The following is a 72,089-nucleotide window of genomic DNA, read 5'->3' as shown; positions in this document are numbered from 1 at the left end:
CAGCGTGACTATGTCGCCGGTCGTTCAGGCACCACCCACGATGGCGCTCGTGGCCTCAATGGGATGAGAAGACATGGGCGCCTAAGGGGTTCCCTCAGAGGTTGTGGAACAGTCGGTGATTGCTACAATTCCACTAATGACGGTGGTGTAGATAGGGCTACCGACCACGCTCATGGCACCGACCATGGTGGGCACGGTGTAGCCAATTGTGACCCCGCTGATGCAGGTGGAGGTGGCGGCGACTGTGATAGGCGGGTCATAGCTGAGCGCAATCGTGGTGGCGCCTAAGGCATAGGCACAATCTGTGCCATTGACGGCCCAAGCGATGGCGCCTGGCGTGGGCTAGATGGAGGGAGACATGACCGAGGGGTCTTCGTGAGTCATGGTGTTGGGCAAGAGGTCGACATCCGCACCGCTAACTCCTTCTGTCATCATAGGGGGGCCCTCAGCGGGGACGTCACGGCAAGAGGGGTGTGTGGCACTTGGAGTAGCGGGGAGTCATCCCTGGCCCTGACATTGGTGGGCAGTGGCTAGTCTACGAGGGGTGAGCCCCTGCTCTAGTGGATGAACCCAGAGGATCCGACGTTGACGCTCTTCACCCTCGACGACGCTACCGTGCGCATGGAGTGAGAGAGCCTCGACGTGGGGATCGCATCCATGCTCAAAGCCCTAGACCATGCCAGGGGTGCCTTACGCGATGTTGTCATTCCCACCGGCTGGGTATTCGCTTGATCCGACTTCTCGCCTTTTTCCTTCTCTATATGCTTTTTTGTATCCTGACCATCGTCTTCCTGCAGTCCCTCATAGCTCACAGCCAGGGGAAGTCTCAGTTCCATCTTCAGCAAAAGGAGACCTAGGACCACCTCGTTGAGGAGGCATGGCTATGTGGGAGGTAACTACTCAGCTTGTTGTTGCCCAGCAGAGGGTGGCCAAGCTAACCCCCCTTGCCGAGGAGGCAAACAGTCTTCGGTCGTAGGTGGCCGAGGCCCACTGGCACACAGATGAGGCCGAGAGGGCATTCGAGGCCCTATCGGCGAGGTCTCAGAGGGACGATAAGGAGGCTGCCAAGGTTAGGAAGGAGCAGCATGAGCTGCTCTAGAAGGATGCCAAGGTCCACTAGAAGATCCTCGACCTTCTGGCCGAGGTTAAGAAGGAAAGGGAGCTAAAGCTAGGGGCTGAGGAGAAGCTTGCGGTCCTGGAGAAGAAGGCAAGCCTAGACACCGCGACGGTCGCCTGGTTGCGCAAAGAGCAGGATGAGCTGCTCCAAACCATAGAAAGGCTTAGCTTGAAGTGTGGCGTGGCTCACAAGGAGTGTTACTAGGCCATCTAAGAGCATGACCTGGCTTGCCAAGAGCACGATGATGCATAGCAGGAGCTTGGTTCCCTCCAGGCCGAGCTTGGAAATGTGACGGCCTAGAAGCAGGAGGCCAAGAGCGTCTCTGCCGAGCTAGCCATGGACCTCACTGAGGTAAGGAATCTTTAGGCGGAGAGCAATGAGCTTGGTATCCTAAGCGCCACCCTCAGAGTGGTCTATGACGACCTTGAGGTGGTGTGGTCGGAGGGGAGCAGCTCGCTCGTGGCCCGTGCCATCAAGATCATGGCTCGAGTGCTCTAGCTTGAGAGGAATGCCCTTTGTGCTGGGGTTAATCAATCCTTCGTGATTGCTCGCTCTTATTATGGGGACAACATCAACCTAGAGACAATGACCCATGGCTTCACGCCTGGCTATGAAGCCCACGAGCTAGAGGAGATGGAGACGGCAGTGGCTCCCCTTTTGTAGGACCTGGTGGATAGAATAGAGAGCATAGTTCTCCCCCAAAGGGGTTAGTTAGCCAGATAGGTTAGGCAATCATTCATGTAACAAGCGGACAAGCTTTGACCCCTCTGTACTATCCGAACAAACTTATTTTTTTGTTTCATTTGATTGAATTTCTTTTTCCTCCCTTTTTATGTGTGAAAAGGGGTTCATGTGTTCTGACCCTTCTATTTGTTAAGACCATACTGGCTGAGGTGCAGGAGGGAAACTCTGATCACGCTAGTAAGGAAGAGTGCCATAGCTGCTAGGGCGTAGGTTTCTTGCAGTCCGACCAGCCTTGCTCAGTCATTTGTTTCCACAGACCTTGCCACTAGGTTTAACATGAGGAAGAGGTTAGGCACGATAATTGTTTCAAAAAGGGTGTATTTATACCCTTATCAGCCCTTGAGTGAGATCCAACCCCTTGCCGTTACTGGGGTCGGGTGTCACTAAAGATCGAGGAGAGGATAGCGAAATTAGTAGGAGAAAACATCTCTTGTTTTTGCATGTACCCCCTCCCTAGGTTCTGAGCCATTGTTCTACGACCACGTGTTTAGTATCCTTGTGAGTCTAACTTTCCTTGAGCCCTCATGCATAGCGGGGGGTCTGGTCGAGGGTCGGCTCGTCTTTGTGATCGTTACCCCATCCGTGGTTTCCGCAACCGGAGGGGTTGGGCTAACTTCACTTGCCTCGATGGCTCGAGTGACATGCTCGGTGAGCTCGCTAACAGGCATGTTCGAGTGGAATCTAGGTCCATCGCTCGTGACGAGGTCGATACGGCCCTTATGTGGCATTCCGCTATTCCTTAACTCGCCTCCCGATAGATGACCGAGCCATTCCAAAGGGCGACTCAGGCGGCCTAATGGCCTCCCTTCGATGGAGATTCTGTGGGCTCGGCTCGAGGTTAGGATCAAATGAGAAGATTGAGATGACCCTGTCCACTTCCAAATAGGTTGGGCAAAGGCTGCTGGGGCTCATCTGTGTTGTCTCCCCTGGCTCTGTTCGACGTGAGGCAGCCTCAGGCTCGTCTCGGGTCGGCCTTCGAACCCCGATTAGTTGGACTCCTAATTTAGGGTCAGGCGACTGGAGCCCCTAAGCCCCATGGGGCTTGGTAGGGGTCGGCTGAATTTCATGCATCACCCTATCCTCGGTTTCTGCAACCAGAGGGTCTAAGCTAATGACACTTGCCTCGATAGCTCGAGTGTCGCGCTTGGTGAGCTCACTAACAGGCATGTCCAAGTGGAATCCGGGTCCGTCATCCGCTAACGGGGTCAGCATAGCCCTCATGTGGCATTCCACTGCTTCTTAACCCGCCTCCCGGTAGATGCCCATGTCACTTCAGAGAGCGACTCAGGTGGCACGCTGGCCTCCCGTCAATGGGGATTCTATGAGCTTGGCTCGAGGTTAGGATCAAACGAGAAAAGTCAAGATGTCCCTGTCCGCTTCTGAGCGGGGTCAGGCATCTTGGTTTTTCTCCCTTGGCTCTGTTTGACATGAGGCAGTCTCGAGCCCTTTGCGGGCTAGCCTTCGAACCTCGGTCGGTTGCCGCTCATGTCGAATGAGACAACTACCGCTTCGTGACGTGATGCGAAGTGTTGTGATGCAGCAATTGCATATGCAATGCTTAGATGTATGGGATGAATGGATGAATGAATGTGTGAATGCATGCATGAAAATAGATGAATGAATGATCATGCAATGAAAAAGAAAAGTGGGGGTCGGTAAAGTTACCTTGATGGCTCGAGTGATGGGTTCGGGGAGCTCTTTACCAGATATGTCCATATGGGGCCTGGGTCCATTGTTTGTGATGGAGTTGGCATGACCTGCATGGGGTATCCCGCTTTTCCCTACCTGTTTCTTCATCGTGGCCCGAGCCGTCCGATCAGCCTCGGGTGACCTTCCGACCTCTCTCGATGGAGATTCTGTAGGTGGGCCTCTCCAAATCCTTCCTAGTCAGGTGGAGGCTAAAGCTCGAGGTGCGGAGACAAAAACTCTGACCATGCTGGTGAGCAAAAATATTGTAGCTACCGAGGCATAGGTTTCTCAGAGTCCTACCAGTTTTACTTAGTGTTTTTCTCTACATACCTTGCCCCTAGTTTTTTAACATGAGGAGGGGTCGGGCATCGAGAATGTCTTCTGAATAGACACTCCTGCCAGCCCCCGAATGAGGCCCATCCCCTTGCCACTGCTGGGGTCGGGGGCTCGATAGTGAAATTAATACGAGAAGACGTGTGTACATTAAAGGTGACCAGTTTCTTGGTAGCGGCCTAAATCGTTTGATCGATTTGGGTGACCCGCTGGCGCGAGACTTACCTCGATGGCACGAGTGATGGGTTCGGGGAGCTCTTACCAGATGAGTTCAAGCGGAATCTGGGTCCGTCGTTCATGATAGGGTTGGCATAACACCCATGGGGCATCTTGCTACTCCCTACCCATCCCTCGGCAGTGGCTAAGCCATCCAGTCGACTTGTATGACCCGCTGGGATAGGACTTACCTGCAGAGGTAGAGGACAAAAACATCCCGCCTAATAATTTAGTTAGGCACATAAGCCAGGCAACAAAATTGTGATAAATGGACAAGTTCTTAAATTACGTTATAGCCTAACAGATTTTTAGCCCTTCTCCCCTTTTGTAAAAAAAGTTAGTGCATTCTAACCCTTTCCGTCGTTAAGGCCGTAAAGCTCGGGGTGCAGGTGAACAAATTCTGATCGCGCTGGTGAGCAAAGGTGCCATAGCCACCAAGGTGTAGGTTTCTCATAGTCTAACTAGGTTTACTCAGAGCTTGTTCCCACAAACCTAGCCTCTAGGTCTCAACATGAGAGGGGGTCAGGCATAGAGAAATGTTTGCCAGGTGGACATGCTCTTAAATGCTCATCGACTCTTTTCGTAGCTAAGGCTAAAAAGCCTAGGGTGCGGAAAAAAACTCTGAGCACCCTAGTGAGCAAAGGCACCGTAGCCACTGAGGCTTAGGTTTCTCGTAGTCCGACCAGTTTTAATCAGCGTTTGTTTCTGCAAACTTGGCTTCTAGGTCTTAACATGAGAAAGGGTTGGGCGTAGAGAATGTTTACCTGATAGATATGCTCTTATTAGCCCTCGAGCGAGGCCCAACCCCTCGCCATTGCTGGGGTCAGGTGTCACTAAAGATTGGGGAATTTGAAAGCAAAACTGATAAGAGAAAGTGTGCATTTATTAAGGGTAAAAGTGATGTAGCTACTCGATGTTCTAGGCATTGAAGAAGACCTCGTTGTCGATGGTCTTGTGCTTGTAGGTGCCTGGTCGGAGTGGAGGAGGGTGATGTTGCGCGCATTATCTAGCTGGGCTCCTTCCTATGCTCCCTTTGTTGGAGCTTCTGGACAAGAACCGCTTCAAGAGGATGCAGTCTTTGTATAGGTGCTCGACGGGGAAAGCATGGTTCAGGCATGGCCCTTCAAGCAGCTTCTCAAAATTGTTTTGGGGTTCCCTCGATGGGCTTTTGATCCTCCTTACAATCAGCGGTGGCCATGGGCAAGCCCCCGCGCCACTGCTTGTTCTTCCTCTTGTTGGGACGGTTGGAGGCACCTTTGCTAGCATCCTCGTCCCGCTTTGCCTTGCCCTTGAGGGTGTGTCGGCCAAAGGCCCGAGGTCCCAGCAAGTCAGGGCTCAGGCTTTGGTCCTCACCGCTATCATAGCGTCCGCCACATCATGGGTGGTAGTCACGGCTAGCCCTCTCCATTGCATCATTGTAGGTACGCCTAAGGGCGTCGAGGGTGTCGTGTGTGTCGCGGTGGAGGCCAAGACTCTCATGCACTGGAACCGTGGTGCGTGGCCCGCCGTCTTGCTACGCCTAATGGACCGATACGTCCTCATCGGGTTGTTCTAAGGGCGCATCGCGCCTACGGGCGTCGAGGGTATCACGTGCGTCGCGGTGGAGTCCGAGACTCCTATGCACTAGAACCACGGTGTGCGGTTGAAAGGTTCTAATATCTAGAGGGGATGAATAGCCCATAAAAATTTTCTACAACAACACTTAGCAAACCAGTTAGACAAATATGAGGCGAAGTGAGTGTTGCACTAGCCTACTAAAATGCAAGCGACCTACCACAATTCTAGTTTCTATAGTCTCTATCCACACAATGGCTATGTCACTACACTAAGTTAGTGTGCTCTCAAAGGCTAACTAAACATCCACACTAACCAAACTAACAAGCTCTCATGACTAGTTACACTAGAGAGCTTGACAACTAGTTTACGATAATGTAAAGAGAGAGAGCAAGATAGTTATACCGCTTAGTCGAGGAATGAATCAATCAATCACAAGAATGAATATCAATGAAGACCAATCTCCTTGGAATCAAATGATGACACAATGAATATTTTACCGAGGTTCACTTGCTTGCCAGCAAGCTAGTCCTCGTTGTGGCGATTCACTCACTTGGAGGTTCACGCACTAATTGGCATCACACACCAAACCCTCAATAGGGTGCCACACAACTAACACAAGATGAGGATCACATAAGCCACGAGCAATCCACTAGAGTACCTTTTGGCTCTCCACCGGGGAAAGGTCAAGAACCCCTCACAATCACCACAATCGGAGCCAGAGACAATCACCAACCTTCGCTTAATGATCCTCACTACTCCAAGCTGTCTAGGTGGTGGCAACCACCAAGAGTAACAAGTGAATCCCATAGTGAAACACAAACACCAAGTGCCTCTAGATGTAAACACTCAAGCAATGCACTTGGATTCACTCCCAATGTCACAAAGATGATGAATCAATAATGGAGATGAGTGGGAGGGCTTTAGCTAAGATCACAAGGTTGCCATGCCAATGCAAATGACCAAGAGAGTGAGGTAGAGCCTACCACATGCCTTAAATAGAGCCCCCAACAAAATAGAGCCATTGGGCTCACAGAGCACCCAACTATGCATCGACCGGACACGTAGGTCGAGGTGACCGGACGCACACCACTCAGTGTTCAGTCGCGCGATGCGCCACATGGCCCCTTGGTTTAACCTCGTCCACGCGATCTCAATGGCTAGTTAGCTTCGTGCCACGTGTTAAGTTTCGACCAGATGCACTACTCAAGGTGACCGGACGCTCCGTCACTAGTGTCTGGTCATTTCCAGTAAGGTTCTAGAGACAGTTTTTCATGATCGAACACGTCCGGTGGCTCATGACCGGACCCAGGCCTGCGTCTGGTCAACTCAGCCTCTCTCTGTTGCTTACGTCAGCGTACATCACTAGGTGACTGGACGCACCTCATGCATGTCCGGTCCCTCTTTCTCTTCAGTGTTCGGTCAAGGGACCGAGGGCGGCCTTCACTACGCGCCACTGACCGGACGTAGGGTCAGAGTCCGGTCACTGCCCAAGGTAGAGTCCGATCAACATGAAACTTCTCCTTTAGACCCCGAACTTCACCACCCTTATTAAATGTGCCAACCATCAAGTGTATCACCTTGTGCACGTGTGTTAGCATATTTTCACAAACATTATCTAGGGTGTTAGCTTTCCACTAGATCCTAAATGCATATGCAATGAGTTAGAGCATCTAGTGGCACTTTGATAACCGCATTTTGATATGAGTTTCACCCCTATTAATAGTATGGCTATTGATCCTAAATGTGATCATACTCGCTAAGTGTCTTGATCACTAAACCAAAAGGCTCCTATCAATTTCACCTTTGCCTTGAGCTTTTTGTTTTTCTCTTTCTTCTTTTCCAAGTCCAAGCACTTCATCATCACCATGGCATCACCATCATCATGTCATGATCTTCATTTGCTTCACCACTTGGAATGTGCCACTTATCTCATAATCACTTTGATAAACTAGGTTAGCATATAGGATTTTATCAATTCACCAAAACCAAACTAGAGCTTTCAATCTCCCCTTTTTGGTAATTGATGACAACCCTTATACAAAGATATGAATTAAAATTTAATTTAATCTATGTTGCTTGTCCAAGCATATTTACCATGTGTAAAAGGATATGGACAAGTTTCATGAATCCCATATAGTAGCAATTGCTTCCCCTTCATATGTGCTAAGAGTTTGGATTGTAGCTTGCATATATGCTTAGATAGGAAATATAGGAGACAATGTCTACTAAATGATGCTAAGGTATAAAAGATGGACCTTTGAAGAATGATACTAATCGGAGTGCACCAATATACCATCCTTAGCACCATTAGTAACTAGACATACACAAAAACTAGAATTCCCCATTAGATCAACATTAGAAGCAAGGGTCTAGTTTTCATAATATGAGCATGAGTCTAGTTACTTAACCTATGCGTGCTAGTGTTTCATTTCATCAACCAAACCTACAACTAGCATACACCACAAAAGCATATATATTGAAATTTAAAACTTATGCCATGCAAGCAAATATATGATATGCACATTCAAATGCACCATACAAGTTTATGAGCTTGCTCCCCCTACTTGTGTGCTCAAAATTTTATTTGATCCCTTACTTTGTCATATCTCCCCCCTCCCCATGTCAATTTCTCAATTTCTCCTCCTTTGTTATCTTTTCACTATCTTTATACACTATTTCTCTCCCTTTGTCATCGATGACCACAAAGATTCAAAATATAGATAGGTTGAGATTATCAATGTCAATCAATTGGGTGAGGATCATTTTGCCAAATTTGGTCCAATCTAGATCACTTGCCAAAGATATTTAACTTGGTTTGATCTAAGGATAAGCTTCTTCACACCTCTAAATAAGGGTTATCTTGTACCATGTTGAGTTCAACACTTAGAGCTCATTTTCTAGATCAAACACTAGGTTTACAAGCCCACAAACATGTCATATGCTACCACTAGACCAAATTAAGCATAGAAGCAGTAGTGGTACCATATAAACATCAAAATCATTTGATTTTCATGAATGAGCCTATTAAATGTGAAAGATGACTAGATGCACTAAACATGTCCTTAGCAAGGATGTATGCCATGCCAATCAACTTTTACCTTGGATTGCTCGAAAGGGAGGCATGTTATATAAGTCGGGGGTGCATCAACACATATTTGAGAAATCCAATATGTTCAACTCATTCCTTAGCTTACAAAACCTTTTCTCATCCAATGGCTTGGTGAATATATCGGTAAGTTGATCTTCATGTTTATGTTCTGGGTATAAATATTGAACCCCAGCTATTGTAAAAGAACACACAATCAATCAATACAATCACTTTTTTGGCTTCATGCCAACCCTTAGGAGTAGGAGTACTGTAGATCTCGACGAGTTCTTCAACAAACAAGGCTGCATCGATCCGGTCGACCTCCGGCTTGTCTGTGAGTACCGTCACGACTTGTATCATGCTTGTAAAGCTGCATCATCCGATTGATCTTTTACAAGTATAATATAAGTTAGTTATCGATCTATATCATTATTTGTAAGGCTGCATCAGCTGATTGATCTCTTATGAATCATAATATAGATCAAAGTTATCGATCTTGTGTTAAATAACCTGTTATTTAATACAATATCACCAGTTATCGAATCTGCTAAGATTAGTAAGATTTTTCTTGTTGTTTTTAGCTGATTCACCAGTTATCGATCTTGTTATCATTAATGTTTCATTAATCATAACAAATCATCTGATTGAGATAGAGATAGATCGACATCATATCATCATAATTGATCGTCTTCTAGTCTGGTCACGCTTTGAACCTCATGATTGACGACACAATTCCACTAGAATCAGCTGTTTTATCTCTATTCCATTCAAGCATACTACACAACTATATAGATTTGTACGGGAGAAACCAAAAAGCTCACATAACAATAGAGACTTCAATCGAAATGTAAGAGACATTCTGATAATTCATCACAAGGTCCTCCCCTCCCTCCCAAACACACATATATACACAGAAAAGAAACCCTACTTTTCGAAAGCCATGCTCAGATCTAACAATAACATCTCCAAGGAGAGAGAGTGGGCCTGAGGAGACATCATCATTGCCTCCACCACAGTCACCTTTCATTGTCAATCCATTGGGGACCTAATCGATCGAGGAGGAATAATGAGTAGCTGTGTCGTCATCACGAGGACACGAGGTAAGGAGAAAGGGATAACAGTGAAAGAGAGGATGAAGAACTAGGATGATGATGATGCAATGGCCTTGTGGGGCTTCTTTTCTATGATGAAGAATGCTAGTTGAGCCCAGATAGTAACATTGCAGTGCTCGTTCATTGTTCTAGAAACAAAGAGGACGATGGAGGAGGACGATGAAAGAGGACGATTGCATCGGCCATTGCCAGGCATCCACCACACTGATAGGCTGGTCTCTCTGGGCTATCAACTGAGATGTCTTTTATGGAAGAATTATTGCTCTACTTTAGTAGAATTTGCTAGCAGTATATATGCAACTCGATCTATATATCACCATTTGCCTGCTGTTGATATTGACCAGAAATTGCTTCAAGGACAGCATGTTAAGAAACCGTGGAAGATCAGATAAGACCAGAACGTACTTCTCCCAAGCTGATCTTCGTACGTACAGTACAAGATAGGGTTTCCTTGCTTTCATTATATTGTTGAGATGGATTGGTTGAAAAAAGTTAATTTTGGCATGCATATGTATGTATATACCCTGCTGTGGAGTTAAGTTTTAGATCATTTCCGCCACTTTGTTTTCACAAATTAATTCTTAAGTTGCAATGCTCTTTTATTATTTATTTACTTTCTCCTCCACCGATGCTTTTGATACAAGTAGCCTTCTGGGTCCCTCTCTTTTGAGAAACAGAGAGCTCGATGCATGGCTGAGTTGGGGAATGTACTTGCACTGGCTATTGACCGGCATATATGCGCATCGAGTGGCAGCGAACTTGCTGACGTGCATAGTCATTGACAGAGCCTAGAAGGAAGCTAGAGCTTTTTGATATGATGAGTAGAGCAGCGCACCGTGTGGTCAAGAAATCAAGAGCTAGGCGGCCGGCAGGCCGCCGTTTAGAGTTGCCAAACTTGCATGTGCAGTGGCCGGGTCGTCTTGTCCGATCCGATCCTATTTATAGACGCATCAGCGAGAGGGATCGATCAAGCAAACCGGGCATTCGAGTGAGAGCATCGTGAGTCCAACAAGAAAGAAGCAGCAGCACAGGAAACAACCCAACCCACTGCTCTAGCCTAAAGAGAAGCAGCGCGCAGCACCATGGCGCCACGCAAGAGGGTCGTCGTAGCACTTGTGCTTTTGCTCGACGTTGTGGTTATCGGCGGCCAGGCCCAGCAGGCAACGCCGGCGCTGGCGCCTCTGCTCATCGGAGGCGCGGACGACGCGGAGCTAGGGAGCTTGGCGCGCGGCATCACCAACGTAGTCGTCGGCGATGGCTACATCGGCTGCCTGGAGATGCGCTTCTCCAGGTGCTTCCCGGATCCCACGCTCACCTGCGTCGAGGATGCGATGGTGGAGTGTAGCCTACAGGCCGTGGCTGCACCGGCGGCAACGACGACCGGACCTGCAGCGCCTCCGGCGGGAGGCGGAGCGGCGGCGGAGCTTGTCCTTGGCGCCATTGGCGGCGTCATCGTTCGCGGCATCACTACTGCTGGCGCCAAGTACATCAACTGTGTGGAGGTTGACCTGGTAAGTGCTACTCGGACCCTTGCGTCGAGAAAGCCATTGGGATGTGCTAGGCGTCATCTACGACCTCTAGATCGGTACGTAGCGTATATGTTGTAGGTACGTCGTACATATGTAGTATGTATGCACGTACTACACATGCGCTACCTACCGATCTAGAGGTCGTAGACGACGCATAGCACGCTCCAGTGGCCTTCTCGACGCACTCTATGGTAGGGTCCGAGTAGCACTTCACCAGGGCAACCTCCACGCAGTTGATGTACTTGGCGCCGGCAGTAGTGATGCCGGACACGATGACGCCGCCAATGGCGCCAAGGACAAGCTCCGCCGCCGCTCCGCCTCCCGCTGGAGGCGCTGCAGGTCCGGTCGTCGTTGCCGCCGGTGCAGCCGCGGCCTGCAGGCTACTCCACCATCGCATCCTCGACGCAGGTGAGCGTGGGATCCGCGAAGCACCTGGAGAAGCGCAGGCAGCCGATGTAGCCATGGCCGACGACTACGTTGGTGATGCCGCGCGCCAAGCTCCCGAGCTCCGCGTCGTCCGCGCCTCCGATCAGCAGAGGCGCCGGTGCATGCGATCGAACATCCTTTTTCTGGATCAGCTCAGGCCGGCTCAGGAAAAAAGGAGGAGGATCATCATATGTCGATCGATCCCTATATATGAGCTCGATCGCGCTTTAGTTTCTGTGTGTGTACTGATATTGATCATCTGATCCGACCGTCCACATGATCGAGGTTGGAGTAAATAACTACTGGACTGTGCGTGTACCTGGTTATTAATTAATATATATATATTTGTGTGTCGTCGTTTCTACTGTTGTTGTCTCTGGTCCACATGAGTTCGCTGGTAGTTCTTGTTGTTTTTCATTCTTGTTCCGAATCGATTACACAAAAACTCACTGACTGTCCTGCACAACACTCCGTATATGACGAGATAAACAAGATGGCTGACAAATAAACAATTGCTGCTTCTACTTGTGAAACCAAACCAAGATCGAGAGGTACGTACACCACGCTCTCACGGGCAGGTAATCATTGAGATGAGATAGATAAAAGGAAATGATAGATCAGAGAAGAGAACTGAAGCTATTCCACGAGCTACAACCAGCACACACAAAAAAAACATGCGAAGCCTGTAGCATTTTTGGGAAGATATATTATTATTATTATTATTATTATTATTATTATTATTATTATTATTATTATTATTATAATAATATAACAGGAACAACCAACTGTCTAGCAACTAACAATCTGGGATTACTTGAAGATATTTTGCTATGCATGAAAGCGACACATCACACTGATCACAACATATACCGGAGCCTTGGAACTTCAGCTGTAGCACTGCGTGAGTTCTACCAGAGAGAAAATCAGATAGAGAAATAAGGAAAAAAAATCATAGACTTGAGCTGCATATGTACTTTATGGATTAGAAAATCTCATGACGCTGCCCTGGTGAGTGGTGACCAAAGCTTCACTGCAATTCATTCGTCAAGCATGGAAAAAGAACACAGCCCAAGAACCAATCGCCCACTGGCTGGGCAGAACAGAAGAAAACGGAGAACAGCCCGCAGCCGAGCAAAACGAGTCTCTACCAGAACTCAATCACATCAGTGATGCGGACCTATGGTGAGTTTTATGATGCGCCAGTGATTAAAGCCTAGAGCACCCTGATTTGACGAAGACCGTAGCAGACTCTGGAGATCGATTAGATGCAGCCCTGTCAGAACTCGTTGGGATCTACATTACATCCTACTCCTGATTTTGATGGCAACATCATACTCCTAATTGTGACGGTGTGATGCCGAAAGAGATATGTTGTATTGATTGATAGATGTCCTTAATACAATAGCCATGCTTATATTTATACACTAGGCTAACACAAAATCAAAAACGAATACGACTAGACAGTTCTTGTATAAAAAGAAACTAATCTAATTTATATAAGTAAGACTCTATGATTTCCTTTCTAGGAGAGTCCATCTTCGTTACGCCTGAGCCGAAACTGTGGCCTTCACGGTTCCTTCTAGAATTTTTCTGGATAAACTTTCCATCAGCTGATTTGCACTCTTTCCTTAACCAAATCCATTAAAGAATCTTACCTAATTTTGGTGTTAACATAATGCAATTTTTATAACTCTATATCTCATAATACTAATGATTGCCAATTCTTCCGTCAGCACATTCAGTCGGCTATTGCACAAGGAAGAACCAAATTTGAATCGGCTAAGAAGCCGACGATGAAGATATATGGTCATCCTTTCCCTACGGTACGAACATGGTAGAAATCAATCTGACCAAGGGAAAAGCCAAGGTATTGACATCGGCTAAAGCGAAAGAGTATGGAGCTGTTGATCCAAGAGTGCAAATGTCAGTTGATGAATACAGAGAGGCTAGGAATCACCGTGATGTGCAGAATAGCCGACATGAGCAAGGCGAGACCTCCAAGGCTGGTGCTATGCTCCCTCATATCACGTCTCGAATTCTGTTGAACAAATGGCAGCGCCAGCATGAGAAAGATTATCAGTGTTGATTAGAGGAGGAAGAGTACAAGCGTCGATGTGAAGAAGAGAGATATGAAAGGGAATAGGCTGAGTCATATTGGAATTGTCATTTCTTTAGATATTGCTAGAATGAAGGTTTAAGATTGCCTACCAAGGATAATTGTCCTGAATGTAGTAGTGAGTATTGGGAGTATAGGCAATCTTAAGTCAACCGTCGATCCATCCATGTTCGTTTACGTTATAAGAAATAAAGAAAGGTTTACTATTCATGGTCAACTTGGAAAACGTGTGATGGATCAAGATTGGGCCGATTATGAAGGAGTTGAAGAGGAGTACGTTTGGCAAGACGGCCGGTGGTGCCGAGTGGTTTGACAAGAAGTCAGAAGAGAAGGGTACAACGCATGAGGTGTCAGGAGATATGTTAGTGGATCACGTGGCTTACTGACTTGGATAGCTTGTATGAATAGAAATGTATCATAATTGCTTATGCTAGTGGCTACTAATTCGGATGGCTTGCATGTCGGGATTGACTTCTAGTTGGGTTTAGGATTATAGATATAGATATACGATTTTATCTTTAAAATTAAATGGGCAATTGGACTGTAGAGCATGCAGTTTCGGCAGCAAGTTAATCTAAAGACATTATTTTTCGCTAAATTTATACAATTCTATCTTTAAAATTAAAACATAGATATCCAGAGAGAGAAATTAATGCTGCCTAAGAAAAATTCGGCTATTTATTAATAGACTCCTTGCCACTTTTAACATAAAATGCACGGTGCAGGCATAATTCTATCTTCAAAATTAAACATAGAGATCCAGAGATAGAGAGATGCATGCATTGATAATATATACGAGAAGCGGATGATATAATTCTAGCTAGCGAGGATATGAGATGCACTTATATATATGAGGTATATATATAAATGCCATGCATGCATTGATTGGTATAGATATTTAAGATGATGATGATGATGATGATGATGATTATGATGATGATGATGATGATGATGATGATGATTATTATTATTATTATTATTATTATTATTATTATTATTATTATTATTATTATTATTATTATTATTATTATTATTATTATATACTCCCTTCATTCTAAATTGTAAGTAGTTCTGTCTAATTTAGATGCATAACATTATTACTATGCTTCTAGACATAATATATATTTAAGTGCATAGCAAGAGCTACATACTTAAAAAAAAAGATAGACCTGACTTACAATTCGGATAAGGAGTCTCTAGGTGAATTATCAATTTACCATTAATTGTTTTTCACCTCTTTAAACGTATGTCACGAATAAATTAGATTTATCGCAAGAGATTATCAAAGTTGGGTTTGGTTCCATTGTCGACTTGTCAGACTTACACGGAGTTCACAACTAGAAACTGAATTTCTCTGGATGCTAAACAATTTACCTTGTAGTGGAAATGACTAGCCCGCCCGGCAACGGAGATCAGAGGGTGTCTAAGCGGAAAGGTGCAGTGGCGAGGCCTTTCTAGCTTTGAGGGATGGAGGATAATTGGTGGATGCGACTAAGGATGAAGAAGCGGGACTGCGGGAGTGATCGTTAGAAGACTTCTGGCCCTTGTAGGAAGTCTGGGCCGTACCGTGCTAAATGGCCCTTGCTGGCCCTATCTCCAGCCGAATCCTGTTATTATTCCTCTTCTCCGATTCAACACTGTTTCTGTGTGGATTGTTCAGAAGTAAGGACAGTTCCAATGGTGCATTGATGATGGTTTCTATCCTTATTAAATGACTTACCACGTAGGTAAAATGCTGATATGGCAACGTAATTAATGAAGAAAGAGAGCAAAAATCATAGAAATGGTTTCTTATGAAGAAACCAGGTCTACTCTTGACCCAATGCACCAAAAAACCATGAAATCGCCATTGGGGAAAAACCACCAGTTTCTAAGGAGCTCGTGTCGTACTTTCATTGGAGGAAAAGATAGAGTTGGGAGAGAGAAAGAGAAAATAGTTATTACTTATAGAAATCATGGGTTGGAAAGCAGTATTTTTTGGTGCGGTATTCTATGTTATAGAAACTATTAGTTTTTTTCTTTGGGACTGCCATATTTTCGTTGGGACTGCCCTAAGGGCTTGTATGCCTTCCCACCGACCCACCGAATCAAAAAGTGGAATTCAGACAGTTTCCACAATCCGAATCAAACGCCCGCGAACCAAGACAGAAAATGATTCGCGAGCGCCATCCTCTCCTCCCCATTCCCTCGAGGATGCCATGGCTGCTAAGGTTTGTCGTGAAACAACAGCGAACAACCCATTCACGGGCGTCGCAATTGCACTTCGGGAATGGAGGAAAGGAAGCCACGAGTGTTGGCTGGCGAGATCTCCACGACGATGAGGCCGAACCTGCAGGCGCAGGCCACGCAAGCGACGAGTTGTCCCGCCATCAGCGCGGCGTACCCGTTGGCGGCGACGGAGCCAGCAAGGAAAAAGGCCGCCGAGAGCCCGACGACCCTGCGCGGTCGCAACGAGGGAGTCGCTGGTCGGACCACCGATGACGAGCACCTCCAGCTGCCCGTCCGTGACGCCAAGTGCACGCGCTGGAAACCAGGAGAATCGCAACGAACGAGACAACCAAGATGGTCGTCCAAGATCACAGTTGAAAGGGAATTTAAGACCATGTACAGCCAAACAAGAAATGTGATTTGAAACAAATTTGGGGTAATCCATTTCTTGTTGAATCCAATTGCTAGAATCTGATCGCTAGAATGGGATTCAATTCTACGGATCCAAACAAGGCCTAAGAGGAATTGGAATCGTAACAGTGAACACCACACCGTCAGCAACAAATCAAGAAACATAATCAAGAGGACTCTTGATTTAATTAACTCGAGAGCGCTCACAATTTGGAAGGGATGGCATGTTAGAATGGAAAATAGCCGAAAAAGATAAATAAATAACTAAATGATTCAAGAGACATCCAACTCCAGCAACCTCTTCTCCGACAAACATTCCATAGCATGGAAGGAATCATCTCCAGTACAATTTTGAAATGAGAAGACAAATTTACATTACGATGATATATGGAAGAATAAAGCTTGACACAAAACATAATGAAAAAGGAAAAAAGATGAAAATAAGACGACAGTCACTCCAAGCAAATACTGAAATGGTTACATTAAAAGATGATGGCCCCTCCCTGACTAGAGAATGCTTACCACCATATCGAATTTCCAAACCAGAGCCGTAAGACACGCTCAATACACAAGTATCTCCAGCCGGTGCAAATTCCTCACCTTGTTTTCCAAGACGAAATGGTATGGTCGCACATCAGTTTGTAAGACTGTTCTGTAATTCACAGAGTGCTGCCATCAGCAATGTTGGTACTCCGGCTGTAGGACAAGGAAGATCCATCTGTCTGCTCACTGCTGTCTTGACATTCATGCAGAAGTCGTAGCTTTGATAAAAGCTTCGTAATGTTACATGACAAAAAATAAGTCCAATGGTACCAAGTCGAAGTAGTTGCAATCGAGACAAGCATGCAAGCTGATTAGTCTACTACCACTGCACAATGAGATGCACATCACTTTCACCAAGGAGCATCTCTTCTAACCAAAATACTGAATGGTGATACTTGAACAGCTAAAGCCCCGGAGAACATGGAAGATGATAACAGTAACATATGCAGTTATGCAACCGAGATGTCCACTGTCAACTTAAGACCTAACTATTGCTACCAGGGTAAGAGTTATAAGTATTTCAGTACAGCGCCTCACTAAGTTGCTAACATCCCTAAGAAAACTGTTTTGGAAGGAAAGAAAGGTTGCCATCGCCAACCATTCAGAAAGAACACCTGTAAAATACCAAACTGACCATAAATTGAAAACAGCGACCAGAACGCAACCTTAACAAAACCAAGACAAAATGATGACATTTGTGATACTTCATAACAGATGAGTGATATTCTATGACACAGATAACTAAAAGACATTCATATAACAGATGGTAATTTACCCAGAGTACTAGTAACAAAGACAAGTAACCAAGTTCAGCAAGGAAAGGCAAGATGGATGTTCTTGACCAAACCACATGACAAATTGATGTTCTTGACAATTATCCGTAGTGATTAGGGAAGGCAAGACTCCATTGCCAACTCCAAGGCCCCGACTCAACTAAGGTCTCAAGGGGAAGAAACTTGTAACGACAGCAGCGACTACTGACACAGATGTACCCCACATTCAGACTGAACCTTGACGACGACGCTGGACCTTCTTGACCCTCATTATGGTTCTAGGACTCACTGTAACAGTAAGGACATGATATATCAAGCTATGCGCAAGCAAACATGAGGGCAAGAAAATGATTAAAAATAGTATTAATATATAATAAGGCATGCAACTTAATGTCCTAAATAAAGGTGTAGCAAATGTTGAAGACCATACTGAAGGTTCTGAAACACAGACCTGATTGTCCTGATCTGTCACTGAATCATTTACATTGTTTGTCTGTGATGGCTTTTCCGCTCCACATTGGGGACGATTGCACTTTGTTCGGAAAGGATAGTTTATGTTATTGCACTGCTCACACTTCCAACTGCCCTCTGGCATCTTTGGTTCTATCAATGAGAGGTTGGGGTGTGAATTTGAAAAGAATTGATGGAACAATAAGTTACATAGACCATTAGATAAACTAGCCCATAAGTTATGTGCGAAAATCCAAAGAAAACAAACTAATTCCTTCAAAGAAATGTCTAGTGATAACAAATATTACCAAAATTTACTAATTTAAAGGTATTTGTTATACACAAAAAAAAATGGTGAGGAAAGAGCACTAAGCACTTATGATGTGGAAACTTACTTGAGCCTCTTAAACCATCGGGCTTAGATCCCTGCACAAAGAGTTGATGAACAAGCATTTAGTAAGTAAAGTGGGATTAATTGATGAACAAGCAATCTCCATAAACTACATATAGAAGCCCAAGCATTAGAAATGAGGATCCAGGTTTAGATGAAAGAGTACTTTTAGACAAAATATAGCCAAAACTTGTTTGCTTTTAGTTCACAAAATTATTCTGGTTTAGATTGATAATACAACAGAGGGAGAAATTTGTATTGTTTTTTTTTTTCTAGAGTAACAAAACCTACAAAAATTTAGTCAATCCCAGGACCAAAGAGAAGGTGATCAACACGTACTCAGAGCCTAATGTCCAATAAATGAAAAGGCATGCAAGTGGAACGATGGGCTATGGCAGGGCAAACTAGAGGATATATCTGTGCATAAGCATGGTTCCACCAAACAGTTTACAACAATAGTATACAATGAAACCATGTAGGCTCCAAGCACACAAGTGATCTTGTGGCAGCAAAGTCAACTTCAAGCACAATTGCAAAGTTATAATAGTACAGTTCAACTAAAGTAAAGAAACACTGACTAACACAATTACAATTTTTTTAAGTGAGCTTAGTTTAAATACATGAAAGAAGTAATATCAGATCGTTTATAATAGCAAGATAAGACAGAAATCTCAAACCTGGTTTTCAGGTCTAGGTGTGTTGCACTTTCTCATATTACAGACTGTGCGAAAGCCAAAGTTGATGTTGTGGCAATTTGGACACTCCCAATCATTATCACGGCCAGCTCCTGCATCAAAAGTTCAGGAGAATAGGCAAAGAATTAATCAAGTGCTAACCATATTAATATAAATAAGTCAAAATACAAATTCAATAAGATATACCTGCAGGCTTCTTCTGAGAACCTTCATCAGAATATGAGCCAGCCCTTGTGCCCTTTCAAGCTCAAGAAATATAAATTTAAGGAATCATAACAGTTATTCTCATGCAGACACAATCACAAATCATAAATATCAAACAAAAAGAGAAACAAACGTGTTGAAAGTTCTTTATGTAAAGCAACAGTAGTTAAATTAGCATGAGGTTATAGGTATACAAAAGAATAATCACAATAGCACATACCATTGGACCAGGACCAGCAGGTACTGGCCCATACCTATCCATGGGCATTCCATACATTCCACCTGTTTATTGGACAATAAGCAAGATAAATCTTGTGAGCAAACATGTGGAAAACATTGGACTGGAAAACATGTATGAAGTGTCATAACCCCAACCAAACAAAGTGGCTTAGAAAACAAGTGGCGGAACACAATAGTATTGCAAATGGTATTATTTATTGCAAGCATTAGTGGAAATGAAGATCGAGTGATAAGAAATTAGATTTTTCATATTCTGTAAAATTAATTCACATGCCTGAACCTTGATTGCTTCTGCTAGGTTTCAACTCTAGCCTACCCCAACTTGTTTGGGACTTAAAGGCTTTGTTGTTGTTGTTGTTGTATATTCTGTAAAATTAATTGTTTAACACATTATGATTTGCATACAAGGAATTATTGGAAGCATCAGGTTTGCCTATTTAATTTGATAGCTAGGTTAATTAATGCAAGGGCAATATCAAAATATGGCAGCCCTGTTACCTGCTCCCATCATAGATCCACCAGAGTATGGAGTTGGCCCGGCCATTTGCATTGGTCCGTAGGGGCTCCCCATTGGTATGCGACCACCATATCCATATGGATACGCAGAACCCCCAGGGAACTGTGGGATACCATAGCGCGGCATTGCAGGCCCGTTAAACATCGAGGAGCCATACGGGGGAGCGCCCCCACCAAGGTACATCGACGGTGGCGTCCCTGGGCCCATGTAACCCCCTGACGTGGGATAGTGAGGTGGGGTCTGCATAGGCTTCTGCATGGCCTTCTGAACGACAAGCAACAGCAGCACGAGGTAAATGCAAACAGGCAAGCGACAAGCGGAAGTACCCACAGGCACGCTCCGCGCAAGCGACGGGCGAACAATGATTAGCAAGAATAAAGCGAGGCAAAACCGTTTATGTACCGTGTGGTCTGCTGGCCTGGACTGGTTGCAGTTGCGCATGTTGCAAGTGGTGCGGAAGGCGAAGTTGACGTTCTTGCAGCTGGGGCAAACCCAGTCGTCCTCACGCCGGCTGCCTGAGAACACGGTTTATTGTCCCCAACCAGGGGGGAATCCACTCAGATGCAGCTTATAGATACGGAGGGTGCGACAGGAAATAACGAGGCCGCGGAGCAAGAGCGACCTACCGTCGGTGCGCGCGCGCTTCCCGGCGGATTGGCTGCGGCTGTCGACCTGCAAACCCACACACTCATTCGTGAGACCTCGCCGGATGGGCGGGATCCAGAGAGGGATCGACGAGCACAGCGCGGGGAGCTCAAATAACAAAGCTTTGGAAAGCAGGCAAGTGCCTGAACCGTCACTTGGGGCTGTCGCTGGGTTTAAACTCTAACCTAACCCAACTTGCTTCGGACTGAAAGGCTATATTGTTGTTGTTGTTAACAAGCTTCCAGCGCGACTGATGGGTGGAGACACTGACTCGAACCCTAATCAACCGGCGGAATCGAGGAGGACGAGGAGGTGGGGGTGGTACCTGAGAAGACATAGCTGGCGATGAACCGGTGATGGCGGCGGCGGGCGAACGGCGCGGGGAGAAGCACGTTCTCCTTGCAGTGAGAGGGACAAGCGCAGACGCCGCCGCGGTGACGGGCGGCGGACGGAGGGGGAATTCGGCGAAGCAGTAGCTAGGGTTTTGCAATTGCAGTTATGAATTCGGCTTCGAACTCAGGTGCACATCAGATTAGCTTTGCCTCCGCCGTCCGCGTCGGCCGATGTACCTGACGCTGACGGGGGACACGGGACGAGAACTCGGACCACAAGGCGGGCCCAGATGAGAGCTTTAGGCCCAGATCAGATACGTGGGCCCTTCTAATCTCGCGGGCAAAGATGTTCTAGCCCATTACAAATTCTGTTAAGTTTTTTTTTGGAAAAAAAATTATTTCACCTCTAAACTACTGTCATAGTCTGATTTTTCTTCTCATACTCAACTCTCAGAACCACTCAACTTATTTTGGTTTCAAGAGGTTTAGGAGGCTTTGTCTTCTTTATTTATTTTTTTCTCAATCACGCAAAAGGTTTGCGCGTCTTTGTATTAAGATAGAAATAGTTTGATTACAAGATGCTTAATTGGTGTTCGGGCGACCGGGCTTTACAACTAAGCTTAAGCCCGCCCAAAGCTGAAAAAACGTCTATTGTATTACTCTGGCTAACAAACAACCTAGACTCCTTGCGTCGGCCTATACCCAGAGATCAGCTTTATTAAAAAAATATGTCGGGTTTATAAACCCGGGGTCCCTCGTGGACCTGCTTCCCAGCAAAGGCTCGGCCCGGCAGACGACGTTGCGAATGACGCGCAACTCTTGGGACAGCCCAAAAACCTAACGACAGGATAGAAGGGTGATCCAGTCTCCGGTCGGAAGGCCTCGCTTCCGACTCCGGCCCGCCTCTCCGACCGGAAGGCCTCGCTTCCGACTCCAGCACGCCTCTCCGACCGGAAGGCCTGGCCAAAGAGGAACGACACTCGCTTCCGACTCCGACCCGCGTCTCCGACCGGGGATGCACCGAACCTCTGCTTACAGCTCTTCTCCGACTGGCACAGTCAGAGCCGACTGGGACAAACCGACTGGGGACGCCCGCTCTGTGAGAACCTAGGAAACGGACGGAGCAAGTAAGGCAGGACGCTCAAGTCAAAAGCAATACCAAGGACCGTACCCTATACACCTACAGGACAGTACCGACAGGACATGTCAGAAGGGTGCCCTGCAACCTTCTAGGCATGTCAGAACCCAAGCAATGTTGTGGGCGCCGATGTTTGCCCTACAGTGTTGTGGGCGCCATCAATTCACATACTAGGCGAACACAGTAAAAACCCCCCACATGCCTCTGGACATCAACAGTATAGTAGGCGCCGACATCTACCATACCAGAAGAAGAAGATGGAACCTCCCACATGCATCTGACATTAACAGTGTTATGGTCGCCTACAACCATCTTATACCCGACGACGTGGGCAACAAGACTTAGTAGCATACATACTCTCTCTCTCTCTCTTGTAAGGCCATCCCCTTCACCTATAAAGGGGGATGCGCTCTCTCTCAACAAGGAGGATCGATCAATTCACTCACACACACAACGATCCATCGACAACTCTCTAAGAGAGGACTCGAACGATTTGAACAACCAACGATCGATTCACCCTCTGCTAGCTTTAGACACTCTAAAGCTACACAGAGCGCGCACTCGAATACTTAGCGCACATAGGAGCTCCCATCACTCTCAGCCCTTCGGTCCGAAGTTCGACCGGACCTCTTGCACCCCCCATCTTACTCCCTTCCGTTTGTAACCCCACAGCAAACTTCGAGCACCTAGGCTCAGGAATAAAGTCACCGACCGACTCAAACTGGACGTAGGGCACGTTGAATGAACCAGTATAAACCCTGTGTTATTGAGTGCTAGGCCACATCCGATCACAGCGTACGGCAAAACTACAAATACTTACGTGTTGGTCATTTTTTGCATCGATAGTTGGCACTGTCCATGGGAAGGATGTCGTACGTTCACTCTTTTTGGTCATTGGATGACCCACCTTTCTGCCATCTTTGCCATGACAGACTCAAGCGATATGACTCGCTTTGGCTCATTGGAGTTTCCCGCACTCCCACCTGTTGGGATGTGGGATCCTCTCATCTTCGAGCCATCCTAGACCTTCCTCTTCGGAAGCCTAGACTTCGTCGTCGACCGGCTCGGCATGCTGCACCTCCATGAGGAGGCACTTGTTCCAGTGCCCGTCGAAGGAAGCGCGTCCTCCATCGGCTCTGGGACACCCGATGACTTCAACGACAAGGCGCCTACGCTTCGTTCCGAGGATACGCTCTACTCAAATACCACTATGAGTAATGTACGTACTTTTCTTTACTCGCTTTTTACTATTTTCCTCTGATTCTCTAGAGGGACCCTGTTGTACCTACCGTGACTGCCATGTGACTGGTCCCCCTATGGCCTCGCGTCCCCCGTGGACACGTACGCCTGGGGGCTCTAAAGGAAGCTGGTGTCGCCCCTCTCACTTCCGAATTCATAGGGATGGTGAGCTACGCTTCTGCCTCTTTTCACGACCTCATGGAGGACGATGTTGAGAGCGATGACTCCAGCATCGGCGATGTCGTGGCACCTAGCCACCCTCTGTCCTGGGAGTGTGCTATGGTGGACGCTCTAGGATAGTCGCTGGTGGTGGTGGAGTCTCTACAGACCCACACCCCTCCGGACCCTCACGCGGATGCCCTCGCATTTGCTTAGGAGCACGGTGAGGAGCTACGACAAAGGCAGCAGAACCAGCCACCACTTGCGCCAGTGCACTCGGCACACCACAATGTGCCCCATGCGCATAACCCAGCGAGCGGCACCTAGGGTCACGCCCGATAGGTCAGCGCAACATCATCGATGGGGAGAACGATCTCCCATAGTTCGCTCGGGCTGGTCAGAACATCACCACAGCGGTGATGCTTCTACATGGCCTTCCTGAGCCCATTGACCCATAGGAACAGGTGATCCACCGAAACCTCCGGGCACTGGTGGAGACCACCGCCATTCAACAGGCGGAAAGCTCCACGTCGTGACACTGACTTGCGGCCTCTCTCCCCACCAGGGGGGCGGGGACGCACTAGACGCATCGCTCCATCCGCTCGCCACTATAGCCACCAGGTGCGGAACAGGAGGGCACGACTGCGCCATAGCCTGACCCAGCGCCCACTCTATACCGACCACCTGTGCGCGAATGCCTTGGGCCAAACCAAGATGCTCGCATCGTCATCAGCAACCGGCGTCGGGCCTGGTATGATGATGATGTCCATCGAGCGGTGATGAGAGCAGATGACACGGGCTCCGACCGAACCATTGAGGGGACCGGTGAAACGCACCCTAGGTGTGGTCACCGACCCAATGACCAGAGTCCCAGCCCGAATGGCCTAGGACCATGGGCCTTTGGCCGACGCATCTAGAGAGCGTCGTTCCCACAGCACTTCCAACCGTCGACCAACATCGCCAAATATACCGGGGAGACAAATCCTAGTATATGGCTCAAAGACTTCCAGCTCGCCTATCGAGCCGAAGGAGTGGATGATGATCACTTCATCATTCAGTACCTCCCCATCTACGTGGGGGAACATGTTCAAGCATGGCTCGAATTTCTCCCATACGACAGCATCCGCGACTAGGCGAACCTCAAGAGGGTCTTCGTCGAGAACTTCTAGGGGACTTATGTCTGCCTTGGGAACTCCTAGGACCTCAAGAGCTAACAGTAGGAGCCCAATGAGTCCTTGCAGGATTATATCCATAGGTTCTCGAAGCAGTGCAACTCCCTTCCTGATGTCGTTGGCGTGGACATCATCAGCGCCTTCCTCTCTAGGACAACCTATGAGTCCCTAGTCCATAAGCTTGGCTGCCTAAAGCCCCGTATCACCCGCGACCTACTCGACGTTGCTACAAACCATGCCTTCAATGAGGAGGCGATCAGAGCAGTCTTCAATGGGGGCCAAGACAAGGGCAAGGCCAAGCGCGAGGACCAGGACGAGGGCCCTTCCATGCAGAGGGGCAAGAACAACAAGAAGGATCGGCGCTGATAGGCCAACTCTACATTGGTCGTCGCAACTGATCACGTGGGCAAGCAGCCCCAGCAGGGCCTGCCTGACCACTTCAACAAGCTCATGGATAGCCCATGCACCAACCATGCTTACCCTATTAAGCACCTCTACAAGGACTACGAGCTCCTCAAGAGTTTCCTACGATAGGCCGGTGGGCTGAAAGAAGGAAAGGACAAGGAGGCTGTGGCCAAGAAAGGAGGCACGATGGACAAGGATGGGGACAACTTTCCTGACCCTAAGGAATACATCATGATCTTTGAGAGATTCGATGCCATCTACTCCAAGTGCCAGCACAAAGTGCTCTACCGAGAGGTGTGCGTTGCTGAAACGGCCATCCCCTCCTTTCTTCGCTGGTTGGAATCTTCGATCACTTTTGATCAAAGAGACCATCCATTCCACGTCGCTAGACCGGGACGCTACCCACTCATCATCGACCCCATCGTCCGTAAGAAGCGCCTCACCAAGGTGCTGATGGACAGAGGCAGCAACCTCAATATCCTCTATGTCGACACCCTCGATGCCATGTGCATCCCCCTATCAGAGCTCCACCCAGTGAGCTCTCCCTTCCACGGTGTGATCCTAGGAGTGCAGGCATACCCACTCGGGCAGATCGACCTGCCTGTCACGTTTGGCGATCGAGCCAACTTTCGCTCAGAGGTGCTCACCTTTGAGGTGGTGGACTTCCCGAGGTCTTACCATGCCATCTTGGGCCGCCCATGCTACGCCAAGTTTATGGCGGTTCCCAACTACACCTACCTGAAGCTAAAGATGCTAGGACCGAATGGCATCATCACTGTGGGTAGCACCTTCTCGCATGCCTTCACATGCGACCGCGAGCATTACGAGCTCACCACTACCGTCATCAACTCTTCTGAGCTCCCATGGCTCAAGGAGTCATTGACCCTAGTAGTCCCGGACTGCAACAAACCAACCCCCTCGATGGCCTTCTACCCGCTCGAGGAAACTAAGACGGTGGGGATCGACCCCACAGATCCAACCAAGATGGTGCGGATCGGGACCCAACTCTCGGCCAAATAGGAATGCGAGCTCATCAACTTCCTGCGTGCTAATCACGATGTCTTCACATGGAAACCATCTAACATGCCGGGCATAAAGCGAGATGTCACCAAGCACGCACTACACCTCATCCTAGGCTCGAAGCCCACCAAGCAATGCCTGCGCCGCTTTAACGATGAGAGGTGCAGGGCCATAGGCGAGGAGGTCACCAAACTCCTGGTAGCTAGATTCATCAGAGAGGTATTCCACTCTGACTGGCTTGCCAATCCTGTTCTTGTTAAGAAGAAGATCAGAAAATGGAAAATATGCGTCGATTATATTGGCCTCAACAAGGCGTGTCCAAAGGATCACTTTCCTTTGCCGCACATAGACCAGCTAGTCGACTTTACCTCGGGATGTGAGATCCTCTCCTTTCTGGATGCCTACTTAGGCTATCACCAGATTGTGATGAAAGAGTCCGATCAACTCGCAACCTCGTTCATCACCCCATATGATTTGTACTGCTACGTAACCATGCCTTTCGGCATAAAGAACGCTGGCACCACCTATCAACGGTGCATGCAGCAATGCTTCACTGACCAAATCGACCCGCTCGACCAACCTGATTAGGTCGACCAGCCAAAATCAACCATCGCCGTCTATGTTGATGACATAGTGGTCAAAACAGCTCAAGCTTGCGACCTAATCGCGAATTTGGCCGTGACATTCATGAACCTCCGAAGGTTCAACATCAAATTGAATCCTAAAAATGTGTTTTTGGGGTTCCAAAGGGGAAGCTGCTTGGATACATCGTGTCCGAACGCGGTATCGAGGCCAACCCCAAAAAAATCATGGCCATCTCCAACATGGGCCCTATACGCAACGTCAAGGGCGTACAAAGGCTCACCGGCTGTCTGGCCACCCTGAGCTGGTTCATCTCCTGGCTTGGTGAGCAAGGGATACCTCTCTACAAGCTACTAAATAGGACATACACATTTGTCTGGACTGAGGAAAAACAACATGCTTTAGAGAGCCTCAAAGTGTCACTAACGTCGGCCCTAATCCTCGTCGCTCCCAAATGGGGAGAACCCCTCCTCCTCTATGTCATGGCAAGCCACCATGTGGTGAGCGCCGCCCTAGTCATCGAAAGGGAGGAGCCAGGACACCACCTTAAGGTCCAACGACCCATATACTTCATTGGGGAGGTACTCACCGACCCCATGGTCCGGTACCCCTAGGTGCAAAAACTCCTATACGCCATACTGATGGTGACCCAGAAGCTCCTGCATTACTTCACCAACCATGAAGTTGTGGTAGTCACTTCATACCCGCTCGGGGACATCATTCGCAACCACGACGTCGTGGGATGGATCTCCAAGTGGACATTCGAACTCATGGGACACGACATCAGGTATATCCCCCGTACTGCTATTAAGTCTTAGGCTCTCGTGGATTTTGTCACCGAATGGATGGAGGTCCAGCTACCAACCCCAGACGTCACCCATGAGTACTGGACAATGTACTTCGACGGATCCGTCATGGCGCCCAGCTCGGGGGCTGGAGTGGTTCTAATCTCCCTAGATGGGAGTAGGCTCTGCTACGCCATCCACCTCCACTTTTTAGCCTCAAACAACACCGCGGAGTATGAGGCCATCATTAATGGACTATGCATCGCCATCGAGCTTGGCGCTACATGACTCTACGTTCATAGCGACTTAGAGCTAGTCGTCGACCAGGTCATGAAGGAGTCCTCCTATAAAAGCCCCCTCATGGCAGCATACTACCAAAAGGTGCGCAAGCTCAAGGACAAATTTTAGGGGATCGAGCTGCATCACGTCCCCCAAAAGGACAACGATGCTGTCGATTTTCTCGCAAAATTGGCCGCTAGGTGGGATCCATCTCCGAGCGGGGTCTTCATCAATGACCTCCATGAGTCGTCCACCCACATCCTAGAAGGTCCGATCCAGACACATCCCGACGCCAACCCGACACTCAGGGGCTCCGACTCCAATGCTAAACTAGCGCTCGGGGGCTCCGACCCCAATGCCTCCATGACGACGTCGCCCGCCGACGTTGCTATGTTGGCACTCGATGAAACCGACTAGCGAGCGCCGCTACTCACCTACCTCCTCGAGGAGGTTCTCCCACCCAAAAGGACTAAAGCTCGATGGATCGCTCGACATGCTAAGACATTCGTCGCCATCGGTGATGAACTCTACAAACGAAGTCCATCAGGGGTACTTATGAAGGGCATCCTTACCAACCAAGGGAAATAGCTCCTCCTCGAGGTCCATGCCAAAATCTGCGGACATCACGTGGCCCTAAGGTCACTGGTCAGAAAAGCCTTTCACCAAGGTTTTTACTGGCCCACCGTACTACGAGATGCAGAGGAGATCATCCGCAGGTGCGAGGGATGACAGTTCTATGCTCGGCAAACTCATTTGCCAGCATAGGAGCTCCAAACCATCCCCATCACCTAGCCGTTCGTGGTCTGGGGCCTCGACATGGTAGGACCCCTCAAAAAGGGCCTAGGCATCTTCACTCACCTACCCATAGTGGTCAACAAGTTCACCAAGTGGATAGAGGCTAAGCCCATCACCAACATCCGCTCAGAGGAGGCAGTCAAGTTCTTCCTCAACATCATCTACCGGTTCGGCGTTCCTAACTGTATCATCACTGACCACGGAACTAACTTCACCAGAAATAAGTTCCTGGACTTTAGTGATGGATACAACATCAGGATAGACTAGGCCTCGGTCAAACATCCACATATTAACGGCCAGGTCGAGCGTGCCAATGGCATAGTCCTCCAAGGACTTAAGCTGTGCATCTTCGACTGACTCAACAAGTACACCGGGCGATGGGTTGCAGAGGTCCCAACAATCCTCTAAAGCCTAAGAACGACCCCGAACTGATCTATAGGGTTCACACCCTTCTTCCTAGCCTATGGAGCTGAAGCGGTGCTGCCCTCTGACCTCAATGACGATGCCCCCAGAGTGAAGGCCTTCGACCGCGACCGAGCCACGGAGGCTCAACAAGATGCAGTCGACCTGCTCGAGGAGGCCCGCGAGACAACCATCATCTGCTCTGCTCGCTACCAGCAGACGCTTTGTAGGTACCACGAGAGGAAATTAGAGGAAGGATCCTCGAGGTCGAAGACCTTGTGCTTCGAAGGACCTAGTTGACCAAGCAAAAGCACAAACTCTCTCCGCCATGGGAAGGACCCTATACGGTTACTGAAGTTATCCGACCAGGCGCCTACCGACTGAAGGACGACAACGGCGACGTTCTCACCAACACTTGGAACATCGAACAGTTATGTCGTTTCTTCCCCTAAAATTTGGTCTTTACCGTTTTCTTTCATTCAACGTTCGCTCCTACAAAGTACCCTGGCCCAAACACTTTTGGCCTGGGTCGCTCGGGGGCTCCACGAGCGTACAATACCACCTTTTTTACTATCATATGGTAAATACATTTTTTACTCGAATGAAAGGGTAGTCCATTCCTTTAATTATCTTGCGTAACTTTGCTTCAATATTCTGACCAAACGCACCCCACCTCTACCTATGGTTACGAGTAGCTGAGCCTCACGGGCCATGCCCGGGCTCTTAAGGTTGTAGCCTACGAGACGAACGGGCAGGTGCAAAAAAGAAAGAATAAAAACAAAGCTATGCTAAGGAACGGACGGGACAAGCTTCCCCGAACAAAGTAGTTCATCACAAAACAAAAATTGATGTATTCATCAATATAATTGTTCACATGGGGGCTCCTCCACAAACTTAAACTATTACATCTGCTGGCTACTTCTACTGTGGCCGCCCGGTGGCATCGGCTGACGACACAACCGACGAGGATAAAGGTTGCTCGCCCTTCAATGGGGCAATGCTTGGCTCGAACGGAGCTTTTGACCCGACCTCCACTCCATCCGTAGGCTAGGTGACGTCTTCTTGATAGCAGCAAAGTCTAGGTCCAGGTGTCTTCTGACGACAGGCACCAAGTACTGCAACAAGTTCAGAAGTTCATGAGCATCATCCAAGAGCATTTACTGCCACCAGACATAATCACCACCGTAAGGGCGCCGCCTAGTTCCGCCCCCTAGACTTTGGCGAGCACAATGGGTACCTCAAGGGCGCCACACCCATAGATGCTCAGCAAAAGAACATAGAGCTCTAGACTTTCCCATACAGACAGGGTAGCTCCTGGACAGGGACGTTGCCTATCGTAGTATGGTTGCCATGGCTGGAGGATGTCTCTGACATCTCATCAAACTATATGAACTGGCTGACCTGAGTAGCTGCAAGCGTGAAACCCCCCACCGGCGTGGTCCCGAGTGGCTTCCCTCCGACAAAGCCCGCCCGGTGAAGATCTACTGGAAAAAGTCCACATATGGCTCCATCCCAAAGAAGGCCTCGCAGACGGTGATGAAGCCGGCAACGTGCAACACCCCAGACGGATTGAGGGGCTATAGCTCTAGGCCCCACTCGTCAAGGAGCCCGCACAGGATCTAGTATGCCACTTCCTTTGCTGGAAGCCACCCCTTCTCAGTAGAGGCAGCCAACACCACGTCGGATGGCCTCCAGCTCGACATTGCGCTCTGGATTCATGAATAGATCGGTGACCCCCTCACTTACCCTCTCTCTCACTAAGGAACCATCGTGGCACACAAACGCTCTTGGTGAGAAGGAAGAAGGAGGAGAGGCGGTAGATGGGGAATAGATGAAGGAATGGGATGAAAGCCCTCTCCCTTCCCCTATTTAAGGAGGAAGCATAGCAGTTAAGGAAAGGCAAAAGGATTGGGGTGAGAAACCTTCTCCCTTCCCTCATTCAATGCAAATGGGATACGACGGGACACGCCCTGACTGATAGGACGCACCCTGCCCGATAGAACGACACCTGGTCAGACAGGATGTGGCCTAGGTATGGTCCACCACTACCGCACACCAGGCGTGAGAAACAAGGCGTAACTATGCGCAGGTGGCCCTCCACCTTCCCAGGCGGGACTTGGAAAGGCCCAACTATGGGATCTCCATCTAGGAGAGACCGACAGGCTTCCTGAGTCAATCGGATGGCTCAGGCAAACACCGAGAGACAAGTAAGGAGTAGAGGGATGCCCCATGTGGGCCATGCTGACTCCATCATGAACGACAAGCACGGATCTCGGTCGGACATATCCGATAGGAGCTCTTCAAACCCCATCACTCGAGTCATCAAGGTAACATTACCAACCTCCACTATTTCTTTAAATGACCATTCATTCGTCTATTGTCATTCATATATGCATACACGCATTCACACATTCATTCATACAAATCATTCATTCATCCCATACATTTGAAGCATCACATATGCAGTTAAATGCATCACAATGCTTCATGTTGCGTCATGAAGCGGTAGTTGCTTCATTCAACATGAGCAACGACCGACCGGGGTTCGAAGGCTGGCCCATGAAGGGCTTGAGGCCACCTAGCGTCAAACAGAGCCAGGGGAGAAAATGTAGATGAGCCCCAAGCGGCCCTTGCCCAGTCTGCTTCGAAGCAAATAGGGTCATCTCAACCTTCTCGTTCGATTCTAACCTCGAGCCATGCCACAGAATCTCCATCGAGGGGAGGCTAGCGAGCCACCTAGGTCGGTCTCCGGAATGACCTAGGCATCTGCCGGGACATGGGTTAAGGAGCAGTGGAATGCCACATGAGGGCTATGCCGACCCCGTCACGAACAACGGACCTAGATTTCACTTGAACATGCCCGTTAGCGAGCTCACCGAGCACGTAACTCGAGCCATCGAGGCAAGCGACGTTAGCTCTGCCCCTCCAATTGTGAAAAACCACGGACGGGGTAACGCACGAAAACTCAAACGGCCCCTACCAAGCCCAATGAGGCTCGGGGGCTTAGGACACCCAAAAACCTCAGCTGCGCCCAGCGCCTGGATCCATGACTCCGACTCACCTGATCCCTCGTTGCGCCCGACGCCTTGATCCACGAGTCCGTCTCGTCCGATCCCTTGGCGCGCCTGATGCCTTGGTTAGCAACTCTGACTCACCCAATCCCTCGACCCGTCCGACACCTAGATCCGCGACTCTGACTCGCCTGATCCCTCATTACGCCCAGCGCTTGGATCTGCAACTCTGACTTGTCCGATCCCTCGGCATGTCCGACGCCTAGATTCGTGACTCCGACTCACCCTATCCCCCAGCTATGCCCGACGCCTAGATCCATGACTCTGACTCGCCCGATCCCCCAGCTGCATCCGATGCTTAGATCCGCGAGTCCATCTTGTCTGATCCCTTAGCACGCTCGATGTCTTGGTTGGCAACTCCATCTCGCCCAGTCCCTCGGCCACAACCAAATGCCTAGGACCGCGCTCCTAGAAATGATGAGTCAAAAACTGGAAAAAGGAAGCTACGCCCACCAAGGTGCACACACTCACGCCCGCTGACAACCCCCCAGGCGATTCTGCATGAATCACCCGGGGCTCGGGGGCTACACCCGTGGGTACGCTCGTGCGCACCCACCGTCAAAACAAAAAATTCCCCGCTGGCAACATAAAAAACCCTAGATGATTCTACCCGAATCGCTCGGGGGCTTAGGGGCTACACCCACGGGTGCGCTCGTGTGCACCCGCTGTCAAGACAAAACTCCTCCAGACGATTCTACCTGAATCGCCCAAGGGCTCGGGGGTTCCTATTGGGTTCCTAAACTCGAGGTCCCTCATGGACCTACTTCCCAGCAAAGGCTCGGCCCAGCAGACGACGTTGCGAACGACACGTAACTCCTGGGCCAGCCCAAAAACCTAACGACAGGCCAGAAGGGCGATTCAGTCTCCGATTGGAAGGCCTCGCTTCTGACTCTGGCACGCCTCTCCGACCAGAAGGCCTCGCTTCCGACTCCAGCCCACCTCTCCGACCGAAAGGCCTGGCCAAAGAGGAACAACGCTCACTTCCGACTCTGACCCACGTCTTCGATCGAGGATGCACCGAACCTCTGCTTACAGCTCTTCTCCGACTGGCGCAGTCAGAGCCGACTAGGACCAACCGACCGGGGACGCCCGCTCGGTGAGAACCTTGGAAACGAACGAAGCAAGTAAGGTAGGATGCTCAAGTCAAAAGCAATACCAAGGACCGTACCCTGTACACCTGCAGGACAGTACCGACAGGACATGTCAGAAGGGTCCCCTGCAACCTTCCAGGCATGTCAGAACCTAAACAGTGTTGTGGGCACCGATGTTTGCCCTACAGTGTTGTGGGCGCCATCAATTCTCATACCAGGCGAACACGGTAAAACCCCCACATGCCTCTGGGCATCAACGGTATGGTAGGTGCCGGCATCTGTCATACCAGAAGAAGACGATGGAATATCCCACATGCATCTGACATTAACAGTGTTATGGGCGCCTACAACCATCTTGTACCCGACGGCGTGGGCAACAAGATTTTGTAGCATATGTACTCTCTCTCTCTCTCTCTCGCTTGTAAGACCGTCCCCTTCACCTATAAAAGGGGATGTGCTCTCTCCCAACAAGGAGGATCGATCAGTTCACTCACACATACAACGATCCATCAACAACTCTCCAAGAGAGGATTCGAACGATTCAAACAACCAACGATCGATTCACCCTCTGCTAGCTTTAGACACTCTAAAGCTACACAGAGCACACGCTCGAATACTTAGCGCACGTAGGAGTTTCCGTCACTCTCGACCCTTCGGTCCGGAGTTTGATCGGACCTCTTGCACCACCCATCTTACTCCCTTCCGTTTGTAACCCCATAGCAAACTTTGAGCACCTGTGCTTAAGAATAAAGTCACCGACCGACTCAAACTGGACGTAGGGCATGTTGCCTGAACTAGTATAAACCTGTGTCATTGAGTGCTAGGCCACATCCGATCACAACGTACAGCAAAACTACAAATATTTACGTGTTGGTCACTTTCTACACCGACAAAATCAGTATTGCTATCTACCGACCGGTTAATTTAGGAGCTTGTATCAACTGATTTTTGGACCGTTCGTTGCCGTCGGCCGGTGGCCTAGGTCGTCCGATGCGTCCGCCATTGTTAGGTGTATGCATCCATCATCCGTGCGTGCGTAGTACGTGGCAAAAGTGGAGCAGCAGCCGCCATGCCTGCTGGCTAGGCGCGTGCATGCAGGAGATCCGATCCAGGACACGTCGAAAAAATTTGTATTTTTTTTAAATTTTGATATATATTTGTGTTATTTCAAAATTATATCACTCTGTTCAATAAATTACACTGAATAAATTATTGTAAATATAGCAATAAGACAGTGTAAATTTAGCTAGAAGACGGTGTAAGTGCATAGAAAAAATTCAATTGACAGGAGAGGTCAAAACAACTGAATGTCACCTAGACATATCCTAAAAATTGATTTTGAACCACATAAAATGTCTCCAGACTCCAAAGCTTGTTGCATGGTTGCATCTTATGTTTTCTTTGTGGTGGAACATTTTCAAAACATGTGCCTGTTGCATTGTTGCATCTTATGTTTTCTTTGTTGTGGAACATTTTCGAAACATGTTTTTAGACATTAATTAGATGTTTTGTGAATTTTCTTGGTTTTTCTCATATTCTTAGAGCTAAATCTAACTTTTGTGAGATATTAAATTGTAGTCCGTTTTTTTTTTCGTTTTATTGGTAGCACTGCGTTTTAAGAGATGTTAGTGACCAAGAGAGTGAGCACAACACTTCGTTCTCGCTCGCTCGCCTCACTTCACATTCACAAGATGCCAACCTTTGATGAAAGGAGAGCTACTGCATCTTTCCTGGTCTTCACTTGCTTTTTCTGCATCATACGCAGGGGCAGCTACGAGCCATGGACCTCGCTCGCCGCCCCTGTGAACTGTCACGGGCCTTCCCTCCGGCGCCTCTCCTTTCCCCTCCCGGCTCCCGTCTCCTCAGGCACACTTGAACGGCATGGACGATGGCACCACTCTGCTCATCTTTCGCCACATGTTCGACTATATATCCCATACCTGCGGCTCGACAGCTTCGTTCTCATCAACTGTCTCGAAGCATCTAGTCTAGTAGTACGGTTGCGCAATGGTCTCTGAGGACGAGGAGAAGGGCTCGTCGCCGGAGTCGGACTCCCCGCCTCCGCCTCCGCCTCCGTCGCCGTCGCCATCGCAGCGGCCGCCGCTGCTGAACCCGGCGTACGCGCAGTGCAAGTCGGTGATCCACGACGAGCTGCGCAGCTTCCGCGTGTTCCTGCAGTGGTGCGCGCTGGACCACAGCACCCGCGCAGGGCGCGCCGCCTCGTACGCGGCGTTCGTGGCGCTGGCGCTCCTGGTGCCCGCCGCGGTGTCGCTGTCGCTCCGCGCCGACGCCGCGCTGTCCCGGGACTCCGCGTCCGCCATCACCTTCAACCGCGTGGCGCAGTCCCCCGCCACGGGGCTCGCTGTCATCTCCTTCGCCACGCTGGCCGCCTTCTTCCGCCGCCTCGGCGGCCTGCGGCAGCTGCTGTTCCTCGACGGCGCGCTCCGCGACGACACCGCCTTCGTCCGGCGCGGGTACGCGCGGGAGCTGGACCGCGCGTTCCGCACCCTGGCCGCGCTCCTGCTCCCGTCCTCTGCGTGGAGGCCGCGCACAAGGCCGTCTTCTTCTTCTGCACCGTCAGGGTGGAGCCGCCAGCGGCGGTGTTTCCCTTCGCCACGCCGCTGCTGCTGCCGTGGCGCGCGGTGGCGCTGGTCGCCACGGTGGCGTCGTGGGTGTACCGGACAGGGGTGTTCCTGCTGGTGTGCGTGCTGTTCCGCCTCACCTGCGAGCTCCCGATCCTGCGCTTCGAGGGCATCTACGGCATGTTCGACGTGGAGTCGCGCCCCGCCGCCGCCCCCACCGAGATCTTCGCGGAGCACCGCCGCATCCGCACGCAGCTGCTTGCCACCAGCCACCGGTACAGGGTGTTCATCATCTGCTGCCTCGTCACCATCACCGTCAGCCAGCTCGGCGCGCTCCTCGTCGCCCTCTCGTCCAGGGACGCCAAGAGCTTCTCCAACACCGGCGACCTCCTGGTACGCACGCACGGCACACCACACCACACGACGGCGAAGGCCTCATCACTCTAAGACTGTCCCCCGAGACTACTAGGACTCGCGCTCGTGCGTTGAGTTGTTGCGTGCAGGTCGGCTCGGCGGTGCAGCTGAGCGGCTTCTTCATGTGCCTGCTGGGCGCGGCCAGGATCACGCACAGGGCGCAGAGGATGGTGTCCATCGCCAGCCAGTGGCACATAAGCATGGAGTCGTCCATGCACCATGGCAAATCGTCCTCGCCGGCCACAACGTCGGCCAGCGGCGACGTCGACGCGTCGTCCCACGTCTCCGGCTCGTCGACGACGGCCGTCTCCCAGGCGGAGGCCGGAGCGCCGTGCTCGTACAGGAGCAGACAAGCACTCGGTACGCATGCAACTTTACTGAGTTTTTTTTCCCTGCCACGGTGTCACAGAGTGAGACTGAGAGGCTGGCTTTTGCTGTGTGCTGATGCAGTGACGTACCTACGACACAACGGCGGCGGGATCACCCTGTTCGGCTTCACGCTGGACAGGGGCCTCCTCCACACCATCTTCGTCTTCGAGATGACTCTGGTGCTCTGGATCCTCAGCAAAGTCGTGGTCCTCTAGCATGTCATGTGTATATATACGTGCCAGACTGTCGCATAGCAATGCTGCTACGATTTTCGCTCGCAACTATACTTATATTGCCTATTTTGGTGCAAGTATAAATTCAGTCAAGACACAAGACTGCTTTGATTTACGAGTGATTATTCTCTCTTTTCTTTCTGAGAAACATAGAACTTCTATTGATCAATCACAAGGTGATACAGTCCTAGAGAACCAAATGCTGGATCAACACAAAAGGGGGACATTTTAATGAGGAGCATGGCCAGGCAATTTGCAAATCTGTACAAATGTTCATCAGTCATCACATTATGGGAGCCATGCTGTCTCTGAATATTACTGCTTAATAATGCATTCACGCCATTGTATTCAGCCTTCTCATGAACTGAATAAACAAAACTAAACAAAACCACACCACACCAGTCCTCATGTTGTTTGTTGCACTCCTAATCCGATTGCACCTTAGGATTTCAGAAATGATAATGATCAGTCGGTTGATTTGCCGGTTGCCGTTTTTTGGGCCGTGCAATGCAGAAGCGATGCCCACCACCTGTCCTCCACCTCGTCCTCGGCACCTCCCCCGTCACTATCCCGTGACTCACCACCTGCTGCAGCTGCACCGCCTCAGGGTCAAGCAAGCATTCATGCTGGTGCGTGCGTCCCTGCCTGACACACGAACGCAAGCACGGAAACACCTTGCGACCACTCGGGTCACGCTCCAGTTGCAAGCCGAGACGGCGGCCATCCTCAGGTTCCATGTCCCGTCCCGTCCGCGTCAATCTCTCTTCTCTCTGATGTTTTTTTTTGAAATTTCTGAAGAATTTTGAATAATTTAACATATATTTCTCTGATATCTGAAATCCATAGAAATAATTTATAAATCTTTTTTAAAAAATTTAGCACATATTTGTGTTATTTCCAAATTACACAACTCTGTCCAATAAATTACACCGAATAAATCATTGTAAATATAGTAATAAGACGGCGTAAATATAACTATAAGACAGTGTAAGTACATGAGAAAAATTTGGTTGATGAGAGGGGCTAAAACAACCATTCGTTGGTTAGACATCTCTCAAGATTTTGAACGGCCGCTGAGGCAGCCAGACAGGTGCCGCAATAGTGGCTGATCTAGAAAAAAAAAGTCAGGAGAGGCTTATCTCATGATCTTTCTTCCGTAACCTCTTCTTCCAAACTTAAATAGGTGTAAATTTGTAGGAAGAACTTAGGAGGGGCTCCATGGTCCGAGCAGCAGTAGCGGGGCTCGAGCTATAGATGTACATGCAGCCCGTAGCCTGTTGGCACGGCACGAAGCCCGCAATTTTAGCCCAACATGAGCATGGCATGGCACGGTGTTTTACGGGCCCCGGCCAACACATAGGGTCGTGCCTGGGCCGCTACTCAGGCACGCTGGGCCCGACATTTACAAGGAGGCACAATGTCGGCCCGGTGGCCACCAAGGCCTACTAAGAGCCCACCTCGCCCCTCCCAGCCAACCCTAACTTCATTTCACCATCCCCCTGCCCCCGGAGGCCGCCGCACTCCCTCTCAACTCTATCGCTCGCGGTCGCGACTCGCGAGTCGCGGAGTCGTGCGACTCCTCGGTCCTCACTGAGCGCTCGCGGCGTCCACCGCCCCCCGCACCACCGTCCAGGCGTCCACTAGCAACATCCTCCGCGCCACCCGCACCACTGGCCGCCTCCCCCATGTCCCTCGCACAGCTACATCGCATCGCATGCGGCGGCTTTCCAGCGATGCGACGTTGAGCACACCGGCGTCGAGCAGCTCCTCCAGACCTCCTCCAGATCTAGATCCAGCTCGTCCAGCTCGAGGACGTCAGCCTCCTCCGAGTCCAGCTCGAGTAGCTCCTCCTGCCTCCTCCAGATCCTGTCCTCTCCTTCCCTCTCGGCCTCTCTCTCTCTCATGGGCCGTGCTTTTCGGGCTGGCCTGGCCCGACAAACGGCCCATAGTGTCGTGCCTGGTCCGAAGGCCAGGCACGTGGCCCAGAGAGGCATGGCCCGAGAGGCACGACGTGCCGTGCCCGCCCAACCCCTTGCAGGCCGTGTTGGATCCGCCCCTGTGCAGCAACCTGCGCCGGTGTTGGATCCGCCCCTGTGCAGCAACCTGCGCACTCAAGAGTTGGCCTTAGGACATTGTTGCTACTTTCGCCATGTGTAGCAGTAGGCCTAGTGAGGAGACAAACAACGGTAACAGTACAAGCACAAGCATATAAGTCAACTGAAACAGATCAAGGAGGGTGCGATATTCAGTTTCAAAATTTTCCAAAGGTAAAACAAACTTTGTATGAATTTTCTAAGATTAAACCAGATTTTAGGATTTTTAATTGCATTATTTTCCGTGTGAAAATATTTAGATAAATTTTGGAACTTTATTTTTATGAATGTTTGGATATTTTTAAAAATATTTCTAGTCTAATTTAGCACCCTGAACTTTTAACTTTGTTCGATTTACTCCTCTGACGTGGCACCACATTAACAAAAATACCCAAAATGTAAAAAACGGTTTTATTTTATTATTCAGTTAGAAAAGCCAGATGACCACGATAATCGAGAGAAATAATTTGGACTTTTAAAAAAACGATAATGCTCCAGTTAAGACGTCCGGAACAGACGGATTCGCTCACTCCCGCACCTAGTCCCTCGCTTCCTTCTCTCTTCCGCGCTCGCGCCCGGTGCCTACACTGACGCACGGCGGCAGCGCGCTCCCCCACTCCAGCGTCATCCTCCTTCCCCACCCTGGCGGACACCATCTCCCCCACCCCAGCGATGCCCCTCTCCCCACCCCGGCACCCTCACCCACCGGGAGCATCCAACGCCGCGGATCCGGTGGCCCTCTTCCCTACCCCGACGAGGTCCAAGGAAGCCGCTGACCCTCCCCTACCCCGGCCGGTGGCGCCCTCCCCAGATCCGGCAGCATCTCCTCTCCCTCGACCGGCGGCGGGCATGGCGGGCGTGCGGGCTCGCACCATCCAGCGAGCATGCGCCACCGCAATTGCCCACTAGGTAGGTAATGCCCGCGCGGCGATGCTGTGGAGGCACGATGTCGGCCCGGTGGCCACCAAAGCCTGCTAAGAGCCCACCTCGCCTCTCCCAGCCAACCCTAACTTCATTTCACTGTCCCCCTACCCCCCCCCCCCCGAGGCCACCGCACTCCTCTTGACTCTATCGCTTGTGGTCGCGAGTCACGGAGTCGCGCGACTCCTCGGTCCTCGCTGAGCGCTCGCGGCGTCCACCAGCAACATCCTCCGCGCCACCCGCACCACCGGCCGCCTCCCCCACGTCCATCGCGCAGCTACATCACACCGCACGAGGCGACTTTCCAGCGAGGCGACGTCGAGCACACCGGCGTCGAGCGGCTCCTCCAGGCCTCCTCCAGATCTAGATCCAGCTCGAGGGCGTTGGATCCAGCTCGAGGACGTCGGCCTCCTCCGGATCCAGCTCGAGCAGCTCCTCCTGCCTCCTCTAGATCCCGTCCTCTCCTTCCCCCTCGGGCTCTCTCTCTCATGGGCCGTGCTTTTCGGGCTGGCCCGGCCCTACAAACGGCCCATAGTGCCATGCCTGGGCCGAAGGCCAGGCGCGTGACCCGGAGAGGCACGGCCCGAGAGGCACGACGTGCCGTACCGTCCCAACCCCTTGTGGGCCATGCCGGGCTAGGCCAGCCTGGCCCATTGGCCATCTATAGCTCGAGCCCACCCTGCGTCGGTGTTGGATCCGCCCCTGTGCAGCAACCTGTGCACTCAAGAGTTGGCCTTAGGACCTTGTTGCTACTTTCGCCATGTGTAGCAGTAGGCCTAGTTAGGAGACAAACAACGGTAACAGTACAAGCACAAGCATATAAGTCAACTGAAACAGATCAAGGAGGGTGCGATATTCAGTTTCGAAATTTTCCAAAGGTAAAACAAATTTTGTATGAATTTTCTAAGATTAAACCAGATTTTAGGATTTTTAATTGCATTATTTTCCATGTGAAAATATTTAGATAAATTTTGGAATTTTATTTTTATGAATGTTTGGATATTTTTAAAAATATTTCTAGTCTAATTTAGCACCCTGAACTTTCAACTTAGTTGGATTTACTCCTCTGACATGGCACCACATTAACAAAAATACCCAAAATGCAAAAAACAGTTTTATTTTATTGTTCAGTGAGAAAAGCCAGATGACCGCGATAATTGAGAGAAATAATTTGGACTTTTCCAAAAAACGATAATGCTCCAGTTAAGACGCCCGGAATGGACAGATGCCTCACTCGCTCACTGTCGCACCTAGTCCCTCGCTTCCTTCTCCCTTCTGCGCTCGCGCTCGGTGCCTACCCCGACGCACGGCGGTAGCGCGCTCCCCGGCCGGTGGCAGCGTGCTCCCCCACTCTGGCGTCGTCCTCCTCCCCCACCCTGGCGACCACCTCCCCCACCCCAGCGACGCCCCTGAAAGCATCTAAGCCCCTAGTTGGGTTTCGGTGATTAATGATGACACGAGATTACTATAACTAACGTGTGTTTTGCAGAGGCAATTTAAGTTATGTCATAATAATGGCAATTGATTGGGCAATTATGGTTTTCATGCCCTCATCGATTGAATTCATTTCGGTTTTTAAAGAATGGACGACAAGGTTAAGGACGGCTAGTTCTAAGTGTCATTTAGAGTTGAAGAGATACTTAGAATAGTTTATGACTTTGTCTTTCCTTTGGCCATACAATTAAGGGGGTATGGACTAGTAGCTTGACCTAGGTGAGTCTAGTGGGTTAGGTGTGGTGCACACTTATCAAACCTAGCAATAGGTAGCTTAGGAATAGCTCTAAGATCAATTGGAGTCATCTTCATTCACATAGGATTTTCGAGTTGGAAGTGAATGGAGGGTCAAATAACTGACCGGACGCTGGTCTGGTTGTGATCGGATGCTGGAGGGTGAGTCCGGTCAGTTCATTTGATTAACTGTAGTCGTCTAATACTGACCGGACGCTGTGTGGAGGAGCACCGGACACTGGGGTGCCTACGTCCGGTCCACTCTAGAGAGATTCTAGAGAGGCTTTTTCTTGATCGGACGTGTCCGGTGGGTGCTGACCGGACGCTGGTCAGAGTCCGATCAGAGCTTAACGACTCTCTTTGACACAGTGGTGGGTACAATTGACCGGAGCGTCCGATCAGCCCATACAGTGACGACTCAGCCTCCAAACGTTATGTTTTGAATGAGTGGGGTATAAATACTTACTCCACTCATCCATAGGAGGTCTCTTGCCCATTTGTTCAACTGAGAAACACCTTTGGAGTGTAAGGGAGAGCAAGAGTCTAATGGGATGATTGAGATTTGATAATCCAAGATTAATGACCTCATTAGTGCATAGGGAGTATCAAGTGTGCATCCACCTTTCTCATTAGGATTGTCTTGGTCAAGTGAGAGTTTGTGCTTGTTACTTTTGGTGATCGCCATCACCTAAATGGCTCGGTGTTGATTGAGAGCGTGGTGATTATCCAGTGGAGCTTGTGGATGACCCAAGTCAAGTTGTGAGCGGTTGTGAGCGATTCACCGCGACGGAGTATCAAAGAATCAGTCCGTAGAGAGCACTTGATCTTTGCACGGATCAAGGAAGAGCTACACCCTTGCACGGGTGCTCCAACGACGACTCTCCGATACCTTGGGAAAATATCGCCGTGTTCCTTTCCCTCTTTTTACTTTGAGCATTTATATTTGAGCAATTCATTTCATGTCTTTACATTTCTAGAATTGCCATGCTAGAGTAGGATTGGAACATATGGTGCAAAACTTTTATGCGGAAAAATAATAGAAACATATTTTATGCACAAGGGGTGAAAATGGGCTAAGTGTAGAACTTAAGTATTGCAAAAATTTAGAATTAGCCCAATTCACCCTCCTCTTGGGTATTTTGATCCTTTCAGCCCCTCCCCCCACCCCGGCACCCTCACCCACCAGGAGCATCCAACGCCGCGGATCCGGTGGCCCTCTCCTCTACCCCGACGAGGTCCAAGGAAGCCGTTGACCCTCCCCTACCCCGGCCGGTGGCGCCCTCCCCAGATCCGGCAGCATCTCTTCTCCCTCGACCGGCGGCGGGCATGGCGAGCGTGCGGGTGCGCACCATCCAGCGAGCCTGTGCCACCGTAGTTGCCCACCAGGTAGGTAATGCCCGTGCGGCGATGCTGTGTTTCAGATGTATGTTTCAATTGTTTTATGCGGATGTTGCAAAAGTAGATCAGGATTTTGCATATGTTGCAATGGTTGTACACGTATGTTGCAAACGTCTACCCCCAATGTTTCATCTATTTTTTATACATGTATGTTGCAAGTATTTCAGACGCAAGTCTCAAGTGTTTCATCTATCTTCTTTTGTATGTTGCAAGTGTTGTGTCTGAATGTTTCAAAAGTAGATCGAGATGTTGCACATGTTGTAATGGTGTTTCAGTTGTATGTTTCAAATATTTCATCTGTGTGTTAGACGTATGTTGCAAAGATTTTTATCTGAATGTTACAAAAGTAGATCGAGATGTTGCAGGACACGGCTGGTGGTTGTCGCTACTGGGGCACAGCTGTGGGTCAACCCACATGGGTTTTTCCGTGCGGAGCGCGGGGTGGGTGCAGGGGCGTGGGTCCCTGTGATGGACGCGGGTTCAGTGCTGGGGCGGGACGCGGGACGCGGGACGCGAGGCGTGAGGCGAGATACGGACACAGGAGCGGCGCAGGTGTCGGAGCCACGTCTAGACGCGACGTCCGGTCGGACCTCCCGGCGCTAGGCGTTCGGGAAAAAATTGAAGCGTGTAACCGGAGGGAGGTCTAGCCTAGACCGGGCCCGTCTGCACCGTGGGCCTTTTTCGGCCCATTCCGTCCTACTGCCTCGTTTCCTCCGGTGCGTTCGCTTCTGCCACATTCTGCTACTCGTCGGCGTGGTCGGGCGGCGTCCGTGGCTCCGTGACGGCCGTCGGCGTGGAGGACGTGGTAAAGGAAATGGTGAACCATGCTCGCATCAACAAGCACTAACGTAGCCGAGCAAAACTGAGCAAGGAGGCGGGCGGGCAGACCCTGGCACCCTGCTGCCGGCAAGAGAAGAGAGCATCCGAATACCGTGCATGCCCGATCGACCACCGTAGCTCAGAGAAGAGCCGTTGAAACGACGACAACCTCGTCAGTTGTCAGAGAGCCGCGCAATGCGGGCATGGCTATTCTTGGCCAAAACCAGCAGCCGCACCCCCCAAATCCCCCCATGGCCGGCCCATGCCATGCGGACGCCTCTCATCTCTCGCCACCGTCCTCGCCGCACGCGCGTGGGTCCGTGCGTGCGCGCGGGGAGCTCCTGAATCCTCTCTCCTCCACCTTCTCCGCCTCCCTTTCTCTCTCTTCGCGTCGACCTCCCGCTCTCCTCCCTCCCTGGAAAAAAACAGCGTGCCGGCCAGCCTTCCCCCACTCGCGCGCGCCCGGGAACAGGGGCCGCCCGCAGCATTGCCGCCGGCCAATTCACCCGCCGTCGTCAAGCGCTGGCGCCGGCGGGCTGGCTCCCTGGCACCGGCGCCGCGGCCGCCTTCCCGGACATGGGCGGAGTGCCGTCGTCGCTGCTAGCGCGCGTCCTCTTCCTCCTCCTGCTCCTTCTGGTCGCTGACGCCGCGCGGCTCCCGCTCTCCCTCGCGCCCGGCGACGCCGCCGCCGCCGCCGACGCGCTCCTCAAGCTCAAGGCCGGCATCAAGGACGACAGCGGCGGGCTCGGTTCCTGGTCCCCCGGCACGAGCCCCTGCAGCGATGGCGACGGCGGGTCCGGGCCCAGCTGGAAGGGTGTCATGTGTAACAGGGACGGCGTGCATGGCCTGCAGCTCGAGGGGATGGGCCTCTCAGGCACGCTCGACCTGCGCGCGCTCACGAGACTGCCGGGCCCCGGCCTCCGCACGCTCAGCTTCATGGACAACGAGTTCGCCGGCCCGTTGCCCGACGTCAAGGAGCTCAGCGGCCTCCGCGCTGTCTTTCTGTCCGGGAACAAGTTCTCCGGCGTGATCCCCGCCGACGCGTTCGCCGGGATGGGCTCGCTCAAGAAGGTGGTCCTCTCCAACAACGACTTCACCGGCCCCATCCCGGCGTCGCTCGCCGACGCGCCCAGGCTCCTGGAGTTGCAGCTCAATGACAACAAGTTTCAGGGCAAGATTCCTGACCTGAAACAGGACGAGTTGAGGCAAGTAAACCTCGCAAACAATGAGCTCGAGGGGGAGATCCCGGTGAGCCTCAAATCCATGCCACCCGAAATGTTCGCCGGTGAGGAACATGGATTTCTAGTTTTCTACACTATTATGATTGTGTAATGTCCACGTGCAGATGCAGTGCAGCATTATGATCGTGTTGTACAATAATGCATACAGGAAACAAGAAGCTTTGCGGGCCAACGGTTGGTGCCAAATGCGAGGCCCCTCCGTCACCGTCGCCGTCGCCATCGCCGTCACCAAAGGCATCACCAAAGGCGCCGCCGCCGGCCTCCGTCAAAGAAGGCACGACGCCGTCACTACCAGCAGCAGACATCGTGGGGTCCACAGGCTCGTCGTCAGCTGACGACGCGAAGCAAGACGAAGGCCAGAAGCCCGCCGAGCAGGGCTCCACGTCCTTCGGCGTCCTCGGCGCGTTCCTTGGCACGCTTGCGATCGCCGGCGTGGCGTTCGTCGCGCTGCGGAGGCGGAGGGGGTACAAGAACAAGAACTTCGGCCCGACCGCGTCGTCGACTCGGCCCTCGGGGCCGCCGAGGGTCGAGCCGCACCCGCCGGCGCCCGCTGCCGCCGCGGCCGGGTCCGCGGCGCGCGGCGGCGGCGCGGCGCAGAAGGTGGAGCAGGGGCGGCTGACGTTCGTGCGCGACGACCGCGGCCGGTTCTTCGAGCTGCAGGACCTGCTCAAGGCGACGGCGGAGGTGCTGGGCACCGCCAACCTCGGCGTGTGCTACTGCGCCACGCTCACGACGGGCCACTCCGTCGTCGTGAAGCGGTTCAAGGAGATGAACCGAGTGGGCAGGGAGGACTTCGAGGAGCACATGCGGCGGCTCGGCCGGCTCAGCCACCCCAACCTCCTCCCGCTCGTCGCCTACTACTACCGCAAGGAGGAGAAGCTGCTCATCCACGACTACGTCCCCAACCGGAGCTTGGCGAACCTCCTCCACGGTGAGCATTGTTCATCTCCTACGTCATCGTGACCATCATCATCTATCATCCCTCTAACCTTTGGCTGGCCTGGCGTTCGCACAGGCGGCGGCGAGGGCCGCGGGATGAAGAAGGCGGCGGTGCACTGGGCGGCGCGGCTGAAGATCGTCAAGGGCGTGGCGCGGGCGCTCAGCTACCTGTACGACGAGCTGTGCATGCTGACGGTGCCGCACGGCCACCTCAAGTCCTCCAACATCCTGCTCGACGGCCACTACGAGCCGCTGCTTACGGACTACGCGCTGGTGCCGGTGATGAACCAGTCGCACGCCGCGCAGCTCATGGTGGTCTTCAAGTCTCCGGAGCGGAAGCAGTTCGGCCGCTCGTCCAAGAAGAGCGACGTCTGGTGCCTCGGCCTGCTCATCCTCGAGATGCTCACCGGGAAGCCTCCGACCTACGACCTGCCCAAACCCTCGGGCGACTCGTCGTCGTCACCGCAGAAGCCCGGTCCGGCGGCAGGCAACACCACGGACCTGGTGACCGTCGTGGGGTCGACGCCGGAGGGCGAGTGGCTAGACACCGTGGTGGACCCGGACCTGCGGGACGAGGAGGAGGAGGACAAGGAGGAGATGGTGAAGCTGATCCGGGTCGGCATGGCGTGCTGCGAGACCAACGTGGACAGCCGGTGGGAGCTCAGGACCGCCATCGACAGGATCGAGGAGCTCAAGGCGAAGGAGCGCCCCGACGAGGAGCAGGCCTTCTACTCGACGGTGAACGACGAGGACTACAGTGACGTTGCCATCAACTGATCATCGACATGAAACGCCCGGGAATCGATCAATAGGGAGGGGGCAGTGTTGTTGTGTGCATCAAGCTAATGATGAGCTCAAAATGTGAAACCATAAGCATGAACTAGTACTGTGTATTCTTATATATCTTTGTTGGGTTTTTGCCGGTGGTAGATTTTGGAGAGAAAAGAAGCTACTTATATATAAATCACACGAACCTTAGTTTGTTTTTCTCAGTCACAGCAGTGGTTATTACTTGGGATTTCAGATTTCATAGCATACCGACCAATTTCCAACAAACTCAGCAGAAATTAATTACAAATTAATTAATTATGTGAATGGAGGATCTATTTGTGCAAATTACCAAGAGTAGGGCCACACAAAAAGGTTCGTTCTTTGAAAATTTCTTTTTTCACTCATATAAACCATTATTATTAAAAATCCGTCCTTTCGAACAAAAATAAATAGGAATCGCTGGCGCCCGCATTCGGATGGCCATGCCGCTGCCACCCGTCCCGCGCCTACCCACCCATGTCTGGCCTACTACGCCAGCCCGCAAGCACGTGGGGCCGGCCCACGCTAGTGGGGACCGCTTCCACCTGCGCTCGCTTGCCGCGAGGCGAGACAGCAGAAAGGTGAGGAGGAAGATGCAACACCCGATCTAGTTTTGAAACGTCCAGATGCAACGATTGCAACATACGTTGAAAACAAATGAAACATGCGTCTGAAACATTTGTAAAAACACCTAAAAAGCACTTAAAAACATTGTAGACATGCACAACATCCAGATAAAAACACTTGCATCACACGTGTGAAAACATATGCAACAACTAGATAAACACACTTCCAACATACGTCGGAAAAAAACAGATGAAACATTGAGAACAGGAGCTTGCAACATATGTGTACAACCATTGCAACGTATGCAACATCTCGATCTACTTTTGCAACATTCCTCTGAAACATGAAACATCGGAAATAATTGAAACATACGTTTGCAACATGCGCTTTTAGCGCAAGCGCAATGTCACCTTGCTGCTTACGAATGGAGCTCGACACCGGCGCGGAGCTCGATGCCACGGAGTGCACGGAGGTTGCCGGTGCGGAGCTCATCAGCGTCACGAACCTCGACAGTGGCCGCGACAGGTGGATGGAGCACAGCCGCGACGGGAGGTGTGAGTATAAGCGGGGATGCGCAGCTCGTGCAAGGGCGGCGCCGAGTCGGGTAGCTACTTGACTTCAAGGGCTATACATTCTTACGGGCTTGGGTATCATTGGGCCTGCAAAATTAGCTCAACCTAGTGTAATATTTTACTTTGTTAAGTTATTTATAATTCAATGAAAACCAATGGCATTTGTTTAATGGTGGCTACTTGATTTAATGGGCTAGACATTCTTACGGGCTTGGGTATCATTGGGCCTGCAAAAATATCTCAACCTAGTGTAATATTTTTCTTTGTTATTTATAATTCAATGAAAACTTATGGCATTTGTTTAATAAAAGATATCTATTTTTGCAAGACCCAGTATAGACACATAGCACCATTGATACCATAAGGAACCCAGCCAGCTGAGCTATGCTTAGTTCCCTAATAAAAGGTACCTATTTAATAATAGGTACCAGGCAGTCGAATTATTATTTTTCTTCTTCTCATTGTACACACGTCATCGTGAATTGAATTTGGGTACTCTTGAAATTTTGTGGACCGTTGAGATATATACTACTACATCCTTTTTCGTTTTTATTTTCTTTGAATATTTGGATGGTATGCAAGGTTATGCCATTAGAGCCTTGATAGCTACTCACTCCCTTCCAAATTGTAAGTCATTATTATGGCTTTTTTAGATATAATATATGTTTAGATGCGTAGGAAAAACTGTATACACAGAAAAGTAAGAACGTTAAATATTTTGGATTTGAGGGAGTATTTGTTTAGTATTTAGCTAGCAAAAGAAGTAGCCACACTAATTATAAATGCCTATAAATTACCACATTAATTAGAAATATATAAAATAGACCACTTGTCTATATTATGCTATTACGCGACCCCCCCCCCCCCCCCCCCCCCCCCACCACCAAGTTGCCCTTGTACATTCTTCTACATTACCTAGCATAATGATGTAGAGTTAAGAAAAAAAACATAATCGAAGTTGCAATCAAGGCCTGATTTAGTTCCCAAAAATTTTCACCCCAAACTATCACATCGAATCTTACGACACATGCATGGAGTATTAAATATAGAAAAAAAACTAATTGCACAGTTTTGTTGGAAATCGCGAGACGAATGTTTTAAGACTAATTAGTCCATGATTAGCCATAAGTGCTACGGTACTAACATGCGCTAATGATGGATTAATTAGGCTTAATAAATTCGTCTCGCAGTTTTCAAGCGAGCTATGTAATTAGTTTTTTTTATTAGTATCCGAAAACCCCTTCCGACATTCCCGAAACATCCGATGTGATATCCAAAATTTTTCGTTTCGCGAACTAAACACAGCCCAAGTCTTCTTTTGATGTCAAATATAATATAAAAAAAGGTTCCTTATTGATGTCTTTTCACTGTGCTGCTGCTGGCCCGACTTTCAAAGCTTGCGTCAGCACGTCATCTTGCCTTCGGCTGCTTCAACCCGTCTTCAACAACAACGTTGCTCCTCCATCACTAGTTGACGATCTTCCACCAGCAGCCATGACATCTCCATTCTCGTTCATGTTGTTCAGTTCAACAAGTATGTGCGTTAGCGTCATGATTTATGTTCTAAAATTAATCATGAAATTGTCTATTTATCCAACAATAGCGTCGCCGATGCCTTCAACAAAGGTCTCGTTTTAGGGCACTCACCGGCCCACATGATTAGTGTGTTCATTAGAGTAGCGGTGTTACCCAAATGTGAAACAAGAAAACCGAATGTGAAACAAGAAGATCACACAAGCACATATACATTAGTTCATATTTATGTATTCTACTAGGTCATTGACATTGACTCTACCATGGATGAGGACAAAGCCCCAAAAGAAAAGGAACCGGAGAATATGGATCATGATGCTAACAAAACAACAGATGATCCAGCTGGTAAAGCACCTGGTAAACAGACCAATGCTTCAGTTGCACCAAGTGGGCAGCACAAGTCCAAGGCTATGACAGGAGCATCCACTGAGAGCATGGTCATGGCAGCTAAGCTTGCAGGAGCCGCTGGCGTCCAGCAGGATTTGGTGGCTACTGTAGGTGCAGTACTCCAGCATTCAAACTTGGAAGTTACAGAGTCCGCTTCAGTGGGAGAGAAGAGTACATACAAACCTGTAGTACTGCTCTCTCCGTGTGGGATGATTCCAGATGGTTTGGCACAGTGGAAAGCTAGTTTGTTGCAGTCTAAAACTTTGAACGGTGGGGCAGTGTCACCAGTGAGAGCTAGTAAGAGAAATGTGTCTACTTCGGACCAAGACTCTTTGGAGAAGGCGATGAAGTTAAAAGCACGCAAAAACTTGAATGCATCTTCAGTCAAAGGTAATGAGACTTTGCCACACTCTTTTGATATTCTCGATGATTCTATGTTGCTGCATACAACTAGCTCGTTAGGAATCTCTCTTGGCTCTAATGAACAAGAAGTGTCTCTTTCTTTGAAAAGTTTAAGAGATATTAAATTTGCTAGAATGTCAGCAAACAATAGTTTAGAGGAAAAAGTAAAGCTATGTTGGACGATACTTCCACTATTTGTTCCTTAGAAGAAAACATGGACCTAGAGGCTTTAAATTTAATTTGTGTAGAAATTTCTGAAGACCTAGGTGATGTGGGCTGTGACCCTTTGTGTCTACAGACCCTTATATCACATTCCAAAAAATCTAGTTCCAAGCTTAATAAGAAAAAAAATAGACACCATTCTAGATGAAAGGAATTTTTTGGAATTGCAAAGGGTTTGCTGATACGAAAAAAATATAGGTTCCTATCTGACTTGACAAAAGAAAAGGACTTAGATTTTATTGCATTATCGGAGACCGGGAGAGCCAATTTTCCGCAATCGACCTTGAATAATATTTGTGTGGGCAGAGATTTTCTATGGCATTGCATGGCTCTGAGGGGTCGGTTCGGTGGTATGATTCTAGAAATAAATCCTTTAACTTTTGACATTGGCCAGATAGAAGAAGGAGATTTTTTTTATTCGGTTCAAATTACGACATAAGGAGGATGACTTCAAGTTTAATTTAATCTCAGTATATGGCCCAGCTCAGTTAGATCTCAAATCACATTTCTTATCTGAGTTGGTTAGAGTATGTTCAAAAGAGACCATACCTATTATCATAGGTGGTGATTTCAACATTATTCGCAGCCCAGATGAGAAAAATAATGAAAACTACAACGACAGATGGCCTTTTCTTTTTAATGCTGTTATTGACACGTTAAGTCTTAGAGAGTTGGAAATGGCAGGAAGAAAATTTACTTGGGCTAATCACCTGCAAAATCAGACCTTTGAGAAGTTGGATAGGATTCTAGTTTGTACGAAATTTGAATCCAAATATCCGCTTACAACCGTCCATGCTTTAAATAGAGAGATCTCTGATCACACTCCACTCTTATGTAGTACAAATAGCCCATCTCAGACTTACCAATCCCAGTTCAAGTTTGAACTGGGATGGTTGCTTAGAGATGGATTTTGTGACATGGTGCGAGATGTGTGGCATAGTGTTCTAGTCGACGGCAGTCCCTTAGAGAGGTGGCAAGCAAAGATCAGGAGACTTCGCCAATACCTCAGAGGCTGGGCGAAAAATGTGAGTGGCACTTATAAGAAAGAAAAGAAGGAAATGCTAGACAAACTCGATGAGCTAGATAAGAAGATAGAGAACCTCCTGCTGAATGAGACGGAGTTAAATTTGAAACATGTGCTAAGTGAGAGACTCACTGAATTACTTAGAGAGGAGGAAGTTAAATGGTACCAAAGGGCAAAGGTTAAGCACCTACTGGAAGGGGATGCTAATACTAAATATTTTCATTTGTTGGCTAATGGTAGGCACCGAAAAACTCGTATTTTCCAGTTGGAGGACGGTGACACTATAATAGATGGTGATGCTCAATTAAAGCAGCATATTACCAATTGTTATAAAAACATGTTTGGCCCACCTTATAACTCTAATATGAAATTAGATGAACACCTTGTTCAGGATATTCCATAAGTATCTGAACTGGAAAATGAGTACCTGACTGATGTATTCATAGAGTCTGAGGTCAGGGCAGCAATTTTTCAGATGGAACATAATAAGGCACCGGGCCTAGATGGTTTTCCACCAGAGTTTTATCAGGTCTTCTGGGACATGGTAAAAGAAGATATGATGGCTCCGTTTATGGAATTTCATGAGGGGAACTTGCCTTTGCATAGTCTCAACTTTGGAACTATAATTTTATTACCAAAAAAGAAAGATGCGAAAGTCATTCAACAATACAGACCTATATGTTTGTTAAATGTTTCTTTCAAGATCTTTACCAAAGTTGCGATAAATAGACTATCTACTGTTGCCCAGAAGATTATTAGACCAACACAAACGACCTTTCTACCAGGAAGAAACATTATGGAGGGCGCAGTGATACTTCATGAGACAATCCATGAACTTCACTTGAAAAAACAGGACGGGATAATCTTTAAAATAGATTTTAAAAAGGCTTATGACAAAGTAAAATGGGACTTCCTACAACAAACTTTAAGGATGAAGGGCTTCTCGCATAAGTGGTGTTCGTGGGTGCAGCAGTTTACACAGGAAGGAAATATAAACATTAAAGTGAATGACCAGCTTGGTTCATACTTCCAAACAAAAAAGGATTAAGGAAGATGACCCAATGTCTTCAATACTATTTAATATAGTGGTGGACATACTGGCCATACAAATTGCTAGAGCTAAGAAAGCAGGTCAGGTAGAAGGAGTAATTCCCCATCTTATCCAAGATGGGCTGTCTATCCTACAGTATGCGGATGCCACTGTGATTTTTATGAGTCACGATGTTCAGAAGGCGGTTAATATGAAATTAATTCTAAGCACTTTTGAACAACTATCAGGGCTCAAAATTAATTTTCACAAGAGCGAAATCTTTTGTTTTGGTAAAACAAGGGATCATGAGGTGTTTTATTCGCAGTTGTTTGGATGTGGATTGGACAAATATTCCTTTCGCTACCTAGGTTTGCCTATGCACACTAGGAAATTGAGTAATAAAGATTGAAGGGTAATAGAAAATAGAATTGAAAACAAGCTTAGTGGGTGGAAAGGAAAGATGCTTTCGGTAGAAGGCCGCTTGGTCCTAATAAACTCGGTGCTCTCTAGCTTACCGATGTTTATGCTGTCATTCTTCGAAATCCCAAAAGGAGTTTTGGAGAAGATCGACTGCTTTAGATCAAGATTCTACTGGCAAAGCGAACAACACAAGTGCAAATATAGATTGGCCAAATAGGAAATCTTGTGCCAACCAAAATTACAAGGTGGCCTAGGTATTCATAATTTGGAGTTATAAAACAAATGTTTGTTGAGTAAGTGGCTTTTCAAACTTTTAAATGAGGATGGCTTGTGGCAAGAGCTATTGAGAAATAAATACTTATTGACAAGACTTTAGGGGGCTGTACAAAAAGACCAACAGATTCTCATTTTTGGAAAGGTCTGATGGATGTCAAAGACACTTTCATGAGTTTTGGTTCATTCAAAGTAAAAGACGGGTCACAGACTCGTTTTTGGATGGACACTTGGTTGGGTAGTCAACCTCTCAAAAATAAATTTCCCGCGTTGTTCAACATTGTGAGAAGAAAGCAAGATTTCGTGGCAAAAGTACTTGCATCAGTCCCGCTGAACATTTCCTTTCGCCGCAATCTAGCGGGTCGAAACCTGAGGGACTGGCATAGAATCGTTGCATCTCTACCGGATGTGAACTTACAAGAAGAAAGAGATGTTTTTATTTGGACATTGCATTCATCAGGTAGCTTTTCTGTTAAATCTTTGTATGTTGCGTTAATTAACAATGGGGTCAGAGTGTCACAAGATTTATGGCAGATCAAAATTCTTACAAGAATTAAAATATTCTTGTTGTATCTAAAAAGAGGTGTCATTTTAACCAAGGACAACCTTGCCCACCGTAACTGGAATGGTGACAAAAGATGCTGCTTCTGTCACTGCCTAGAAACCATTCAACACCTCTTTTTTCAATGTTATTATGCCAAATTCCTATGACGCGCTGTACACTTAATGTTTGGGATATCACCCCCATAGCATAGACGATTTATTTGTTAATTGGTCTAAAGCGGGTGGTAACATACATAATTTGTTATTATTAACAGCGGCATCAGCCTTATGTTGGACAATTTGGATAACAAGAAATGAAGTGGTTTTTGACAAGTGTTGACCGAAAACTTTTTTACAGGTATTATTCAGGGGAACCCATTGGCTAAGGCAATGGGCAAGACTGCAGCGGCATGATGATCTTCGAGACCAATTGACCCTTGCTGGACAACATTTGGAGACGTCGGCATTGCATTTTTTTAGTTTCAATGGGTGGTTGTCATCTAGGTTTATTGGTCTATAGTAGTCAGAATCTGCTTCACGCTTTGTTATCCTCGAGTCTGGTTCTAGACTCGTTTTGGTTCTTGTGCGTCGGCCGTCGGCCCAAACTTTTTAATAATTGGTCTGATTCTACCCTGGTGTAGATGAAATCAGATATAAACTATCCTTTATCTAAAAATGTATTCTACTAGGTTAAAATATGTCGAATAATGCCTAAATTTCTAACATGATTGATAACGATTGAGCAAAACATAGTTTGGCAATAGATGTGCTGAAGACGACTTTCTCAATTTGAATGCTATTTTCTTTTCTAGCATGGTCTTTCTGTGCTGATTGAATAAAAAAAGAAATGTCTCGCATGTTACACTAGAAATAGGAATAAAATAACTTTATAATTTTTTAGTACCTACTCCAATTTTCTTTTGAGACATCATCACTCCAATTGATTTCCCGCAAAAGTTGTAATAGCTATATTCCCAAGGACACGGCGGCCAGCAGTGTTGATAGAGGTTGTGGTGTTTGCTGTGGTGTGCAATTGTTGATGTCGTCGACTGGCCTGAGTTGTTGTTGTTGTCATTGTCGCCTTCTTCTTCTTTTTCCCTGTAGGTAGCCTCCCAGGGTTACTTGCTTGTATTTTCTACAATATCAATAGAAACAGGCACTGCCAGTGCTGGTTCATTCAAAAAAAATCCCCAAGGACACTTTCAGCTGTGGATTGAATCGAGGCACCCAATTTAGATATGAATTTTTGGTTCTAGTTGAACTTTTGATCCCCAGTTGGCCGCTTAGCATGTTTCGATGTCACAACAGGCTTGCTTGCATCATGACCACTCTCATGTTATTGAAAGAAATGCAGAATCCCACATCCCAGCGAAAGACTAAAAGTACCTCGTTGAATTTCTAAACTTGTACACTTTTAATGTGCAGATGTACAGGTGCACTTGTGCTACTTATAATTGTGGTCGTTAACAACATCTTGGCTCAGACTTTTGGTTGCACAAAGGGCTCTCTCCCTTTCACATATCTTGGCTTGCCCTTAAGTCTGACAAGGCCAACTGTTGCTGATTATTGGCCACTAGTCAACAAATGTGAGAGAAGATTGACGAGCATTTCATCCTTTCTTAGTGAAGCTGGTAGATTGCAAATGACAAATGCAGTACTTACTGCCTTTCCAACATATACTATGTGTACTTATCTCCTACCAAAGACTGTAATGAAGCAGATTGATAAGTATAGGAAACACTGCTTATGGAGGGGGTCTAATTTGAGCTGCAAGAAACCTTCAAAGGCTGCTTGGCCTCTAGTCTGTGTCCCCAAAGAATGTGGTGGGTTAGGAGCTTTGAATTTATACACTCAAAATTAGAGCTTGCTTTTAAAGCACCTTCACAAATTCTTCAATCATCTGGATGTCCCCTGGGTTCATTTAGTCTGGAATTGTCATTATCAAAATGATGGTTTGCCTATCAACAATAACAAAGGCTCCTTTTGGTGGAGGGATGTTCTTAAATCTCTCACATCTTTCAAAGGTATGGCATCAGCTACAGTAAAAAATGGAACAACTTGCTTCTTTTGGAAGTATATTTGGAATGGCAGATTACTCAGCATTCAATTTCCAGAATTGTTCTCCTTTGTCAAGGATCAAAATATGACAGTCCATTAATTTCTTTCTATGGTTGATATATTTGACATGACACATCTTTTTCACTTGCCTCTTTCATCTCAAGCCTATGCTCAATTTCAGCAATTGAGTGCCATTCTTGCTGACTTTACTCTGCAACAAGGCAGTGATACATGATCATATATTTGGGGCACCAGCATGTTTGCATCATGTAAAGCTTATTTATGTCTTACAGGCACAAGACAAGTTCATTTGGCTTATAAGTGGTTATGGAAATCTTGTTGTCAGCTAAAAAGAAAATTCTTTTTTCTGGCTTCTACTTAAGGATAGGCTCAGTACCAGAGGTCTACTTAAACGAAGAAACATGGAATTGGAGAGTTACAGCTGTGTTCTTTGTCACTTTGACACTGAGGAAACATTACAACATCTTTTTTTCCCAGTGTCCTTTTGCCTTGTGCTGTTGGAATACTCTAGGTCTTGCACACTTCATTCAGGATGATCTTTTGGATTCTCTTTCAGCCTTCAGAATGCAATTACAGCAGCCTTTCTTCATGGAAATAATTATATGTATGTGTTGGGCCATCTGGACTGCTTGAAATGACAATGGCTCTGTTCGGCTTACCCTATATTCGGCTTGTTCGGCTTCTTTTTTCAGCCGGAACAGTGTTTTCCTCTCACAACAATTCAGCCAGAACAGTGTTTTCAGCCAGTTTCAGCCAAGTTTCAAACCAGCGAACGGAACCAATATCTTCAGAAACATCCAGCACTCTGAGTAATTGCAAGTTCACTTTCAAGAAAGAGTTAGCTCTAGTTAAGCTTAGAGCTAAAGTCAAATATCAACCTAACTTAGATCAATGGCTAGAAGGCTTTGTGTAATACTCATGATTTTCTTTATTTCGTTTTTTGTTTCTTGAGCTTCATGCTCAGCACCTGTATTTGTACCATAAAAGTTTTATTCAATAAAATCCAGTAGGGGGCAACCCTCATGTTTCATAAAAAAAACCCCAATATGCAACGTAGGTGTTCTACGTGGTTGTCTTATCGACTTGTTTGTAGTAGGAGTGGTTGCAAATTCCTGAGGACAAGTCTATCTAGCAAACATGTTTGTAAGTTGTAAACGGTACGTACAACTTATTATACGGTTATTTAAAATTAGCTATATTTGTTAAATTTAATTGGACTTGGTTTAACTTTATTTTAATTAAATTCCAAAGACCATAATAAATAAATGTTATATGTAATAAATAATTAATTCGTTATGAAAAATTGACAAGAGATCGAAACAACTTAAATAGGAAGCTAAACTGGCTATTTTGTCTACCTGATGAGGTTAGAAAAAGTGAAAAAGTAAGCTATACACCCACGCGCAGGCCAACGTGCATGAGCTCAAGATTAGATACCCAGACCACGACACAAATAGCCTGACATCGATAAAGAGCATTTCTAAGAGAAAAACCCCTCTTCAACAACTTCTAATATTTATTCCTAGTCTTTGAGGACTTGAATCAATAAACACTATTATCAAACATTTTATATATGCATATATAACGTAGTGCTTCCTTACTTATATAGCGTAGGACGTGCTCGAGAGGGTTCCCAGCAAATAAATCCATGTAATACGCTAAATATATAGTTTGGTGCGGGCCACAGCAAGGTTAGCAACGCAACCGCCAAGGTGTATTAATTCGCCCGGGTTCGGGGAGCCACGGACGACGCGGCGCCAACCCTGCGGAACGACGACGTGGAAGCTCCTCGCGCCGTCGTCATGGATACGATGAAGGCGGCGAAGAAGATGGTCAACACCTGCACCGGATTCTTATGCGTACGTTACAAAAATTGGTAACATGCACGCTGTAATAATGGAGGACCTGATCCCGACCCTAAAAAGAGTATGCCATGCAGGATCCGCTAGTGCTGCTGCTGATCGTCGCCTGCCTGATTGTTGCTGCCGTTTGGAGTTTCTTCATCATCGTGGAGACAGTAATGGAGAACGTGATCGCGACCCTGGTGTTCGTCTTCCTTGTGATACTGATGCCCTTGTTGCTACTGGCGCTGCCGTTTGTTCACAATTTCTACGACGTCCCGGGGGCCGAGGCCCGCCGCCGTCATCATCAGGTGGTGGATCGTGGCCGCGCGAGGACGATGAATCATCCATCAGCTGCACTCTCTAGCAGAGTCCTCGTAGTTGTTTTTGTCATACCGCAACAGGGCTCGATCGCCCCATAATAATACCTATTATTAGGGGAGTGCTTAATTTCGCCATTTGTTGATTAATAAAAAAAATATAGTGAGTTGCTACCGGCTCCTTTGGGTGCCACGAGTTTCATTGCATTGTCTAGTTAATCTTAAATATGACGGCAATGCTAGCGTCTGGATGTCCGGACGAACGACGCTTGTGTCTGAACGCTCGTGTCCGGACGTCTGCGCATTACACTCCGTTTCGCGCGCTCCACACGGGGCCCATGCCTCCCGAGCGACAAGAGGGGAAGGGGGCGGCGTCTCCAATTCGGAAGGACCCGGATGTGGCGTTGTATGGATGCCCTGTCAGCGCCGGGAGGAGGACACACCAGAGACGATGCAGCAAAAGGCAAGGAGGAGAGATGCAACACCCGATCTGCTTTTAAAACATCCTAATACAACAGTTGCAACATACGTCTGAAGGTAGAGAAAACACTTGAAACATGCTTCTGAAACACTTAAAAGAAACACCGGAAAACAATTAAAACCATTGCAACTATACACAACATCTAGATAAAACGTATGCAACGTATGTATGAAACATATACAACATTCAGATAAACACACTTGCAACATATACGTCCAGAAAATATAAATGAAACATTAATAACAGACATTTACAACATACGTGTGCAACCATTGCAACAACATCCCGATCTACTTTTGCAATGTCCATCTGAAACACTTGCAACATATCACTGAAACATTCGAAACACACGCTTGCAACATGCGCTTTCAGCAAAACATTGCAGCCAGGCGGGCGGAGCATGGCACAGTGGGATCCCGACTATGCGGTCATGGTGGAGGAGGAGGATGGAAGCGGGTGGGCGGCTGTGTGCCCCCCGGCGATAGGGCGCACGTGGTGCCCGCGGTGGAGGCGACAACAACAGTCGAGTGGTGTGGCCTCGTGCGGCGAGCACGCCACGGCGGTGCGGTCATGAAGAGCACGTGGCGGCCGTGGAGAGGAAGGCCAGCGGGAGGCACAGTAGAGAGGGAGGCGTGCAGGAGCCACGACAGAGCCAGCGCGGAGCGGAGTCACGGTGATGCCTGAATTTTTTTTAATCTGCTATGACTGGAGGGGAGCAGAGAGAGCGGATAGGAACGAGAGCTTCTAGACGTCAGGTCCACCAACGGGGTTGTCCGCGCACAGACAGATGTCCGACTCCCAGCATTTGGTAAATGTGAAGGCGGAAACCCGTGTTCTCCCAGCTCTCAATGGAAAAAAACGTGTTTTTTCTTTTTTTCAAATCAGAAAATGCATGTGAGCTGAATAAAACACATAAATTTTCATGGAGTTTTTTTTTATAAATGTCAAAGAGCATTGCTATAATTTAAGAACACGCATGATTCTACGCATGATAAACTACTAAAATAAATATTACCTTAATGTACATATTTTACTTAGTTAACATTGTGGTAGATAGCGTTTGTACTTACTTTTAGTTTACTTAATAGCCAAATATAGGCCTTATTTGGATCCACCAGCTAAACTTTAGCTGACTAAATTTAGTTATGATGGATCCAAACAACGCAGCTAAAATGTTAGCTAAGAGGCCTCCTAGCTAATAATGAGAGAAGTGTGTAGTTTAGAAACACATATATATCATGCTTTTATGGTTATTTATTTATTTATTTATTTGACATAGTAGATTATATTATAATGTAGACACAAATCAAGGAGTATTTTGATATATTCTCTGTGATGGCAGTGTTAATGTAGATAGAAATTAATCAAACAAGTTACTTTATTTTCTCGTTTTATAATAGCATATGTTGGTATTTTTTTCAAATAACATTTAGAGGTTCTATCCTAATCACTGGTGTAAGTAATTTAGTTTTAGTCCGGTTTTACAGAATTAACCGAATGATAGGGTTTTCGCCTTGTTCCCTTAAAACGAAGCTATTGATGATAAATCAATACTATCCGGGCTCGGAATCTCTCCCCTCTGTAGTTTGCTCTAAAAAAAACTGGTGTAAGTAATTTAGACGCTAATTTAGAATGTTAATTTAAACTATATTTTTACGGTAAGGTGGGTAACTTGTATGCAAATCTAGGGGTTACTTTATATATTTTTTTAGTAATGACAATTGTGGATAACTAGTAGTATTTTATTATGAGAATTTTAAAGATATTCCTAGCACATGTCATAGGAATTAACAAGGACACTTCATTGAAGATCTCTAATTAGTAATATCTAACATAGTATACGTATGAGTTAACCTATAACTTATTTTATTCTTCTTTAGACACTAGTACAGAAAAGTTTTTAGAGGCGATTTAAATAGGTTTTTAGAGGCGGTTTAAAAAACCGCTACAATGCCACCGATTGTAAAAATAAGTGTTTTTCAGAGCCAGTTTTAAAATCGCCTCTAAATTTCGACTTTCAGAGGAAATATTTTTCAGAATTTTTTAAAAATCATTTAGAGTCTAATAAAAATAAGAAAAAAATATTTAGTGTGGCTACAGGACCAACCAGCCACTTGTATATAGAATTTAAATTTTACCACATCGAATATAGTGCAGCAGTCGCAACCTCTCGCTTAGCGCGATCCGTTCACTACCACTGCACCACATAGTCATTTGTGTTGAGATATACAATGCTATCCATTTGTACTAATACGTATGGATCTTGTAATCAATTCTTCTAAAATATTTGGATCTTTAATGGGAAAATTTTCAACTATAAAGTTTTAGATCTCGTCGAGCACTACAACTTTCATATATGACATTTCTCCATCCAAGGTCATTTAAAAAATTAAAAAAAATTGAAATCAAATATCTGAGACACAATTTATATATTTTGAACCCTAAATGATCTCAAACAAAAATTTTATCAACTACAAAGTTTAAATCTCGTCGAGCTCTACAATTTTGATATAAATTTTATCATCATTTGACTTCATTTGAAAAAGATATGAATTTATTTGTGCTGCAGCTATTTTTAAGGACGGTTGACTTAGTCAGCTCCCCTTGAAAATCGATTTTCAGAGGCGTTTGACTTAATAAAACCGCCTCTAAAAATCACTCATTTTTAGAGACGGTTGACATAAGCAGCCGTCCTTGAAGATAGCATTTTCAGAGTCGGTTCTCTTAACGGAACCGTCCCTAAAAATGAACACATTTTTAGAGACGGATTTCTTAATGGAACCGCCCCTAAAAATGGATCTTCAGTGACGGTTATGGAGCTAGATGCGGCGTTCTAGTTTAATCGCCTCTGATAGAAAAGGAAGACGTTCATAAAAATCTTTTTTGTACTAGTGGTAATTGACGACATCTATCGGGTATATGTATACCAAGTTTCAAATGTATTAAACTTGAATGAAATTTCACCATTTCAGCAAACATTCGTGCCATTTTCACCACCATTCAAAAACATACCCCACGCATGCATGACGTATGATCACAAAATGGAGATGTTTGGTTGAGACTTCTCAAACAGAACATATCCAGGGACGTACTGTGTACATTGGTCTGAACTCTGAAGAATCGAAGCCTCAGAGTGAGAAGGTTCGTTTTAGGCTACGTAACCTTTCCCGCGACAGCTCGGAGCAGAAACGAATTACCACCTACGTAGCCTCAGAGTGAACTGCCATGTGTTTATTGCCACGTCTGCCAGGGCCTGCAAGGCCCTGGATCATTGTAATCCTAAACACAAGCTTGCTGTTGTTGTTTCATCCCTGGTAGCGCATCAGATCCCTGCTGTTGTTGTCGTTTGTTTGTTTGTTTGGGTGTTTTAACAAATTGATTGAAGTAGCCGACGAGCTTAAGCTCCCGCCCAGTTTGGATGATGTATCTGTATATAATAATAACTAAATTATTATGAGGTTGCAACGGATGCTGTGCTTGGTTTGCCGCACCACTGCTGTGCTTTGAGTGCTCGTAGTGACATCTGGGGTGCCCCCATGTAAGATTACTCATGGTGTAACACGATTTCATTATAAATAATTTTTTAATGAATAATTGCAAATCTAGCAGCTATTATACAAAACTGTTGGGTAGCGATATCGTACTTGTCGGTTACTGGAATGCCGACAGGGTCATCTGTCGGCTTCTGGATGACCGACAGATCCTATTAGCATTCGGCAGGCCGATAGGCCAGTCAGGGCCGACCAGTTACCCCGCGTCCATCGGCCTTGGCACATCGATCGCAAGATGGCGAATGTTTGCTGGCCCCCGACTAGAAGAAATTGTTGCAAATTATTAAACGAAAGGAAGATGGAGCTGCTGAAACCGAAGTGTGGCACGACGCGTTGTTGAATACTACTAGTACTATGCGGAGGGTAGGGCATGCCGCATGGCCCATGCATGCGCCGTAGCAGATCGTTGTCAGGCCGACGACCTCAAGTGTCAAGTCGCAGTCGCAGTACAGCAGCATCAGCATGCAGCCCTGGGGGCTCCCGGGCTGGCTGGGTCTGTCAGCCTCGCACGGACACTGCGGGCCTGTTTGATGTGAGCGCAGGCCGATTTTTTATTATTATTTTTCAGCTTTTTTTTTGAAAAATATTCACAAATAGATTTACGGTGGTTTGAATTTCGTTTATGTACCCCGACCTTGGCGCCATGGCTTTTAGCACCGAGAAAACACGTCTCGGCGCCATGGCTAATGGCGCTGAGGTCTTGGCGAGGTGTCAGACGTGGCGGTGACCTGGCGCCGACGTGGACAAGGCCTCGGCGCCATAGATCTTGACATCGAGCTCGGCGCCGTAGATCTTGACGCCGAGTTGTTACCCTATAGATCTTGGCGTTTAAAATAAAACAAGTATAATTATTCCGAGAAACATGCAATAACGTCATTGCGGTTCAGCTGGTTAGGACGTGCGCGACTTAGCTCAAAGGCCCGGGTTCGAACCTCAACGCTAAATCTTTTTTTGCTACATTTTTATAAGCAATAGAACAAGAAAAATTATTTCGAGAAACATGTTGTATCTTAGTTGTAGTCTAGTTGGTTATGATGCTTAGCTCTAACATGAGACCTAGGTTCAAATCCAGCAAGCAAATTTTATTTACTGCATTTATTAATCATTTTTTTTTTGCTTACTTAGTTATTACTAACCTCCTGGGTTTCACCAAACTTTGTTATTATTACCATGAGAGAACACTATTCACTAATTTGTAATTTGTTTTGGATGAAGGATACATGTTAAGGTGTATTTATTTATATATTATCTAAATCCAAATCCTCTGGCCCCGTTCGGCTTACCTCATATCCGGCTTGTTCGACTTGTTTTTTCAGCCAGAACAGTATTTTTCTCTCACAACAATTCAGCCAGAACAGTACAATTCAGCCAGAACAGTATTTTTCAGCCAAGATTTAGCAAGCCGAACGGACCATTATTATAATCATGGAAGTATTTATTTATTTATTAGTTTATATACCTCGGTAGTAGCGTTTTTCTTACAAGGGGAGATCCTACTCCGGCCCACCTGTCCGTACGCACACGCCAACTTGAAATCACGTGCCATATACAATGCTGTAGCTGCGGCCATCCTCACTGCTTACACTCCGTGATCATACATTGTGCATGCTAACTTGTACGGAACATATTCCTTGATTTAATTAATAGTACTGTGGCTCTGTTCGTTTCTCTTATAATCCATCTTTTTCAGCTGGTTTTTCAGTCGAAACGGTATTTTTCTCTCACAGCAAATCAGCCGGAACAGTGTTTCGGCTTATTTTTTCAGCAAAGCGAACGGGGCCAAGTCCATTCGGTAGGGATTTCGCTTTCCGGAAGAAATAAACATTCTTGGAGAGAACTAAATTATGATTCTCTTGTGAAACATTTCTCTTTTTTCTGTTTTTGGGAGAATATACGAGAAAATGTCGTGGTTTTGTTTCTATATCCACGATTTTTTGGTACTTTCTTAGTTTCTCTGTTCTAAATTATAAGTTGTTTAAACTTTTCTAGATTTATAATTTTTACTATGTATCTAGATATAATGCATATCTAAAACAATGTTCTAAGTTCTTTGCTAAAATCTCTTAAAAATATGTAACGATTATGCTCCTGTAAGTATCCAACTTCAATAAGATAAATGTATAGTCCCAATTAAATCGATCAAAACAAGTTCTCATTGGGGAAACTCAAATAAGCAACTAATAGCCAGTAGTAAACCAATTTTTTTTTTCTCGAATACGCAAAATATTTAAGTATCATTGTAATTAAGAAGAAGAGTTTAACCATACAACAATGCACTCTGATGAGCGCCCTAGGAGGTCAACCTGACCATCCTAGCGTACAAATTTAAATTTCGATATTACATGACTAGTACACAACCGAGCTGCGGTCTGCGCGCTCCTACTCCGTCATCCGAGAAGAGCGCGCCAGGGTACGAGTGGCTCTTCTACCAGCCCAACTGTTGGTCGCTGGAAACAACTCGTCCAGAGCTGCAACTTGGCTCGACTGAAATGCTGGTATGGAGGAAAAACGAATTAGTTTGAGAACTTACTCCTTTCTCTCCATTGAATTGTTGGTAAGGAGGAGAAGTGGGAATCCTTCCTTCAGCGGATTTGGTAGTTTTTTTAGTTTTCATTAACAATCTCGATGGGGGCTTGTGGGGAGGTATGAGCGCCCTTTGAATAGTTGACCGTTGTGTTGATGGATTATGACATAGAAGTAGATCAAGATTAAGCTTAGGGCGAGCCACCTTTGATGTTTTTCAAGTGTTTCTATGGATTTGTCCTTGGTATAGGGGTGTGGTCGTCAAAAGCCTTTGTGTGATTGAAGTTCTCATTAAGATCTTGTTTGGTTCCGTATCCTCTCTTCCACCGGTGGTAGGATCGACGGTGATAGAAACAACATAATGTGGCCATGGTTGTGATGTTTGCACGACAGAAGAAAACTTTGTCAATTTAACCATAAATTTCTTTTTTAAGGTCTTTTTCTTGTCTTATGCAAAATATGAAACAAGCTAGCAACAAAGTGCAGCTGTGACTCTTGTGTAACCAATGCTTCTATCTTAAAAAAAAAAACTTTGTCGATGTTATTTATTCGATATATAGACCAACTTCTAAACTACTCCATCCATCCTAAAAAGAATACAATTCTAGCATAATATCGGGTTAAACCATTTTGAATTTGATCTCAAATTTATAAAAAAACAATATTTACAAATAAGTGCCATCAGATTCCTTATGAAGCATGTTTGTGTTACAAATATGAGCACCGTTTTCTATAAGCTGGATCAAACTTTAGACAATTTGACGAAGGACAACTATAATTGTATCCTTTTCATGACGGATCCTATACCACTGGACCAGTTTGAGAAACTGCTCCTTTCTGAAGGGGACACTAACATGGCAAAAGCAAAATAACGCAAGCACATTCTTAGTTAGATTACTGTCATTTTCTAATTTCTGGCAAAGCAAAAGTAGGTAAACCAACTCCAGTGCCCAAATAAGGGCCAGATAGATATAATAAAAGAAGAAACAAATAAAGCATTGCATTACCATCAGCTTGCACTAGCAGTATGCCAACATGGAAAAAACCGGCCAGCTTAGAGTCTACATTTATTAGTAGATAATAAAGCCATGAAAAATTATTTATATCACCCTTGGTGTGAAAGAACATAGCATCTGAAGAAAAGAAAAACGAAGTTGTCAACTACAAAATTACAAAATATGAGAAATTCAAATGTAATTTTTCTTGCACAGATGATTTTAAATTAAAAAGTTTCCAACTACAAAATTGCATAACTCTTCGAGATATACAACTTTTGTTTTGGTTGTTTATTCATCGAGGTCGTTTGAAACTTTTAAATTTTACTATGCAGCTCTTGTTTTTAAAGGTGGCCAGAAATAGAGTCACCTATATATAAACTGATTTCTAGAGGCGGCTGGAAATAGAGTCGCTTCTATAAATAGGGTCATTTGTAGAGGTGGTTGGAAATAGAGCCACCTCTAAAAATTGATTTGTAGAGACAGCTAAAAATAGAGCCACCTTGACAAATGCATTGCTAGAGGCGGCTGGAAATTAAGTCGCCTCTTCACAGAAAAGTTCCCATTGCTGAAAATCTCTTCTGTAGTAGTGCATTAGATTTCTCATGAACTATGTTCTCATAGTATAACTATTTCGTGTTATAAATATTGATAAATTGGTCACACTTTAGACAATTGGACTAAGGACAGTACAATAATTGCGCATTCTCATGACGGTTGTAGTCATGTAAGCATTGGACCAGTTTGAGAAAGTGCTCCTCTCTAAAGGCCAAGCTAGCATGGCAAGAAAAATAACGTACAGTAAGCACATTCACATTAGTTTACTGCCATTTTCAAATTTCTGCAAAGCGAGAGTAGGTAAATAGTAAGCAGCACATCTAAATTACTCTACCATTGCACCAGTTATAGAAACTGTCTGTACCTTTGGACCAGTTATGGAAACTGATCTCCTTTTCGAAAGCAAAATAACGTAAGCAAATTCAGGTTTTAGCTTACTGTCGTTTTCTAATTTCTGGCAAAGCAAAAGTTGGTAAATTAATAGGTAGCACGTCTAGCCAACCGCAGTGCCAAATAAAATAAAGGTCAGATATATATACACAAAGTAATATAATTAAGAAAAGAAGAAACAAACAAATAAAAGCATTAAATTGCCATCACCTTGCACTATCAGTATGAGTGCATGAAGAAGAAACTGGCCAGCTTACAGTCTACATTCAGTAGTAGATCAATAAAGCCATGAAAAAAGTCCTTCTAGTAAATCACCCTTTGTGTGAAAGCACAGGGGATCCGAAGAAAAGAAGAGATAACTTGTTTGTTTTTCAGTGACAAGGAGTCGAGTAGGCAGGACACACAACCATTTGGCCGGAAAGGGCATCAGGGAGATGTCTGGGCATTTTTCAGCTAGTGTAACACACCGTACCGACGCATTCCATTTGCAGCCTTAATTGGCATCAGCATGCATTTCCCAGTCTCCTGAGAAAAGAATGTGCGCCCGCGCGTGCTGTGCATGGTTACACGTCTGCAGATTACGGTAGAATTTTCAGGTCGGTTCCCCACTAAATCTTGACGAGTTGGCTATGTGCGTGTTGGCGTGTCGCTAATGACGACGGGATAATGCTAATTATTATAGGAGAGCATCAGATCTTTCACGTTGACAGTGCTTTCGCCTCCGCCGGCGTCGTCCTCGCTCGCCGCCGCCGGGCGCCGGCCACGCCTAGTGCCTACTACTACCAGCGAACGAACGCCTTTCGGCAGTCGGCACTCTGTGTCTGGTGCGTGGGCTAGCTAATGGGTTTAGAATTTGGACCTGCGTGTCTTTACTGATGGGGCTTGGCCTATGTATGGAATATTATATATTTATTATATCTATCCCTTGGAACATCTATCCTAAACTTCTCCCTCTACTACCTAAACTTTCCTCTATTCTAATAGAAAACTCTGAACTCCTCCTTCCTTACTGTTCTTCTTCTTCATCTCCGATTCCTATTGAGATCCTCTGATTCTCCAGCTTTCTATCTTCACAGCTACTTGGTGGCTAACACTCTGCTTACACTGCTGCCTACTACCTTTATTTTAACCTATCGCACCCATATATAATACAATATATGAATTAAAAAAAATGGATCCATATTCAAAGTTTATATTCCTTATTAGGAGTTTCCAACATATTGCAAGAGAGAAATCAAATGTCACTTAAATCCATTTTATATGACGTTTCTTTGACCAAAATGTGTTCATCCTTTGCGAAAGGGATGTTGCCGTGAAAATAGAAATAGATATATTTGTTTTCCTTTTTATTTTCTTTTGTACATATTCGGATACTCCTATCGAAATGAAAGTACCTGAAAAGCGTCAAATATACCTTGTCCGCCAGCTCAGGGCCCACCCCCTCGCTACCGACACGTACGGACGGCACCGAGTGAGAGGGCTCGTAGAAGTAGAACAGTACTTAAAGAGAGCTAAAAGCTAAAATGAAGTTCAGTGACTAGTACCTTCTACAGTTCGTTGCCCCTACACGTTCTCTTTAATTTTCAACACCACTTCCACCAGGCCTTTTTTCTTGTTACCTCACTAGACCATAAGCAATAGAAGAAACTTGCACGCCATAACAAAAATGCTAAAAGAGGCTTTATTTTATCTTAATTAACCACTCCTACCATTCGCCTACACCATACTACAAACTAAACAAACTTGTTATTATCTCCACTTATTTATTATATATACATATACCTCATTTTAAAAGAACGATAATGTTTGTATTAGGGCGTTATATATATACATATACATATACCTCATTTTAAAAGAACGATAATGCTTGTATTAGGGCGTCCATCGGACGGCCCCCTGGTAGGCCGAGAGACTGAAAGGTTCTAATGGCTAGAGGGGGGTGAATAGCCTATTAAAAATTTATACAACAACACTAAGACAAGTGATTAGTCAATAAGACGACGAAGCGAATTTTGTGCTATCACTACACTTGGGGTTGCAAGCCACCTACACAATTATAATTTCTATGATCTCTAGTATGTCATACAAGAGCTATGTCGCTAAATTACACCTAGGTGAACAAAGCTAGCTAGATAACTACAACTAAAGAGCTACACAAGTTACAAGCACTACACAAGGTAAATACAAAGTAATGAGGGAGAAGGGTAGAAGTGATATACCGCTGTGGCAAGTGATCGATCAATGAATACCGAGGAGACAATTAAGACACAATGATTTTTCCTCCGAGATTCACTTGCTTGCCGACAAGTTAGTCCCTGTTGTGGCGATTCACTCACTTGGAGGTTCACGCGCTAATATGCATCACACGCCTAACCCGCAACTGGGTGCCGCACAACCAACACAAGATGAGGATCCACAAGCCACGCGCAATCCACTAGAGTTGCATTTGGCGCTCTGCCGAGGAAGGCACAAGAACCCCTGACAATCACAATGATAGGAGCCGGAGACAATCACATTCCTCTGCTCGACGATCCACCCATCACCGGGTCATCTAGGTGTCGGCAAACACCAAGAGTAACAAGAACTCCACCAGCACAAAACGCCCAGCTAGTGCCACAAGATGCTAGAACACTAAGCAATGCACTAGAGGATCTCCAATCTCACTCAATATGATGGAATCAAGTGTGCAAGTGAGTGGAGTGGTGTGCTCAGCTCTCAAAGAGTGTATGCAGCTGTTAGAAGTGCTAAGAGAGTGGCCAAGCAGGGGTGGTGCACACCAGTTGCTCCAGTGGCCGCCTTATTCTTCCTCTTCTTTGTCGGGTCCAGGTGGGCACCGCCTTAGGGGTGGCAGTGCCACCGGACAAGGTGGCGATGCCCCACCAGTGCACCCCACTCTCAGCCCAGCAATACCTCCTTTTCTTCACCTTTTTCACCACCTTTGCAAATGTGTTAACACTCCAAGTGTTTCACCATCACGTGCAAGTGTGTTAGCATTTTCACAATCATTTTTCAAAGGTTAATCACTTCTCACGGTTTGTGCACTAGGCCTAAAATGCATATGCATATTTCCAATGCCTAGTGGCATTAGATGATCGAGTTGTTCAATAAGAGCTCCCCTCTTAATAGTACGACCATCTATCCTAAATGTGATCACACTCTCTATAGTGTCTTGATCACCTAAAACAAAAATGGCCTTATTGATATCACCTTTGCCTTGAGCCCATCTTGTTTTTCTCTTTCTTCTTTTCCAAGTCCCGGAGCTTGATCATCATCACATGTCCACACCACCACCATGGACTTCATTTCATGTGGCCATCTCCATCCATGAGTGCCACCTAGCTCTTTTACTTGGGTTCACTAGTACAGAAACGGGCTTTACTCCCAGTTGGGAAACCCCTTCAGTCCCGGTTTCCCAACCGGGAGCACGAATCTAGGACTAAAGGGCCCCTCCTTTAGTCCCAGTTTCTCGCCCAGGATTCCGGGACTAAAGGTGCACCTTTAGTCCCGGTTGGTAAGACCAACCGGGACTAAAGAGGCCTCCAGCCTGGCCACGTGGGGCGACCCTTTAGTCCCGGTTGATATTATCAACCGGGACTAAAGGTTTCCTTTTTTTCTTTTTTTGTTTCTATTTTCAATTGATGATTCGTTTTGATTTTCGAATAGGTTTTCGAATACGCATTCTACGCTGCTAGTAATGTTCGAACATTCTACACGTTTATAATGTTCGAACATTTTGTACAAACTAAAGTATGAAACTAACGTATATATTACATGCATATACATATATTGTACGCTATTTTATGTATATATAATATGTATATATATATATATTATAAATAAAGCTTGCATTGTATATTATATCATATCCTTGGGATAACAAATTCACTCCATCTGGTTTGGCTTCCATGTTTCGTTGACGTCATTGTAGAACTCGCTGGCGGGGTTGAGGACCTGGTCATTAAGAAATCCTGCTATGGTCTCTTGAATTGCTTTCAGTTGGTCACGTTGTATGACTTTTTCCTTCAACCATAGAGTCTTCAATAAAAGTTAAAGGAAAAGTATTAATATATATATATATGTGTTGGTCACATGATTACTTATATATATGAGCAACAAAAGAAATTGTGAATATATGAATATATTTATATAACGTACTTTGAGGATCTCTTCAGTAGTTCTTTTTGCGTACGCCATGATGAACTCGCAAACATAGTATCTGTAGTAGTTGTTCCCCTGTTCTTGCCTCAGAACCCACTTTTACGAGAACAAAGATCCGGTGAATTGAAAGCATGCATGGTGTTAATTGAATTATATATATATATATATATATATATATATATATATATATATATATATATATATATATGTAGCTAGTACTTACTTTGTGTGCGATTACATCCAGTGGCTTTTGCAATGTTTCATGTGGTGTTCCTGAATGAAACTTTTTCAAACACTGCACCCAATAAAATAAAAAATTAATTTGGCCTTTAATAATTGTTGCAGTTAAGAGATCGGGGTATATATAGTTGCTAGAGAGACCAAATTACCCTTGGATAATACATATCATATCTTGGTACTCTGTTTGCTCTTTTCTTAACGAGTTTAAGATGCTCAACCGACTATTGGCCATATCGATGACCATCAATATCCAGTGATTGCTGCATATGTTTTTATACACAAATATGATCGACATTAACTAGAGTCAACATATATATATATATATATATGGGAGATAGCTTAGCTAGTAAGAAAATAATTGAACAAATGTCCATATGATCGACATTAATTATTTAACACTCACTTGAAGTTACAGGGGAAGAGTATGTCCTTGTTTTGTTGGTTCACTAAGAACCTCATGAGATTTTTCTCGAGTTCAACTTTCCATTGAGGTGGGGGGTTAGGGTGTTTGAATACGATATTTGGATCAACGAAACCAATATCATTATCCTTTCTCTTTCTGAGTTCTATCATCTCATATCTACATATATAAAAATATAGTGTGAGGATATATAATTTATATATATATACATGTAGCTTTATATATATACACTTTAATAGTAGAAAATAATCACACTTACAGACAATAGCAGCTAATGAGACTTTTGTCGAGAGAGTCTAGGTGGCATAGTTGGTGTAATTCTACAAACTCGACATATATAACGTCATCACCATGGAAGTAATGTTGGTTTCTAACTCTGACTGGAACAAAGGCCTCTCCCCATTCACACGCCGCCATGTACCACTTGTTTAGCAGGTACATTTGCGTATCCAGTTCACCTAAGACCTCAGGGTTGTATAGACTCTTTCCATGTTCAAATTTCTTCCAATGATCCACTTTTGGAGCAGATGGTCCTTCA

The 72,089-nt window shown here is 46.9% G+C and overlaps 2 protein-coding genes and 1 pseudogene across 3 annotated transcripts; 2 read left to right on the top strand and 1 right to left on the bottom strand.

The window, feature by feature from the left end:
• Positions 1–17,407: 17,407 nt before the first annotated feature.
• On the bottom strand, positions 17,408–21,529 carry LOC136500579 (ranBP2-type zinc finger protein At1g67325-like). Of its 2 annotated transcripts, none has more exons than XM_066495956.1 (10): positions 21,330–21,529; positions 20,986–21,031; positions 20,762–20,874; positions 20,341–20,623; positions 19,823–19,884; positions 19,585–19,636; positions 19,381–19,490; positions 18,708–18,738; positions 18,314–18,465; positions 17,408–17,703 (listed from the first exon to the last, which is right to left on the bottom strand). In XM_066495956.1, exons 1-10 carry the CDS (start codon positions 21,339–21,341, stop codon positions 17,626–17,628), a joined length of 939 nt encoding a protein of 312 aa, XP_066352053.1. In that variant the 5' UTR covers positions 21,342–21,529; the 3' UTR covers positions 17,408–17,625. The 2 variants fall into 2 exon arrangements, with proteins under 2 accessions (XP_066352053.1, XP_066352054.1); XM_066495957.1 differs by lacking the exon at positions 17,408–17,703 and adding an exon at positions 17,791–18,150.
• A 13,904-nt stretch (positions 21,530–35,433) lies between these two features.
• LOC136501469 (uncharacterized) lies at positions 35,434–37,513 on the top strand (annotated as a pseudogene).
• Positions 37,514–44,392: 6,879 nt separating this feature from the next.
• Positions 44,393–47,170, top strand: LOC136501787 (pollen receptor-like kinase 4). The gene is made up of 3 exons (XM_066497320.1): positions 44,393–45,316; positions 45,421–46,203; positions 46,288–47,170. The coding sequence occupies exons 1-3, from the start codon at positions 44,608–44,610 to the stop codon at positions 46,986–46,988; spliced, it is 2,193 nt and encodes a 730-aa protein (XP_066353417.1). The 5' UTR covers positions 44,393–44,607; the 3' UTR covers positions 46,989–47,170.
• The last annotated feature ends 24,919 nt before the right edge of the window (positions 47,171–72,089 follow it).

This window comes from Miscanthus floridulus, chromosome 13 (assembly GCF_019320115.1).
Source record: "Miscanthus floridulus cultivar M001 chromosome 13, ASM1932011v1, whole genome shotgun sequence".
Classification (NCBI taxonomy): domain Eukaryota; kingdom Viridiplantae; phylum Streptophyta; class Magnoliopsida; order Poales; family Poaceae; genus Miscanthus; species Miscanthus floridulus.
The sequence above is the reverse complement of the archived record's forward strand: the minus strand, read 5'-3'. Positions and strand labels throughout refer to the sequence as shown.

Coding starts and splice junctions, on each gene's coding strand:
- LOC136500579 (XM_066495956.1), bottom strand. Junction 19,885..20,340: donor TGGATCTATGATGGGAGCAG/GTAACAGGGCTG, acceptor TCCAATAAACAG/GTGGAATGTATGGAATGCCC. Junction 19,637..19,822: donor CTGCTGGTCCTGGTCCAATG/GTATGTGCTATT, acceptor TGAGCTTGAAAG/GGCACAAGGGCTGGCTCATA.
- LOC136501787 (XM_066497320.1), top strand. CDS start 44,608: ATGGGCGGAGTGCCGTCGTCGCTGCTAGCGCGCGTCCTCTTCCTCCTC. Junction 45,317..45,420: donor GCCACCCGAAATGTTCGCCG/GTGAGGAACATG, acceptor TAATGCATACAG/GAAACAAGAAGCTTTGCGGG. Junction 46,204..46,287: donor CTTGGCGAACCTCCTCCACG/GTGAGCATTGTT, acceptor GCGTTCGCACAG/GCGGCGGCGAGGGCCGCGGG.